General features: G+C 47.9%; 5 protein-coding genes across 12 annotated transcripts in view; 4 read left to right on the top strand and 1 right to left on the bottom strand.

The window, feature by feature from the left end:
- Window positions 1-6,747, top strand: part of LOC115406644 (phospholipase D3-like) — a 7,932-nt gene extending 1,185 nt beyond the window's left edge. For 3 of the 4 annotated variants that reach the window (XM_030116790.1, XM_030116799.1, XM_030116809.1), the window contains 10 exons: window positions 1,540-2,523; window positions 2,894-3,081; window positions 3,167-3,347; window positions 3,427-3,541; window positions 3,628-3,755; window positions 4,144-4,347; window positions 4,453-4,592; window positions 4,830-4,995; window positions 5,107-5,206; window positions 6,133-6,747. In XM_030116790.1, the coding sequence (XP_029972650.1) occupies window positions 1,540-2,523; window positions 2,894-3,081; window positions 3,167-3,347; window positions 3,427-3,541; window positions 3,628-3,755; window positions 4,144-4,347; window positions 4,453-4,592; window positions 4,830-4,995; window positions 5,107-5,206; window positions 6,133-6,326 (2,400 nt within the window). In that variant the 3' untranslated portion in view covers window positions 6,327-6,747. Of the gene's footprint in view, window positions 1-1,354; window positions 1,468-1,539; window positions 2,524-2,893; window positions 3,082-3,166; window positions 3,348-3,426; window positions 3,542-3,627; window positions 3,756-4,143; window positions 4,348-4,452; window positions 4,593-4,829; window positions 4,996-5,106; window positions 5,207-6,132 lie in introns of those variants that run through there. The other variant, XM_030116818.1, reaches the window with a different exon arrangement.
- Window positions 6,748-6,878: 131 nt separating this feature from the next.
- On the bottom strand, window positions 6,879-8,413 carry LOC115401010 (small integral membrane protein 19-like). The gene is made up of 3 exons (XM_030109138.1): window positions 8,250-8,413; window positions 7,576-7,700; window positions 6,879-7,421 (listed from the first exon to the last, which is right to left on the bottom strand). Exons 1-3 carry the CDS (start codon window positions 8,381-8,383, stop codon window positions 7,333-7,335), a joined length of 348 nt encoding a protein of 115 aa, XP_029964998.1. The 5' UTR covers window positions 8,384-8,413; the 3' UTR covers window positions 6,879-7,332.
- Window positions 8,414-28,754: 20,341 nt separating this feature from the next.
- LOC115400837 (fibrinogen-like protein 1) lies at window positions 28,755-33,263 on the top strand. Its single transcript, XM_030108890.1, has 7 exons — window positions 28,755-28,865; window positions 29,479-29,647; window positions 29,735-29,894; window positions 30,019-30,107; window positions 30,191-30,279; window positions 31,610-31,800; window positions 31,887-33,263. Exons 1-7 carry the CDS (start codon window positions 28,767-28,769, stop codon window positions 32,083-32,085), a joined length of 996 nt encoding a protein of 331 aa, XP_029964750.1. The 5' UTR covers window positions 28,755-28,766; the 3' UTR covers window positions 32,086-33,263.
- Window positions 33,264-33,988: 725 nt separating this feature from the next.
- On the top strand, window positions 33,989-46,886 carry LOC115400935 (sorting nexin-25-like). Its single transcript, XM_030109018.1, has 22 exons — window positions 33,989-34,190; window positions 34,271-34,969; window positions 36,832-36,916; window positions 39,127-39,343; window positions 39,814-39,986; window positions 40,115-40,301; window positions 40,601-40,671; window positions 41,677-41,867; window positions 41,965-42,096; window positions 42,257-42,406; window positions 42,478-42,603; window positions 42,694-42,858; window positions 42,956-43,087; window positions 43,500-43,640; window positions 43,933-44,046; window positions 44,349-44,426; window positions 44,515-44,598; window positions 44,690-44,807; window positions 44,896-44,962; window positions 45,116-45,297; window positions 46,036-46,136; window positions 46,221-46,886. The coding sequence occupies exons 2-22, from the start codon at window positions 34,604-34,606 to the stop codon at window positions 46,284-46,286; spliced, it is 2,946 nt and encodes a 981-aa protein (XP_029964878.1). The 5' UTR covers window positions 33,989-34,190; window positions 34,271-34,603; the 3' UTR covers window positions 46,287-46,886.
- Window positions 46,887-52,529: 5,643 nt separating this feature from the next.
- Window positions 52,530-63,155, top strand: LOC115406519 (centrosome and spindle pole associated protein 1-like). Of its 5 annotated transcripts, none has more exons than XM_030116633.1 (27): window positions 52,530-52,652; window positions 53,005-53,141; window positions 54,154-54,220; window positions 55,255-55,358; window positions 55,432-55,494; window positions 55,569-55,756; window positions 55,850-55,950; window positions 56,196-56,292; window positions 56,367-56,424; window positions 56,506-56,795; window positions 57,534-57,652; window positions 57,731-57,890; window positions 57,997-58,105; window positions 58,599-58,746; window positions 58,821-58,946; window positions 59,017-59,129; window positions 59,203-59,352; window positions 59,431-59,574; window positions 60,162-60,275; window positions 60,353-60,419; window positions 60,501-60,618; window positions 60,727-60,866; window positions 60,963-61,067; window positions 61,145-61,185; window positions 61,620-61,677; window positions 62,464-62,564; window positions 62,657-63,155. In XM_030116633.1, the coding sequence occupies exons 2-27, from the start codon at window positions 53,016-53,018 to the stop codon at window positions 62,921-62,923; spliced, it is 3,174 nt and encodes a 1,057-aa protein (XP_029972493.1). In that variant the 5' UTR covers window positions 52,530-52,652; window positions 53,005-53,015; the 3' UTR covers window positions 62,924-63,155. The 5 variants fall into 5 exon arrangements, with proteins under 5 accessions (XP_029972493.1, XP_029972501.1, XP_029972509.1 ...); XM_030116641.1 differs by having other exon boundaries at window positions 55,429-55,494; window positions 58,605-58,746; XM_030116649.1 differs by having other exon boundaries at window positions 55,429-55,494; window positions 60,772-60,866.
- Window positions 63,156-68,455: the final 5,300 nt, after the last annotated feature.

Here is a 68,455-nt window from a genome sequence, read left to right as displayed (position 1 = left end):
CCTATTGGTACAACAAAGTGTCAAGATAGATTTGAAAAAGAAAGTAGTTGATGCACAGTGGTTACCGCTGTTGCCTCACAGCAAAAAGGCTTATACCTACTGGGCCTTTCCGCGTGGAGTTTGCATGTTCTTCCAGTGTGTGCATGGATTTTCATCCAGATACCTCTGCTGTGTGTGTGTGTGTGTGTGTGTGTGTGTGTGTGTGGTGTTGGTGGTGGTGGGGGTCCAGTCTGTCTCACTGTGTTTGCTCTGTGCTGGACTGGCGACCTGTCCGGGGTGTGTCCTGTTGTCCTATCATTGCTCACAGTAAGCTGGGATTGGCTGCAGCATCCCACAGCCCTGAACAGGATTAAGCGGTTTTGAAGATGAATGGATGAATAGAAAGCCACGGTCTCCCTCCCCCTCCCTCTCTGTCAGCTGGAGCATTATTGTCACGGCACACTGTTTTATGGCCTGTCTATCGCTGATGTTATCTGGCCCTTTTCTCCAATATTGATGATTTGCTAACATCCAGACCGCAGGGCGTCTTCCTCCTAAATGATTTGACTTCAGCTGAACTCAATGAATGAATCGATCAGTAGACATAATGCTGATAATCAGTGTGTTACAGCAACACTGTCATGATACAGCTGTGTAACTGAGAGAAAATTAAAAGAAGGTTAATTTACTGAGGAGCTACATTTTTTAACACAAATACTAACTTTCACTAGTGTTTAAAGAAGAAACTGTTATTCATCAGCTGTTTCTCTCTCGAGCTTCCACAAAACTAAGATAAGAGTAAAAGTTGAAAGATATTATGTAATCCACAATAGATACTGATCAGTTGTGATATAAGCTTCAAAAACTCTTCCTATTGGTGGGATTTTATGGGGAGAAATGTTGATTGAAATAACAGAAGCTGTTTGGATCTTCTTTAAAGGTTCACTTTTGTTAAAAGCTTTATAGAAAATGTGATAATAAATCACTACACTCATGTAAGTTACAACATGAGGCAGTAATGGCCTCCAGGTTCTGGTTCTTTTTAATTCACCAGTTTAAAACTGTTCAGCCTTGTTGGAGTGAGGACCACGGTGTCGTTTTGACGTTCCTGCAGCGTCCACAGTAGGGGGACAGCAGGCCTGCCTCACCCTCTTAAAGCTCAGAAGAATGGCAGCCACGTACTTTCAGAATTTTTATGAAAAACAGACGGAGCCCGAAGGGAAGTGAGAGGAATGTGAAGCTGGGCGATTCTGTATCGGTGCTAATGCTCCTGTCACAGAGGTAAATAAACATGCTCAGCCTGCAGCAAGAGAGCTCATTTGAATAGGTGTGGCCTCTCCTGCACTGTGGTACGGACAGAGTGTCATATTGTTATTGTTCTTCACCATCGAAACGAGGAGGAATAGGCTTTGGATATTACTGAGGAAATGCTGCTCTAGTCTGAAACAGGTAGAAGCGTTAAATAAGATGGCGTGAAGTTGCTTGGAAGTAAGTACATTTATGTTGAGAGGAGAGTTGTTTACTCCTTAATTCTCATTCGAGATGTTTTGTCTCCCTCAGGAGCTGAAGTATTGTCATGTTGTGCTGGACCGTCTCCACATCGAAGACAAACAAGGTCAAAAGGAACTGGAGGAGAAAGAAGACATGAGCCGCAAAGTTGGGAAGACCACCTCTCGGATCCCCACGTTCCACAAGCGGCCCACCAGCCACGGCGCCGAGCTGCCCGCTCCCAGGAGAGAGACGTCCGTCCTCCCGGCTCAGTCCAATGACAAAGCTGGAAGTTCAGGCGTGGAAGCTTCAAGGTCCAAACCCCCGGAGGCCAGAGAGACGGCTCTGCCCCAGCTGTCCAGCCGGCTAGCCAAATACACAGCCGAGGACCCTCCAGTGCCGAGTGGCTCTGAGCAGGCGGCGGCAGTCCACAGCCCGCCGATCGCCGCACCCAGGAGCTGGAGCCCGTCCGAATCGATGCTGTCCCCTCTGATGACGGCCAGCCCGCGGCCCGCACTCATACGAGACAGGGGGCCCGAGGCCGACGTCGGATCAGACGCCCCCTGGAGCCACGTTCCACACGAAGGTTCCGCCAGTCGCCTTCTCTTCGAGGATCTCGGGAGCCGTCTGCCAGACGAAGGCTCCCCCCGCCACAAGCCGAGGGAGACGACGCCACAGAGGGACCAAGGTCCTCCAGAAAGCAGCTTCAGCTACATCTCAGGAGACTACAACCGGTCCCCGACTGTCCCCGCAGCCCAGGAGGACCAGGAGGAGGAGGAGGAGGAGGAGGAGGAGGTGGAGGCCATCATGGACGAAGAGCCGCCCTGGAAGACAGAGTCCATGAAGGTCGCTGACCTGAGGGTCAGCAGGTCTTCATCAGAGGCAGAATGTGAGGAGGAGGAGGAGGAGGAGGTGGAGGAGATGGAGGAGCAGCCTCAGGAGCCTCTGATGAGCCCCTTTACAAGCCTCAGAGAGAAAAGAGTCGAAGCAGACAAGTCCTGCTCTGCTGTCGCATCAGAGAAACCTGAAAAAGCCTCATCAGCCAACTCAGACAAGGTCAGATACTGTATCTTCAACAAATCTGTAACTTTGCATTTTGAAGATTAGAAAACTGCTGATATAATTTTTATGAACTTTCATGTATTGCTGTTTCTTTGGGCTTAAATATCATACATAATGTTATCATATTTAAACATCCTGAGCTTCCCTCTCACTTCTTTACTTGTTGAGATTCTCTCAGAACTGAAACTAGAAAAGCAAAGAATGAACGTGATTAGCAGCGTAGCTGATGGAATAGCTCTGATGTCTGCAGTGCTGTTTGTGTCACTGTCGGATGGAGGAATTCCACCACGCCCTCCGGGAGCAGCTGTGGTATGCTGCGCTGCGCTGCGCTCCTCCGCTCACTCCTGTGCTTGTTGTTCCTCAGCGGTCGGGATGCTCCGGCTTCGCCCTCCTCTTCCTCCTGCCAGCCACGCTGCTGCTGCTCGGCGGCTTCGGCCTGCACGTCTGGCATTACGGGCTTCCCATGTCCGTGGCTCAGCTCACCGCCCAGCTGGAGCTGCACTGGTTAGAGGGCCTGGGTTTGATTCCGGAGCCCTGCAGCACAGACTGCCGGTGAGTCACGGGTCGTCAGCCATTCCTGACCTCTCCTTGCTAAATGTGGTTTGACTTTGAGGCGTGAACCTCGGTCTCTGTCCAGGGTACATCTGGTGGAAAGCGTCCCCGTCGGCCTGTACGAGTCCTCGCCGCCGCCCAGACGCAGCATCGCAGACAGCTGGCTGCGTCTGCTGCAGCGGGCCAACAGCTCGGTGGACATCGCCGCTTTCTACTTCACGCTGCGGGCCAGCGACACGGACCTCGGCGGCTCCGCCGACGCTCAGGTAGCACCGTGCGCTAATCGCACAGCCGCCGCTCGCCCACGTCTCCAGCTCCCTTCAACCTCCTGTCGGCACTCCGCAGGGCCGGGAGGTCTTCCAGCAGCTGAAGCAGCTTCACGCCAGAGGGGTCAAACTCCAGATTGCTGTCAACTCCCCTCAGAAGTCCATCCGAGACACGGGGGAGCTGGCTGCCGCAGGTCAGAGGTCACACAGGCATACAAGCATCATGAAGAGGCAAATCCTGACGCTGTGGGATTAAACTGCTGAGTGCGTCTGCTTCCAGGAGCAGAGGTCAGAGAGGTGGACCTCCAGGTCGTGACCGGAGGCATCGTGCACACCAAGCTGTGGGTGGTGGACCAGAAGCACCTGTATGTGGGCAGTGCCAACATGGACTGGCGCTCTCTGACCGAGGTACGGCGCCAACGCCCGCCTGTCACGCCGCTCCCTCTCCAGCTGTCTCAACACGAGTCACATGACCAGTTTCATTCATGCCAGATTATAAAGATCCCAGCGTCATCTGTTGTCCCCTGTGTGTGTGTGTGTAGTGGGCGTTGGACTCACTCTGGTTTCAGATGTCGAACCCGCTGGTAGATCCTGAACTGATTTACAACAAGTTTACAGAATGTGGAGCATTTATTCCATGCCCTTCCCTATTGAAACACACATTATGGTGTGTTTTGCTGCTCTTTATGAAGCCCAGAGCTCCAGTAATGTTTCATAAAGTGGTCCAAACACCAACAGCAGCAGGCTTTAGTGGGTTCATTCTGACGGTGGAGGTCACACACTCTGTTGAGCGCAGGTGAAGGAGGTGGGCGTGTCCGTGGAGGACTGCAGCTGCCTGGCTCAGGACGCCTTTCGGATCTTCGGGGTGTATTGGAGCCTGGGTGGAGTGAACCACACCTCCCTGCCTCCGTACTGGCCGGCTCGCCTCTCCGCCCTGTCCAGCTCCCAGAATCCCCTGCGCCTCAAGCTCAACGGAGTGCCTGCTCGGGCCTACCTGTCTGTAAGTCCACCGAGTCCACCTTTCAGCCGGGCTTCTCTCTGAGACGGCTCCGGGAGTGGGATTTAGTGCTGATCTACAGGGACGTGCTGCGTCCGTCTCCTCCAGAGCTCCCCTCCTCAGATCTCCGCCCGCGGCCGCGCCGACGACCTCTCCTCCATCCTGTCCGTCATCGACGACGCCCACAACTTTATTTACATCTCTGTGATGGACTACCTGCCACTGTCTCAGTACACACAGCCCGTCCGGTACGCTGCACACACACACACACACACACACACACACACACACACACACACACACTCCTGTCTCTCCACAGCGGCTGTGCTAAAGGTTGCAGCGTCACCGAGTGTGTGCTGATGCTGCGGCGCTCTGCAGAGGGATGACCGAGCAGCTTTACTCATTCAGACGGAGAACTGCTGACAGGCTGAAAACACACACTCAAACCGAAGGAATGACCCGTGCCCGGTGTGTCCCGCGTGCAGGTTCTGGCCCGCCATCGACTCGGCGCTGCGTGCCGCGGCGTGCACGAGGGGCGTGCACGTCAGGCTGCTGGTGAGCTGCTGGGAGCACTCGCCTGGCTCCATGTTCACCTTCCTGCGGTCGCTGCTGGTCCTCAGCAGTCCTCCGCTGAGCTGCCACATCAGCGTGGTACGTCTGGGTCTCCACGTCCAATGTCTCAAACGCTTTCAGAGATGTAGCCGTGATTACCCTGATGGAATGGAAAACAAACTCCTGACGCTCGTGTCTGGTTTTCATTAGAACGTCTTCACGGTTCCCTCCACTGCGGAGCAGAAGAAGATCCCCTACGCTCGAGTCAACCACGCCAAGTACATGGTGACTGACAGAGCGCTGTACATCGGTAAGACGCCTCCAGGGTTTGTAGCTTTAGCAGGAATGTGTCAAGAAGACTCAGCTGACAAAAAAAAAAAACTGATCTGAGCCTCTGTATGAAAAGTTGGCAATCCTCATTGACTACGTTTACATGCACTCAATATTCAGGTTATGGTCAATATTCCGGTTTCTGAATCATTTGGAATAACCCGTTTACATGCTTAAACAGACAGAGTTACTCCTGTTTACATGATCAGGGATATCCCCATTCAAACCGCGGAGCACAGACGACGCCATGACTGCATTTGCACTTTATGCCACTGGGTGTGCTGTTTGCATGTTCAACCTTATTTTACACAGACACCACAGAAGAAGAAGGGCGCTGCAGCCGCTGCAGGCTCTCTCTGCATGTTAGAAAAAAAGTAAGCCAGCGAGACGTGGTAATATGTTTAATAATGCGATGCACCGTTTTTTTTTCAGTAAAAGAGAAGAACTGAACTATAGTTTTGGCACATTTTATTTACTTAGTAGCAGTTAAACTGTGTCAAAAGTAGTTCCTGGACTCAAATGACCGAGATTCCTTGCTTGTAGAACATGCGCAGAGCAGTACTTCATGTCCCTTTCGATCGGGATATTCCGATGCGCGTTTATATGACCAGAAATTCAGGTTAGAAAAGGAGTAACCCAGGGGTAATATTCAGGTTTTTAAAAACCGGAATATGAGCATATTCAGGTTTTTGCACGTGTTTACATGGTTGTGCGCAACCGGGTTATTGCGAATATTCTGGTTAAGAAAGGGTTATTGACTGCATGTAAACGCACCCATTGTCTCATCAAAAATGTTAAATGGATTATTGAGTGTATTTATTTAAAATGCTCTTTATTACCAGCTGAGTGTTGACCTTCTCCCTTCTGGAAGGATTCATGACAGAGTTGTTCATTTGGTGCGTTCAGGGACGTCGAACTGGTCGGAGAACTACTTCACGCAGACGGCCGGCGTGGGCCTGGTGGTGAACCAGACGGGCTCCGCCGTGGGCCCGGGCCAGCAGACCCTGCAGAGCCAGGCGGAGGACCTGTTCCTCCGGGACTGGAGCTCGCCGTACAGCAGCCCGCTCTCCGTGGACGACCAGCACCCCTGCGCCCAGTAGAGCGCCTCTCCACGCCTCCTGCTACTTGAATTACTTACTCTGCCTTCCTCGAACTCAGTTTGCTTCACCGCTGCCTTATTCTGTATATATTTGCAATTTTTTTTTTTTCATATGCGGGTATTTTTGAATCCTGTGACGTTCTGATTTTAATTGCGAGGAGCTTTGGTTAAAGGGAACTTTCTTTTATGCCTGGAGCATTTTGTAAATGTTTGCTTAAAGATGTCGGTGCAAAGCTTTAAGAAGCTCGTGTGGTGAAGGACGCGCCTCCAAAGAGCTCGGCCATGTTTACAGCGCGTCCCGGAGCGCACGGCTCATGTACATATCGTCCCAAAGAGACCCGCATTCGTTGACCTTTAGCTGGATTTCGCTGCGTTCTCTGGTTTTCTGCGGTCCGCTTGAATTGAGTTCCTGCTGTGTGAACAGCTGACCGAATGTTTGATTACAATAAAAGCTGTTCCCCTGATTTTTGTCCAACATTCATAATCCCATCCTCAAACTGCTCATTTTGACTCCTCACATTTCATAACGTGTGTGAATCAGTGTAGGACAAGATGTTTTACAGCAAAAGTCTGACTTTAATACTTTGATACTGTCAATGTTTAACATGTTTCATTTTATTTCACAAAAAAAACTACATAATGACATCTCATCATATTACAAGGTGTGTGTGTGTGTGTGCGTGCAGCTGGATGCTCCATAATGGCTATGTGTCGGAACCTTCATGTATTGATGATCAAACGATTTATTCACGAAGTCACTTCAGGTTGATGCGCTCTAATTTTTCACATTTTCAGACCAGTATTTTACAAACAGCTCATCAACACAGATCAAAACCAAAGGAGCAGAAACGTGGAGATGGAGTTAAAACTAAAGGTTCCTGTGCAAGCAGTAATTCATGCCGGATTTTCCTCTGGTTCCTCGCTGTGATTCATCCTCTCATTTCTCAGAGTCCCAGGAAGACCACAGGAGGCGGAGCTGTGTGTGTGTGTTGACAGTGTCTTTCCTGTTACTCCATGGAGAGCTGCACGCTGTCCGTCTGGCCCTGCTGCTGCTGCTGCTGCTGGTGCTGATGCTGCTGCTGCTCGAACTTCCTGGCTGCAGGCGACACCAGGAAGCAGAGAAACTCACCTCAGTGTTACACCAGCAGCCGAAGTGTTCTGTAATTTCCTGTCATTAGCCAACGATGTGCACGGCTGTTTGTTTCTGCAGCAACGCAGTCTCATCAGGTGAAGGTGTGCTGCGTACTCACCCAGGGAGTACATCTCCAGCTGCTGCCGCAGGCGCACCTTCTGCAGGCTGTCGTAGAAGTTGGGCTCGGGGCTGGTGCCGGCGGTGGGAGGGAGCGCGAAGATACGCATGATCTTCCTCTTGTTTCTACATCAGGGACAAACACAGGCTGTAAACAGATCATCTGGATGGAGCTGTACCTTCATGGGGATGTGACGTCTCATGGCATGGTGTGTGTGTGTGTGTGTGTGTGTGTTTTAGGGGGCATTTCTTTGGCTGGCCACACAGCCCTCCAGCTGCTGCCCAGAGGTATCCTGACTGCCGGGATGATCACGTGCTGGCTCACTGACAGGGCGCTGGGCTCCGTCTGATCCAGGACACCAGCTCGACCTCGTGGCTGAAGTGTGTGATGAAGGCTTTGATGCTGTAAACTGATTCAAGCCCAGCACATCTGGAACGTCATGTCTCGTTTCCTCCACCAGCCGAATGATGATATTGTCACGTGGTTTTATCTGACGATCTGCAGACCGCCTGATCTCTGAGTGACAGCACTGCACTGCGCATCGCTTCCACGGTCATTCAAAGAGCGATAACGATTCACATCTGAAGCACCGCGATCACATGCAGGGCTGTAGTGAAGCAGCATTAACTCGGAGTGTGTGTGTGTGTGTGTGGTCCGGGATGAGAGACTCTTACTTCCGGAGGTACATGAGCAGGCCGAAGCTGACCAGGATCACCAGCAGGTACACGTTCGTGGCCTCGTTCCAGGCTTCGTGCACCGAGTAGTCGATGGACTCCGGTTCGCTCCCCAAACCCCCGTGAACCCCCATGGAGAGACCCCTTCACCCCGGAGCGGATCTACCGGGAGAAAAGCGGAGAAATTCACCGAGCTTTGTAAACAGAACCGCCTCCGCTCTGACTTCTTCTTCTTCTCCGTTTGTTTTGCTCTCCTCAGCGTCTCACTGCGCCGTGCTGCCCTCCTGTGGCGAAGCGAGGAACTGCAGCCTCAAGGAATCCCTACATGTCCAAATATTACTTCCAGAACCATCCACCCTTCTTTTATATCCCTTTATTAAAGTTCTCTCTTGTGTAGCCCAGTGTGGAATATTAATAAATATCCAAATATGTGAATAAATAGGTTAGAAAGAAAAATGAATATTTTGAATACGCATTTTCAGTTTCTTACAATGTGTTTGAAAACATGACTGTGTAAAATGTTTAAATGTATTCATTTAATTAAAGGAATGTTATTTTTGAGCGATTTTCCTGCAGAGTTGTGTGAGAGAGAGGTGTGAGAGCAGCTCCAGGTTGATTTCTGCAGGTGTGACTGCAGCTCTGATCGCTGCACCTGCCTGGCATGGTGTGTGTGTGAGGAGAGAGACAGACCAGCAGGGAGGACAGAGCAGGTTGGAAACGCTTGTCCAAGCAGTCGGAGAAACAGCGGGCATAAAAGAGTGATTTACCGCATGTCTGCAGATTGTGGGACAGATAATTAGAACACAGACACACTGTTGAGTTGAGGACCTCCGGACAACAGCAGCAGCTCACTGGACACATGAGCAGCGACTGAGCAGCCATGCAGCCCAGCTGGCCCTGGTGTTGGGATCTGCACTGCTGTCCATGCAAGAGAACACAGTGCTCCAGATAGTGAACCCCAACGGCGCTGGACAACTGGATCACACCTGTCCACCTGTGGGACTTCACCATCCACCTGCGTCAACTCCGTCCTGCACTCCTCCTCTCCACCCACCAACTTGGATGAGTACAGTACTCCATTACACCACACGACCTCAAACTAACTGCCTGGACTGTTGCTACTGGTTGGGGGGGGTTAATTTTTTTTTTTTTTTTTTTTCACTCAGGTCCATAACCTCCTCAATCCTGGGAAATATTTTAATTTTTTTGTTGACAATTTCTTCCATGAGCTTGTCCTAGCCGTCCTGTGTTTCAAAAACAAATGACAGCATTTCCATCGGAGAGGACTCATCGGGTTCGTCCTCCCAGCTCAGCAGTTCATTGAGGAGTTCCATTTGTTCATCTTCGTCCATTGAAAGGACATCTAGCAGCTTCAAAGCTCCCCCAAATTTAGACTTTTTGCACCAGCCAGCTGCAGCTATGGCATGCTTTAAAAACACTGTTCCCTGCAGTAGAGAGAACCTCATCAAGGTAATTTTAATATACATAGTTCACAGTTCTTAAAGTTATTTGTCCCAGTTAATGCATACTGGCAGCATATAAAATCTGGTATAATCAAGGTATTTTGCATATACACTGTTCAAAGTTCTTAAAGTTACAGAGCATTTACTATACACTCTTAAACAGAACACACCTGGTACATATTACAACTGTCTATTCTATTTGTCCCATTGAATGCATACTGGCAGCATATAAAATCTGCCTCTTACCACGTAGCAAAGTATTTTATTTTAATATTATGGAACATACATCTAATGTGAAAAACTTTATGGGATTGATATGATCAATGTTAAAGATTTTGTATTTTTTATTTTTTTGTTTTGGTATTTTCAGGATCCCTCAGGAGAAGCTGAATGGTTTTGCTTCGGGTCTCTGTATAAGTTTCAAGTAACACAGAGCAGAAAGTTTCAAGTACATATTATCACATACTTTATTTTCTGAGAAGTAGATATGAAGTTTTTTGTTTGGTGCACAAATGCAATACTTTCTCACCGGTTCTGCATTTTCTGTATTTTCCCCTGTTTCCTCTGTCGCTTCATCTCTGAAAGTAATAGAAAAGGATTTAATTGACTGGTGCAAAACCACTATGCCAAAACTGGCTGCATGCATTTGTTAATGTCACACATTGGCAAATACACCCACAAAGCGTTCCAGTGTTGTGTACCTGGTCTTTTCCTTGCTCTTCAGAAGCAGAGGTTTGCAACCACTGAATCAAAATCTAAAAAAAAAAAAAAAGTTTAGTTACCCGTCCAAACTGATTCCTAGCAAGTTGTTACCATGAACCAAGGGGACTTAACACTCACAGGTCTCAGATGCATATGTCATACATCACTCACTAATTTTTGCTGTAAATTTAGATTCTTTAGTTGTTACTAAAGTCTTTTAGGCGCAACTTATTTTTTGCGTATCCTCGTTATCTCACCTCTGGAACAAACAGCTGCTTGTCTGTTCCAGACATGGAGGACAATTTTTCCAAGCGCTGGATGATCTGTGCTGTCTGGAGTAACTAGTAAACAGACATACAAGTCACGAATGGTCTGTGAAGAAACTGCCTTTTCTTACTGAGTTTACATAACTTTTGCGTGTGACATCTTGTCATCGAGTTTCTATGACATACATAACAATGGGATAAATATAGATTACAATAACAAATATACCTTATATTTAAATTCATTAACATATTTCCTTGTTTGTTGCCATTACAAAATCAAAAGATGACTGATATTAAAACTAAAAGTTAATATTACATACACTCTTGTTGTTGAATACAGTGAAATGGTCACTGTAAAGGTTTTTCAGAGATGGATCGAACCCCCTGTGTTTCCACAAATACGTTCTGTTGGAGAGAACTTTCCCACTCCTCAGGTCTCTCTCCAGATCTTGTAATGCCAGATGTGTATTTTCAGTTAGATGATTTTATAACCGCCCAGAATGGTACGTACAACTGACAATTGGCATGTACGAGACATCTCACGTGAGCAAATTTAAAATGTAAAATGCCATTACCCCATCTCTCCGTCAGACAGAATTTCATCTGCCTCAACAGACTTTGTGAGGCGTCTGTTTCACACAAAGCAAGTTGGACCAAAATGTATTATTTGATATTTAATGTAAATGAACCGCAAAGGACTGGACATATTATATTACATTTCTCTCAAATGTTCTTTGTCAGACTCATACAGTTATCAAGTTGATGTCATTGGCAGCCTTTGTTTTGACATGACACACTACTTGCATATCATGTGAAAGGGTGCATCCACAAAAGAAATCTTTGGATGTCCAGTCGCCCCCACACCAGCACAAAGTGAAGCCAGTTTTTACAAACTGTGCACTGCACCCATGTGGTCGCGGAGAAGCTTTACCAACAGTCCACATTAATAAATCAGTTTTGTCCATTTCAAATATTTAAAAAGATATTCTTACATGTCTTCATAAATTCTAAAAAATAACCTTGCCAATGCTTTTCTGTATGATGGGCTACATAAAGAAAGCACAGATACATTCTCATTTGTGTCTGATACACCCAGTTGTCCCAGTTGCTCGCTGGAACAAGCATGACTTTATTTTCCAGGCCATACACTGGCTGTTGGAGTCTGTGTCTTTTGCTTCCTCCTTTCGCAGCTCACTTTCTTTCAACCTTGAAGAGATCTTCCTCTGTAAGTGGGAATTCAAAACAAAACAAAAACAAAACAAAAAAATATGACTTTTATAAACCTACAAAACAGACACTGCACAGTTCCACTGCCCTGCCACTGCATCAAGTGTAACTCTTGTCCGCCCAAATGGACACCAGCTGTCCATTTCATTTGTGAACACAGAGAAAAAGTGCCACCTTTGGGGGTTTTCCATGTTTCCAAACATGACAGGAAAAACATTGTCCATTCCCGAATTAACAGCAGCAGTGCTGAGCTCAGCACATCTGTCAGCCCATCCAGAGGACATTATGCCTTTATTTTTCATGTCCTCTAATGATGCAGCTGTGAGGACTGCAGGCCTCACATATTACTTTGCACTTGCTGTTCTTTGGAGGTGAAAACATTCTTTTCCTGGATTTCCAGAGGAAGATGTGATGTGCATGAATTTTCTGCTTTTCTCAACTTCACATTCAATTTTTTGAAATGTGGTTGATTTTGTGACGTGAATGGGGAATACTGAACTCTGGGGTGACATAAATCCCATTCTTGACATCTACACACAGCATGGGTGTAGTGTCTAGTTCATGTACCTCTCTGATGTGGCGACTGAGTTTTTTCTGGGCGCTTAGAACAGCTGTGCAGTGGAGACAACTGAGGCCTTCTGACTTTGATTTTACTGTGGAGTCTGTTGACTCCTCTGTATTGTCAACTTTTTTGTTCTTAGTGCTTGCTCGTCCTTACAAGTGCTTCTAGTAAAAATACACTGCTGGTGACTCTCCAGGGGGTGTGGTAACTTTAAGATTAAAGCAGTGTGAACCACTAGAAAGAGCGTCTGTGTGTCTGTATGTGGAGTTACAGTTTGAAATCAACTGGGACCAGAACTCAATTTCCAAATATTCATCTGTTGAAATCCAGATTTAAAAATATGGTATTGTCACGATACAGAGGTTTTGTGTTGGGCTGATTCATAAATGTTGTTCTCAATCATTAAATATAGAAGCCAATAATAGGAAGTATGTATTATCATTATTATCAAGATGCCATAGCTTATAACGCAGTTACTAAGATGTTATGTGGTACCACCAAACTATAATGTTATATGTATTATATAAGACTATTTTACTAGATTACTGGTCAATGATAATCAACTGATAGTTATATATTGGTGGTATTATTATTATTATTACTACTACTACTCTGCTACAATTGTTACTATAATTATATCATCAGCATATATGACACTTTGATATTACTATTACTACAACTACTATTATATCTTAATCATGCACAATACCTTGATATTGTGTTATATGTATCAATGTATAACATGTTATATTTACTTTGCCAGCACAAAAATCGATACAGTAAGTGATAATGGTGCTAATCTTAAACAGATACATAATAAATATTACACTCAACAAATCTTTAGTATACGGCAGGCGAGGGGGGCTCTACTGCTGGGAAGTCACCACCGTCTAGCAGTAGACTCCCAATTCTTGTCTTTTTAATGCATAGTACAGGACACTTTGCAAAGGGTGGTCCTGTTGCCTGAGGACTGACCCCTCTGGCAGAGGGTCCACATAACACCTTGGCCCTTGAAGATACATCGTGTACTAACAAAACTAACACTTAAATGGAAGATGAATATAACTATCAGCACCATTCATAGTAAGTACTAGTGATAGCGCAATATATGTTGATATGTGTTGATGATGTGGTAAGAGCAGTGGTATTGATAATAGTAATAGTATGTGTATATATATATATATATATATATATATATATACCAAATGCACTTAATTAATTCTGGCAACCTAAAGATGTTTAGGATGACAAGGGATGGGAGTTAATACGTTGACTTCATCCCACTCCTTTTCGAGGCATCAAATTGAATGCAACATATGTTTAGTTCCTAATTGTAATTTTTTTGATTAGTTCTTTTTATTAATTTCTTTTTAATTACATATATATATATATATATATATATATATATATATATATATATGTACTACTTCTGTACAATCGTGTTTTTTTTTCCTGCCCAGTGTGGGGAATTTTGTGTCAAGTATTGTACAGTATATTTATTTTGTGTTGTTTTTCCTGTGCCTCGAAATAAATGTATTCATTCATTCATTCAATCAGAAATTATAAAAAAATAACCTTGCCAATGCTTTTCTGTACGATGGGCTACATAAAGAAAGCACAGATACATTCTCATTTGTGTCTGATACACCCAGTTGTCCCAGTTGCTCGCTGGAACAAGCATGACTTTATTTTCCAGGCCATACACTGGCTGTTGGAGTCTGTGTCTTTTGCTTCTTCCTTTCGCAGCTTGCTTTCTTTATTTTCAACCTTGAAGAGATCTTCATCTATAGGTGGGAATTCCTGCATAAAAATACATTTCGTTGCAACCATAACGTGTCTGTTATTACCATTGTAGATCTCACATGTTAACAAATCCTTTTGTCTAACCTCAGCATTCAGATTTGGTTCAGACGCAGAGTCCTGCACTGATTCAGGGTCAGGGCCTCCACAGTAACCTTTAAATGTTGGACTTCATTTAGGCAGCCTATACAGTAATTTACAAAAGAAAAAAGACTTTTTATAAACCTACAAAACAGACACTGCACAGTTCCACTGCCCTGCCACTGCATCAAGTGTAACTCTTGTCCGCCCAAATGGACACCAGTTGTCCATTTCATTTGTGAACACAGAGAAAAAGTGCCACTTTTGGGGGTTTTTCCATGTTTTCAAACATGACAGGAAAAACATTGTCCATTCCCGAATTAACAGCAGCAGTGTTGAGCTCAGCACATCTGTCAGCCCATCCGGAGGACATTATGCCTTTATTTTTCATGTCCTCTAATGATGCAGCTGTGAGGACTGCAGGCCTCGCATATGACTTTGCACTTGCTGTTCTTTGGAGGTGAAAACATTCTTTTCCTGGATTTCCAGAGGAAGATGTGATGGGCATGAATTTTCTGCTTTTCTCAACTTCAGTCAGTTTTTTTGAAATGTGGTCGAGGTCATGACATTAATGGAGAATACTGGGCTATGGTTGAACTCGGGGGTGACATAAATCCCATTCTTGACATCTACACACAGCATGGGTGTAGTGTCCAGTTCATGCATCTCTCTCTGCTGTGCAGTGGGGACAACTGAGGCCTTCTGACTTTGATTTTACTGTGGAGTCTGTTGACTCCTCTGTATTGTTGTCAACTCTTTTGCTCATAGTGCTTGCCTTTTTCTGCAAAACAAAAAGAAAAAAACAGCAATTTCAGTCAAACTGTAAAGTACCGTCACAGATTGGACATTTGTTGGTTCTGAAACTCAGGATTATAGCACAGAGTGATACAGAATCTACCTGACATTTGCTGCAAAATGACAACTGCACTTTTTGACAACCATGTTTTGTCAAGTAATGACCCATCAATTGCAAGGGAAATGTGTATCAATTCTTAAAAACCTGCCATCGTTATAACAGTAAATTGAATAAGACAGTCGCTTGTATGCGATAAAGTGTGACAATCTGAGTTTTATACATAGCAGTCCGGTCACAAACTGAAATGTATCATATGTCTTTTAAGATGTTATACGACAATGTCAATAAAGGAGCACAGTGATCCTCCTGTGGGAGAAAATGTTTTATTCTATTTAGTGCTATGCTTTGACAGCTCCTCAGATGTGAAAGACAGCACTGACATAGCAAACCTCACACTTTACAGTCTTACTGTAGATATTCTCAATTTAAATTAATGGACTGACACAGAATATAGAAAGGCATATGATTTCCTCATTAACTTATGAATGCTCATCATAGCTTTCACCTTATTTGCAAGATACTGTTGCACAGAAATGCAATTTAAATTTACAGAATCTAAACAGGAAGAACTACACTGGAGGGAAAATAACAAGGAGCATATTACCTCGTCTTGTGTGTGATTCAATGCCTGCAAGAGACGGATATTGTGAAATTAATAAGAAACATAAGGACATGATTATTGACATTGTCATTAAGTTTTATGCTTAGGGAACAGTTTTCAGTTAATGCAGATTTCTGTAATAATTTCAATAGCATTTCAGTCAGAACTGTGCCGTCCCCACTAACAACCACCTCTCACTAATGGAATGATACCCGTTCTGAAACACCTACTGCTGTGCTGCCTGTCACTAGAAGATCAGAATCAGAATAAATTGCCCCCCATTGAAATCCAGATGTGTCATAGGTTGACAAATTACCAAATAAACACTAGATAAAAACACAAGAACTGTTGATTGCAAGATATAGCCTAGATGAGCCCTCCATGTTTGTCTGTCACTCTGTAGACCACTTACCATGTTTTGTCATGATCGGTGTGTCGTTAGACCCAGATGCAGAGAGACCAGAACCAGGGTTGATGTTTGCACAGGTTTGAGTACAGGGGAGACCCAAGAGGGCTGCAGCCTGGCAGCAGCGTCGCAGGTTAGCTCGAGGTGAGGTCGAAGCAAGGCGTGAAAATATCCCTGACAGAGCTTGGTAGCGCAGGAAAGTCCTTCTGCAGCAGCACAGGAGTCTGGAAAAGATAACGACCTGGCAAGGAGCAGGTGGCTGGGAGCGGTCAGTAGAGGCAGGCAGGTGGCAGTCCAAACGGGAAGGCAATTAGCAATCAGATGGACCCAGGGAGAGTGAGGTTGCCCACTGCCCACCTGAACAGAATCCTGACATGTTTTGATTTTAGGTGTTTTTTTTTTTTTTAACACTGCTGAGCACTTAAGGCTCTAAATTTGCAGTGTGGGCAGTGGTAATGGCTTCTTGAATTCCATTTGCTGTCTTTGCAGAACCAGACCACCACAAATTTGTTTGAAAAAAACAAACGACAACAAAAAAAAAACTACAGATCGGCAAAAATAATTCTTTACTTTCTTAAAAAGAAAATGTTGCAGATGTGCCTTTCTGTACTTTGTCTATATTACATACCTTCAGTGTTTATATTAAAATAAACAGCATCCTTAAGATGCTTTTTAATAACATGACTTTGGTTAGCTAGTTCTTTTCCTGTGCAGAATATGTACTGCGAACCAACACAGCCCAACAATGACTGTGTGTTGCAGAACATCTGGCAAGAGCCTGTGAAGAACAGTAACAGTGTTAGTTATAACATCACGTTCCACCTTGACTTCCACCGTCAAGGTGGAAGTTCTTTTAGGTACTTGTGAAAGTACTTCTCACCTTCCATTTGGTGTTTGTCACCAACTCAGAACTTTGTGGAAATACTGAAGAGAATGATCAACAAGAAATGACAGTAATTGAATAGCACTTATCTTGCATAGCAATGTAAAAGTAGCTGTAAATGTGGGGAGGCATTTTTTAATCAATTATTTAAATGTTTGTTAGTGTAATGTGTTAAAAAATTATTTGACTGTAAACATTTACATTGCTAACATTGTGTTGTTAAAACAACAAATATTCGCATTGGATCTGCTTTGCTTGGTGAACACTTCAAGCTCGGTAGTAGGTCAGACAAATAAACCAGCAGTAGCCCTGGTAGTAGGGCCTACAAAAAAACCTTGCTAGATTTTGGGACCAAACTGGAACTAGACATTCCTGTGGCCCGCTGTTCAGCAGTGTTGTACTATAACCTAGGAATTGCCAAGCCCTTCCATATCCCTACTCATAATAAGGATACTGTATGGGATTTACATGGAGAAATTTGGAGTATTTGCCTAAGAAAGTACCGGCAAAACCAGAACTACCTTGTAGTAACTTAAGTGGGGTGGGGAAGGATTTGCTCGCTTCAAGTGCGGTTGAAATTTGTGTCCTATTTAACTATCATTTTACTCAGAAAAAGGTGACATTTCCTTTAGCAAAATCATATGGCAAAACGTAATTACCTACCAAGGCCTTGCCAGTAGCCAGTGTGTCATGGAGAGCTTGTAAAATGAACACCACATTTTGCTTTTCTCTCTTCAAATTCTGCGTGGCTGATGTGATCTCTGTGATGACCAATTTGATGACCTGTTAGGTTGCCAAAAGAAAAAAAAAACCCTGCTGGGTTGACATGTGCTCTTTGAAGCGTCAATCCAGCAAAAATACAGTTGTCGATGTAGGCCTACATGATGTGGCAACTATTTTCCAGAATTTAAAAGATACAACTCTTGAAAATAATACCTTTTGTAGTCTTCCTTTTTGTGGTATCGTAGTTATTGTTTTATTGTTGCCATTATTCAGTTATGGTTTAAATTGGTAAGTACGTAATTCCCTGCAAAACCCAGGAGACCAGCAGATGGCAGCAAATGTTAGTTAGGATAGGTATTGTTCAGGTTGTATCCATGATGGTTGTGCAGTACACAATGTTAAACAGTTTGCACGTGTGGATCTGGTATTATTGTAAAGATGCATCACTTTAATTAGTCTGGATTTTATAGTCCTTTTTCCAGGTTTTTTTTAAAAAAATCTAGCATGTTGTGTTCTCAAGCACTTTTTAAGAGCAGGCTAATAACCACTTAAAACATTTTTCTTTCTGCAATATACCAGAAGAACCAGAAGGCTGATTCCAAGGCTGATTGGTTTAATGTATTAACATTGCGAGATGTTCGGATCTGTGATTTCTACAAGAAGCATATTATGGCAACATGTTACCTCCAAAACCTGAGGGAAAGTGCATGATAACTGAAATATAAACAGTACAAGACAGTACAGTCCATAACGGTACAGTCAGACTCCTCAAAATTGTAGCACAATTGTTTTTATGCCTGTATTCATGTATCATGTTTACATCCCTAGCAATCTTTCTCAAAAAGCAACATCGGCTGTTGTATCTTTGTGGCAGTTGCAACCCATGCCTGGTAAATGCTGTAATCAAGAAAGCATGCAGACAACAAGTTATGTTTCAAGTAGTTTTAATAAATATATTTTTGGGGCACAATCCACCCAAATGGAAATAAAAAATACAAAAGAACTGAAGATGGATTTGTTTCACACTACTCCAGTCTGCCAGCATTTGGCAGCAGTTTCTTGCCTCAAATAACCAGTCTCTTTAGTGCCCCTAGAGACAACGACCACTAGCTCATTCAGTTTAAAACAGTCATCGGACAGACCACAGAATCGGCCACAAATCCATCCAGATAAGTAGTGGCATATCCCCCAAAGAGTGACATTAACCATAACATCTTGGCCAAACAGCAGTAAAAGTACTGGCATTAATTTTGGCATCTCCCCCAGACAGCGGCATAAAGAGGCCACCGGAAAAGCCATTGCTAGAAAGGTACCAGCCAGTATCCCCTAAACATAAACCGTGGCATCTAGCCCAAAGAGGGGTGCAGGTACTAGCATTAACTGTAGCATCTTCCTTAGACAGTGGCATAAACTGTGGCATGTTTCCTAACAGTCACATAAGCCGTGACACTAGCCGTGGCATCTCCCACAAACTGTGGCGTCTTTCCCAAACAGTGGCAAAAACCATGGCATCTTTCTTCAACAGTGGCGGGGGCTCGGGGGGCCTGGATCAGTGGGTGCCAGCTCATGTCCGGGTGGCCGGGGTGTTCTGGGGTGGGTGTGGCTGGGGGCCCTGGGTCCTGTTGCCTGGGGGCTGTCCCCTTCCATGAGGGTGTCGAGTCCGCCTGGCTGGGGGGGCCGGTCGGCTGCGGGCCTGGGTCGGTGTACGCCCTGGTGTCTGGTTGCTGCCCCAGAATCCAGGGTATAGGGTGGATGGGAGGGGTGGGTGGGGGTGCTGTGGGGGTTAGGGGCTAGGGGGTTGTGGATATGACTGAGGTGTGTGTGCATATGTGTGTGTGTGTGTGTGTGTGTGTGTGTGTGTGAGTATGTATGTGTGGATGTATATGTGTGGGCGATTGGATAGGTGTGTATGTGAGGAAAGAGTGTGGTGCCCTGTCGGGGGTAGGCCTGGGGGTGGTGGGCCCTGGGTCTGGGCTCTTCTTCTGGGCTATGGTCCCTGACCGTCCTGGTCCTGGCAGGGGTGAGGGGGTGGCGGCTCTTCCCCACTAGACGTCATCCCCGGACTTCTCTCTCCTCTCTCCCCCCGCTCTCATTCACACACACGTAGGGCTTTGGGAGGCGGGCTTATCAGGTAGGGTGTGGTGGAGGGGGCCATCTAAGTGGCCTCAATCACTGCACCCTTCGGTGGCTCGCCTCTCAGTCTTAATTGCACTTAGTCATCTAACATGATCAAATACATACAACACACACATCTGGGGGACTTGGCGCGCCGTGTCGGGGGTGGGGCTGTTCAGGTAGATAGGACTGCTCGTTTGGCCTCGCTCGCGGCACGGTGTGGTTACTGCCCCTCAATTTTAATCGCAAACAACATATACTTCATCAACACTCATGAGTGGGGGAGGAGAAGGCAATGGGGTCTTCTACACCCCTGTTTCTGGGTCCCTTCTGGTGGGGGGGGGTGGGGGGGCTGTTGTTTACCCACAGGCCTGGGATTTGGACCGGCTGTGGGTTGGGGAGCTGCTGGCTCCAGGGAGTGCATATCTGTCTGCAGTGGTGGGGGTTGGGGTGGGGGGTGGGGGGTGGTTATGGGGGGGGGGGGGGGGGCCTAGATGTGGGGTTTGGTGTGCCCTTGCCTTCTGGGGGGGTCTCCCACAGGACATGATGGATGGATGAGGTGGGAATGTGAGTGTGTTTGGGTTAGGGTTGACTGGCTGACTGGCTGTGTGTGTGTGTGTGTGTGTGTGTCTGTGTGTGTGTGTGTGTGTGTCGGGGGGGTGGTTGGGGGGAGGATGGGCTGGGTGGGGCTGGGGGTAGTGAGGTGGGGGAGGACGGGGTGGACTGGGGGATGGAGTGGGCTGTGATGCCTTGGATCTCGGGGTACGTGGCTGGAGCGCTGGGGGGGCACTGGCCTGGGGCGGGTAGTCACCTGTGTGGGCTGGTTCTCCTGGTCATGGCCCTCCGCCTGAGTTGGGGGGGTTGGCTCTTGGGCACTGGGCTCGCGGCTCTGCCCGCCCCGGGCATCTAGTCCCAGAGGGGGCCGGCTCCTGCCCGTCTTAGCTACCTGGGGTCCGGGCCCCGGGGCCGCCGCGGGGTCTTGGTTGGGGCTTTCCTCTGCCTTCTTCTGGACCGGCGCATGGATGTCTGGGGCTCGGATCTGGGCTCTGGTATGGCCGCCGGTTATATGGGCCCTGAAGGCCTTTCTGGCATGCTTTTGGTCTTCTCAGGGTTCACTAACACATTTGCATGATCACGCTGATCTTTAATCACTCTTCACATTCTACATGTGGACTCGGTTACCTTGGTTTCCTGTGGTGTGTTATACCAGCGGTGATCTGTAGTAGACATCTCCCAGTTTACTACCAGCTATATTCCCATCATTTCATCCCTTCTGGTTGTGAAAGAAATCATGTATTCACTGCCTTGATATAGTAACTCCTGAATATTAACCTCCTCCACACACCTTCACAACAAGTCATTTTATTGCTTTTTACAGCTTGCATGCATTAAACCTCGTTTTACTTTCACTGTTGATATTCCTTTTATGTCTGACCTCTGTGCGGACCCTCACACCAATCATTTACCACCAGTGCTGTGTAAATACGGCTTTTAACTGAGAGACTGACCGCTGTTGCCAGGTGTGTGTTAATAATGGTGTTAAACCCCATTAAAGTGTTAACTGTGTAATGAGTGACCGAGGGCCAAAGTCCAACACTGTGTGTCTGTGAGTCTTCAGGAAGAGACATTGAAGGAACAGCAGGAAACTGAACATTCGCCGCGTTGAAAAGGTAAATGTGTTCACTTTGGTACTCTTTGGCTCTTCCTGTCTGCTACTCTTTGAATAAACTCCAACATTTTAATCTTCTCTATGCCTCGCTTGACTCTCTTTTTAATTATAATATTTGTGAGTTTGTTTTCTCTCATATCTCTTGCTCAGAAAACTGCTTTTCTGCTTTCTGTCTGTTTGGTTGTGGATGGAGGCAGGTGGATGACAGGGTCGTGCTGTTATCTGAGAATGTTGAGTAAAACCTGTGTATACACTGCAGGTGTGTCGATCCTGTGTGTGTGTGTGTGTGTGTGTGTGTGTGTGTGTGTGTGTGTGTCCTTGTGAGGCCGACCTTCTTTAACCCTGTTTATATCAGCGTCTATGTGAAAACAAAAGGCTGAGTTAAACTCGTCTGACCTGATGTCTCACAGATGGAGGTCATCTTTGTGGTCCTGTCCCTCATATTAGCAGACGGGGTGAAATCAGTGTCGGCTGCAGGTTCGGTAAGCACTTCAGCCTACTAAGTCTTTGTTCCTTTGGCTGAACAATAATACTCAGCTCTATTGGTTAGTGGTTTATCGGGTATCATCCGTCTGTCTGGCTAATTACTATAATCCACAATGCATTAAAATGTAATCTTATGGTGTTTGTGTTTACAAGGCACTGGCATTATTTGTACCATCTGGTTGAAATTTCGAGTTGTTTTCCCTCATCTACACCTAGAGCAGGGGTCGGCAACCTTTTTGTCATGGAGTGCCAGTTTAAAATTTTCTCATCAATGTGTGTGCCATTTTCAACTAAAACGCAAGTTCACACAAAATACAAAAAGATTTCCAACATAGCCTACCTGGAAATTTATTCCATTCAGATAAAGCACATACAATCATATATTTAAAGATATTTTTCTGTTATTAAAGTGACACTAAGGAACTTTTCAACCATAATAAAACATTTTAATATCTTTTGTGATGATACATCGACTTACAACTAGTTGAATGACCCCTCTGCCACAGCCTGAGGGTGTCAGTATTGCTTCCACTTGGACTAAGCAACTGTGAGGAGGGTGGTAGGAACCCTGCACACTAAAAAACTCCAAATGTGCGGACTGCTTTACGGCATGCGTCACATCATGATATAATATTGTTTAGCCACCATTAGATTCATTACCTTGTCGCTATCCGTCCTTCACACAGCCACTGGAAACAAATGAAGGCGAGTTCAGTCCGACAGCATGCCACCAGGAGCAGCATATTACGAAGCCACGCGCAAGTCCTCATGGGAACTGTAGTATTCGTTCAGGCAAAACACTACCGTTTTTGTCCACTGGCGCCGCCAAAATCAACGAAAACTGAAAGTTCCTTAGTGTTGCTTTAACTCCAAAAAGTGCTTTCATAAATGTTGTGCTTTGTGCTCAGCATGCCGATGTCTCAAATTAACTGGTGCCCATGTTATCTTGTGACCAATATATGACTGAGACTTGTACTCGTTCTAGCAAATGTCGATTATCTACAGTTACAGTGAATATATAAGTTTTAAATCTTTTGTGAGTCTTTAACAACTGCTGTTATCAGCATGTATTTACACAGAATTCTGCCGTCACTCGTTAACATGGGAACCAGTTAATTCATAACACCGACCAGGCAATTGCTCGTATTCTTCTACGGAGCTCTTTGAACAACTCGCTGTAGTGCGATTTGCTTCCATATCGCCTCTCCAGTGTTTTTTCTCTTGGGGTTTTTATTTAAAAAGGGTTTTTCAACCACCATCATGTTCTTTTGCTTGCTTTTGACTGTCCTGCTTCCCGTTTACTGTGAAGGTCATCACGTCACTACGTACGAGGGAACGCATGCACGGAACAAATAATCCCCCCCTTTTTTTTCCGATCCGCTGTCAGGCAGCCTTCATGTGACACAAGGAGCGGATTATGGATCGGTGTACACTACCACGTACAATCGGCTCCAAAATACAATCCGTTCCAAGTGAAGCGGATCCATTCGGGCGTTTACATGACATATTTACAATCCGCTCTGCCCTATAAGCCATATACTATGGGGCGCATATAAGCGTGCCTAGTGTTAAAGCTAGGGTAGGCGATGTTGTCCAAAAGCACTTTTTGTCATACTGAGAGAAGTCAATACATTATGTGGACGGAAAAAGGTGCGGAAAAAATCTGACAACTGTAGCGGCCACAGGACCACAGGCCGCAAACTCCGACCAATCGTAAGGTGCGGACCGCTCTTAAGAAACCAATCAGAGCCCCCCCCCCGCGTGAAAAATAGAACAAAGCAGAGTGTGCGCTGCAGAGTGCGTGGCCGTTTGCGGCGTTTTTCTCTTTACTGACGAGTAACTGAATGACGACTATTGTCTCTAATGGCCTGCCATACGCGTTGTGTGCGGGCAGTCAGATAGGTTAACATGGGAGGTGATCAGAAACTCCGTGCACAGCGCTTCCGCGTCCAGTGCGTTCCCCCGTAACAGTGGGAGCTCCTCCAATGGGGTGGGAGCTGGGCGGAGCCTTGGGGAGATGCTACATTTGAATACATGCTAGTTTTCCAAGATCGCTGACCCTAGCTTTAATACCAGGCGTGACACCCGTGGCACGCATACCAAGGGTTGCCGACCCCTGACCCAGAGCCTGAGCAAGTGACGTTTTCCCCGTTTCCACGGCGATGGGTTGTTTTTGAAATGTTCCATCATAAAGTTGGAAATGGGGCTGAAGATGTATGGAAAATGGACGATGGATGGATCATGGTTCCTTCATCCCAGAGCTGCAGTCGAGTTCCTCATGCTGTTTGTAGCTTGTTGATAATTTATATGTTTCTATTGGAGTGCTGAGATGTTCGATATACTGTCAGAAATCAGGCCATCTGATGTTGTGCACTGCAGCCTGGTGTGATCATGACCCTGCTGATGGCCCTGGATAAGCGGCCCTGGCTCCTGGGGGTCTACGTCATCGCGGTGGGACTCCCGGTCATTCTCTTCATCAGCTTCATGTGGCCTGACAAGGTGCGGCACAGACCTTTCTGGATGCTTGGGGTCTGCTTGTTCATCCAGACGTGCAACACTCAGCTGACCATGCGGTGTGTTTTCCCATCCAGAGGTTCGGACCGCCTGACCAGCCGTACTACTATAAGAAGAGCGACGATCCTCAGCCAGACGACCCCGAGTCCACACTGCAGAAACACAGCAAAGGTATTTAATGATTCTGAAATCATTTCGGCTGCCTTCAGTTCGCTGATGATTTTCAGAATAATGTCATTTGACCGTATGAACTTTGTTTTTTTGGGCAGAAACGGACAAGCAGGCATCAAGAGAAGAAGCCACAGTGACGCACAAGAGGAAGCTGAACAAGAAAAGCACCGCTCAGGCTTAAAACTGTGTACGAACAAGTAATTGTTAGTTATGGTAAATGGACTACACTTATAGAGTGCTTTTTCATCTGCATTAGCAGAGACCAAAGCGCTTTACACTACATTATCACATTCACCCATTCACACACACATTCACACACCAGTGGAGGCAGCTGCCATGCAAGGCGCTCAATCCATCCACTGGGGGCAATTCAGGGTTCAGTGTCTTGCACAAGGACACTTCGACATGCAGGCAGCGGGGGGGACGGAAATCGAACTAACAACCTCCCGAATGTCAGACGACTGCTCTCCCCACTGAACCACAGCCGCCCTTAGTTAAAAAATGTGGTAAAAAAAAATTAATATATAGTGGAAGTGTATTTACAGAGCAGCAAAGGTTGAGAGTTCAAGACGTTCCAGGAGTGAAGTCTGGCTTCACACACACACACACACACACACACACACACACACACACACACACACACACACACACACACACACACACACACACACACACACTCACTCACTCACTCACTCACTCACTCACTCACTCACTCACTCACACACTAATAAAAGCATAATTTAAACCACGATTGAAGGTTTTCAGTATGGTGTGATTTTTAATTATGTCTGTAAAATGTGAAAATACATCTTTCAGTTTTGTTGTGGCTACAAAACAGCAGATGATTAAACATTAAGGTTCAAAGTTAAGGTCTCATCATTGCAACATTATGAATGTAAAAGTATTTTGAGGTTTTGTTGTTTCAGAAACGTTTCGTGTTTATGTTCATTACCTGGCAGCACAAAGGCAGAACTGCTGAGCGATGTATTTAGCGCAATAAGTTATGAGTACAGACAACAATATGCTATAAATATTAACAGTAGTCATCCTGGACTATTATAACAACTTCCACTTGAGGGTAACATCGGGATCATTAACATCTGCCTGGCAACGCCTGGAGAAGGGTATTATAACAGGCTGCACAATTTCAGTGCCACTCTTCTCCCTGGCCATGAACATGATCGTGAAGTCAGCTGAGGTGGAGTGTAGAGGCCCCTTGTCAAGATCTGGCACTCGGCAGCCCCCCATAAGAGCTTTTATGGATGACCTCACAGTGACGTCAACCTCTGTTCCTGGCTGCAGATGGCTACTGCAAGGGCTAGAGCGGCTCATCTCTCGGGCAAGGATGAGTTTCAAGCCCACCAAGTCCAGGTCTCTGGTCCTGAAGAAAGGCAGGGTGGCTGACCAGTTCCGCTCTGCTATAGGAGGGACACCAATTCCAACAGTGACGGAAAAACCTGTCAAGAGCCTGGGCAAAGTCTTCAACAGCTCCTTGAGGGATTCAGATCCACTCCAGAAAACCAAGGCTGAACTGACATCATGGCTCACAGCAATAGACAGGTCAGGGCTACCAGGGAAATTCAAAACCTGGATCTACCAACATGGTGTCCTGCCAAGACTCCTTTGGCCCCTGCTGGTCTATGAAGTGCCCATGTCCACGGTGGAGACACTGGAATGGACCATCAGTCAGTTTCTCCGCAGGTGGCTTGGGCTCCCCCGATCCCTCAGCAGCATCGCACTGTATGACCTTTCCACCATGCTGCAGCTCCCAATCAGCAGCCTGTTGGAGGAGTTTATGATCACACGTGCCAGGGAGGTGATGATGTATCGGGACTCGGCCAACGAAAAAGTTGCCACAGCAGGAATCCTGGTGAAAACTGGGAGGAAGTGGAAGGCACAGGAAGCTGTTGATAGAGCAGAGGCACGATTGCAGCATAACATCTTGGTGGGCAACACGGCAGTGGGCCGGGCGGGACTTGGCAGCTTCCCCAAGCCCCGCTACGACAAAGCCAGAGGAAGGGAGAAACGTCATATGGTTCAGGATGAGATCAGAGCAGAGGTGGAGGAGGATCGGCGGGTCAAGATGGTGGCTATGTACCAAAAAGGCGCCTGGATGAGGTGGGGCCATGCTGAACAGCGAAAAATCACCTGGCCAGAGCTCTGGAGACTTGAACCCCAGCACATTAAGTTCCTCATTCAGTCAGTATATGATGTTCTCCCAAGCCCAACTAATCTGCAGCGTTGGGGCTTAGCGAACACTGCAGCATGCCAGTTGTGCCAGAGGAGAGCCACCCTGGAGCACATCCTAAGTTGCTGCCCAAAGGCCTTGGGGGAAGGACGGTACGGCTGGCATCACGACCAGGTCCTTAGGGCTCTGGCAGACACACTCAGCACAGCAATGACCAACTGCAGGTACCAGCACAACCCCAAGCAGTCCATCACCTTTGTCAGAGCTGGGGACAAGGTGCAACATCAGCCAAGGTCTTCTGGGGGGCTTCTCACCACTGCAAGAGACTGGAAACTCCGAGTCGACCTGGGGAGGCAGCTCAAATTCCCAGAAAACATCCTGGCCACTTCACTCCGCCCAGACGTGGTGTTAACATCAGAGTCAACTAAGCAAGTGGTCCTGGTCGAGCTTACCGTCCCCTGGGAAGGCAGATTGGAGGAGGCCAATGAGCGCAAGAGGGCCAAATACGCAGAGCTAGTGACTGAGTGCCGGAGCAATGGTTGGAAAGCCCGCTGCGAACCAGTCGAGGTGGGGTGTCGGGGTTTTGCTGGCCAGTCACTACCCCGAATCCTTAAACTCCTTGGAGTAAAAGGGCAGCTGTGCCGAGGAGCCATCAAAAACATCACTGAGGCTGTGGAAAAAGCCTCTAGATGGCTATGGATCCGGAGGGGGGATCCGTGGAGTAGTGGGCCACTTGGACACAAGTCTGGGGCTGATCACCCCCGGCTGGGTCGCCCGAGCGAGGGTGTTTGATTATCAAAGACCCGAAACACCCTATGACCTCGGGTTCATCACTGATGATGTGTCCAAGTAGCACCTAGAGGCGTATTCAAGAACTGTGAGTTCGCAGACATTTGTACAGCCAGATGACCGAATTGGACTTTTGTGGCACGAAACTGAAAAAAACTACCAAATCCAGGAGAATCTGGCCTGGGAGTCCTGACAGTCTGGAGGAAGCTGTTGTTGTTGTTGTAAATCTATAAAGCATGTGAAAAAGAACGATTTGGTGCTCATGAGCATCAGCAGCAGCGCTCCAGAAGAGTTGCGTTTTTCCCCGTTTACATGGAAACACAATCAGAGAGTTTGCAAAAAGCTGCTTTCTCAAAAAAGGTCGTCCCCCCATTTCCACAAAGATGGAGCTTTTTCAATTTTTTTAACGGTTTTCAGAGGCTCTGAGCATCGTTTCACTTGAAAACATTTAACTGGGCCTCGTATCTGAAACCTTGTGGAGAGCTGTTTACTGCCTGTGGGCCTGATGTTTGACACCTGTGCATGAGAGCGATATCGGCCTTTTTTAATGTACCATGCTGAGGACTCTTCGGCAGCTTGTCCTCTTTTATTTTTGATGGAGTGCAACACGCAGCAGCCGCTCGGCTCACTGGGGTTTGTTGTAATCCCTGCAGGCGAAGCGTCCTCTCGGCTCTCGGCCTTGCAGTGAGAGGCGACCTTCAGGCCGTTTTCGCTGCTGTGTGTTCACTCGAGCTGGCACAGTGCTTGACGGTTCCCGTTTGTCAGTTGCACTTCCAAAGAAATGAGGCAAGTGCGTAAAAACTCCAGAGGCTGGCGGGAGAGAGGGAGAATGAATTCTCAGGAAAACAAAATCAGACGTGCTTTCTGGACAGTGTGTCTACTTTTTGAGCAGTGTACATCTGTTCTGGGCAGATGCGCATCTGGTTTGTTTTATGGCTGTTGAGAATCAGGTATTTGATCTGGGCCTGCTGCACCGTTTCTCCTCACATTAGGAGAAGGAGCAGCAGTCAGACACATGAAGCTAAACTCCCGGGACTACGAGTCTGCCGGTCCACAGAAGATGACAGGGCCTCTGTTCCTGCTGCTGGCCATCGCTGCAGCTCAGTCTATAAATGTAAGTATTTAGATTTCACAGATGAATGGTGTTGTTCAGTCCTTAATGTTGCCTCGTGAAATGTGTCCAAACCTTGAAATGTGTTGCTTCATGTCATTGATTCCTTATTGTGTGCGTTAATTTTAGCTCAACAAATATGTTACTGTTTACACTGATCAAGCTGAGCCTCCATGAAAACACTCAGTGTGACTAACGGGTAAAGAAGCAGTCAAGTTGTGCTCATCCAGCCAATCCTCTGCTATTTAAAACCCTTGAAACAACTTTCTATGAAATACAGTTTCTTTCAGTGTTTGCATGTTACCAATCAGTAAAGGAACAAGTTGCAATGTCAGGATAATGGGCACATAGTGATGTTATTTTCATGTTTGCTGGGTTTTGTAGGACAGTTTCATTATTGAGTGGCAAAGATGAGTAAATGGGATTAAGATGCTCCGTCTGCTCAGAGTTTCTGAGCCAATGTTGGTGCGTAAGGCATCAAACGCTTCATCTGATGTGTAGCGTGTGACTGAATGGAATTTTCCTGCTTGATCTCATGTGGACTGATTACATATGGATGATCGTAGTAGTCAAAGTGCGTGCGTGCGTGTATGTGTGTGCGTGTGTGTGTGTGTAGGCATCAGACGGGTGCCAGGAGGAGGTGGCTCAGCTGCGGGAAAAAGAGAAGCTTCTGAAGATGGAACTTGAGAAAAAACAGCTCCTCATAGACAGATTACGAACACTGAACCAACCTGGCAACCCAGGAAAAGTGAGCGTGAACCAGAGCCAGGACACACAGTTCACAGGTCAGGACCTCAGTACAGCAACACGGTGAAAGAAGCACCGGGTCATTGGCCAAGTGTAACCTGTGTGTGTGTGTGTGTGTGTGTCAGATTGCTCCCAGGTCTTCAGTGCTGGCTCCAGATCCAGTGGTTTATACTGGATCCGGCCCGCTGGAAGCCCCGCTCCCATCGAGGTGTTCTGCGATATGAGCGACAGAGGAGGATGGACCGTCATGCAGAGACGGATCGATGGATCAGAGGCTTTTAATAGGTGTGTGTGAGAACTTTATATTATAATGTTTTATTAATTAAGAAACAAAATTATTCATCCATCTGTGTGTTTGTGTGTGTGTGTGTGTGTGTGTGTGGGGGGGGGGGGGGGGGGGGGGGAGCAGGTCTTGGGCAGAGTACAAGGATGGTTTTGGAAACAAGGAAGCAGAATTTTGGCTTGGGAATGACAATCTGCATCGCATTACCTCTCAGGGTCGGTATAACTCATCACCCATTGAAGATTCTTTACTTCCAGTAAACAAACAGCAGCTGTGAGTGTTCTTCTGTGTATTTCAGGGAATTACTCTCTGAGGATCAACTTGGAGGACTTCGATGGGAATCAGCGCTACGCCGAGTACCAGAACTTCAGAGTAGCTGATGAAAAGGTGTTGATATGAATCGTCTGCAACAAATTATTTTTCAAACTTGATAACTGATTGTGAATGATTCATTGTCAGCCATTAAGCTGATATAAATGTTTTACTATTAGAGATACTATAGTTGCCAGGTCAACAGTCAACTGTTCAGGTGTTCCATCTGGAGACATGGCAGGAGAGCTCTGTTGCCCTCTAGTGGTTATACTCAGTACAACAGAAACAATGGCAGCAGGGTTCATGGTGTCTTGAATTTAGTCTCACACGTCACACAGTGGTACGGAGAACAAAGAGCACCCAGAGAAAACCCATTAACGCAAGGGAAGAACATGCAAACAAACAGAAAGACCTATTCTGGATTCAAATCTTGTACTTCTTGCGGTGAGACGAGTGCTTCCCACTACACCACTGTGCAGCCTGGGAGCAACAGAAGAAGCACTGTGCACATATCTAAGGAGGTGACATAACCTTCAGTAAAATTTTACCAGAACCTGGTTTAATTTTAATCCTTTCGGACGTAGATCACTCTGGTAACAAGATGTAGATTTTATTCACAATAGCTCAGAAACAAACAAGAAAATCTTGTTTTGTTTAAAAGCTGGCATGACAAAAAGGCTCAGCATGTGTATGCCCGTATTCTCATACATCTATAAAACCAACTGAAAACTACTTTCTGAGTTAAATGAATGATGAAGATGGGTCTTATTGATCCTTATAATTGATGATATTGATAGGAACAGCATTTAAAGTGGGGTTATCAAACACTTGTCAGGCCAGGGGCCACGTACAGCCCAGATTCATCTTGAGTGGGTAAAACAGTGCGGCAACAACCTTTACATTTAAACTTAAAAGATTTTCTCAGTCTGTTTGCACAGTGATAAAAAGGTTACAACCAAAGTTTACTACAATGTCAATGTACGTGCAATTTTAATTATACTTTTGCAGAAAATGTGGAAAAAAAAAAAGATCATTATTGCATTATGTGATCATAAACTTACCAGCATGGCTTCGAGGCTGATGCTAGTTTGCTATCATTCATGGCAGCGTCTCTGATCTCTCAGTTCATCTCTGTGTTGTGTCCAGTACTCTGAGGAAATGTCTTAATATATCAATGTTATATTTCGTTTAGGAATGTTCACCACCTGCTTGGTGGTTTGACGGGCCGCATTTGAACCTCTTGCAGGCTGGTTTTGGCCCACAAGCCTTATGCAGTAAAGATTAGTGTGTCCAAAATGATTAAAATCCATACTGCAGCACTGGGTAACGTCACACTGGAGTGTTCAGGTCGACTCACATTTCAGAGCTCATCAGGCTGACCGGCGGTTTGTTTCCTGCTCCGCAGGAGAAGTACCGCCTGACCTTTGGAGCCTATGTGGGGACAGCTGGAGACGGCTTCTCTGGGAACTTCATGGTGGGAGTGTCGGCGTGGGCCAGCCACCAGGGCATCCCATTCAGCACCCACGACCAGGACAACGACAACTACGAGCAAGGGAACTGTGCCCAGGAGGACAAAGGAGGCTGGTGGTTCAACAAGTAGGGGTTTCCACATGATCATATCCACTTTTTGGTGCTCGCACTCGGCAGTCACTCAAGAGTTGTTTCCCATTCACTCCCAATAGGTGTCACTCAGCCCACCTGAACGGTCGGTACTATCCCAAGGGGCACTACAGCGCCATGACGGACGACGGCGTGATTTGGTACACTTGGAGAGGATGGTGGTACTCCCTCAAGGCCAGCGTCATGAAGCTGCGGCCCACCGACTTCAGAATCGATCCAGTCGATGATTCAAATGCAGTTCAGCACAGCCCACCATCCTAGAACAGGTCACGCCTCCTCGGATGAATTCCTCAGCTGAGGGGAAACAAAGATGAACAGGAATTCATAACCCGCTGACGAGAGGTCCATGATTCGCACTGATGTTGCAACAGGAAGCAGCATGCACACACAGCAGTCTGCTTCGCTGGAGAAAAGGGGAATCTGTGTGTGTGTTTGTGTGCTTGCTTCAAACTGCAGAGTGTGAACAAACACGGCTTCACAGTATATCTCTGTTATAAACACGACAAGAAATAAAATATAAAACCACTGCACCTTGATTTATGTCACTGGCATCATTACTGTCATGCTGCTGTATTTCGTTATTTGTTATAAAGAGGTTGGTGTCTTTGAACTGAGAGCGTTCAGACATGTAGTGAAGTTGAAAGTGATGAATATGACTCGGTCTGCTGGGATTTTCAGGATCATCCATCTCCAGAGTTTACAGGGAATGATGAGGAACAGAGAAAATACCCAGAGAGCAGCAGTGTTCTGGGTGAAAACACCTTGTTATGAACAGACTGGTTAGAGGTGATCGAGAAAGAACCACTGGTTCCAGCCAAGTGAGCAGAAGAACATCTGTGAGCTTTTCTTTCAGAGTGAAGCTTGAAGCTGAAGCCAACAATTCACACGAAGTGAAACACGACATGAATGTTCAAACACACTCAGTGTTTTGGATGTTTTGGGAGGAGAGTGTTGTAAAACAGTCCTGTCTAGAACCTCCCAGACGTGTTGAGCTGAGTTGACAGCGTGTCTCTTAAACTGAACTGTGACCTTTTGCTGATGTGCAGCATGACAGTGGCTTGCAGTGGCAAGACGTTTAATGGCTTGAAATTACACACTGAGGAGTTGGCATGTTCTCGCTCTGCATGCTCATGAAAGATCTTTCATCTTCATGTGTAACCCCTGTGATGAAGTCAGAGAATGTTCAGTGTGTTCTGTGTGGCGAAATGTCTGGTTTGTGTGCTCCTGATTATCTCTGTTTGCACTGGAAATACTGGATACTTATGCAGAGCGTATCTTGCATTCCACCCTGTGTTGGCTACAACCGGTTACTTTTCTGAGACTAGCAAACAGAAAAAGAACAAATGGGACATATCTCCTGATTTGATCCATAAAAAAAAAAAAAAAAAAAAATTGAAGACGCTGATTTGCAGACTAAAATTATTCCAATTCTAAATCCCTAGTTCAAGATCAAGGATTAGTTGTCATTTCTACATGTCACTTTAAGAAAAATGAAACGCATGAACTCTAGGAAATATGAAATGAAGAGGGAAGCAATAATTCTTACTATCACTCAGATTCATTAAAACAGTTTTGACAGCCACCAATATTTTCATAAAGTGCACAGAAACAGCAAAAATAAACTGGATTTATCACCAATGATTAAATGTGTGTTTTGTTGAATTACTGTAAAACAATTACACGTACGCATTTATATATATTCCGCTTGTAATAATTACAGAAATAGAAATCTATATTGTATGAAAATACACAAAATAAATCAACTACATGCAAGTATATGGACACCTAACTAAAATTACATGACAAATAAATATAATTAAACATGTCTGAAAAGGGGTATAAATGAAACGATTTACTGTCAAGTGAATTTCTAAAAAGACTGATGAGTTAATGTGATGGATGTATAATGATAATTCCTAACAAAGCGGGGTTTTTTGTGGCGACAAAGAAGTCTTTGTACAAATCCATTGCTACACGAACCAGACAGGCACGTTGATCTAGAAGTATGCATCTTTTAGTGCAAGCAACCCTCCTAGGAGGGCGGTGCTTTCTAATCTACCAGAGATGCCGTCAAATGAGAAGCCCCGCCCACTGTACAGTGCTGTGATGATTAAAACGAGCGCACAGGCGGGGTGAACCCGGGCGCTGATTGGCTGACAGCCCTTCACAGAGCTCAGAGTCAGCTGGAGCTGAAGGAAAACAACACTTTTCTTTATCTCTCGGGGATTTCTCTGACCTCCCACCTTTAGGTCACAGCTTTCATTCTGTGCACAGCTTCGTTTGGGTTATTTTTTAAAAAAAACATATCTCTCTCGAGGAAGCGAGGATGTAGAGTTTGTGTCGGAGGTATTTTTTTTCCCCAATAGGTGAGTAAACGCTAGCGTTAGCCTAGCCCCCTGCTAGCAGCTGCTACTAAGCCCCCTTCTTCCGCCTCGTTGTCTCCAAGGTGACGGCGGCAGCAGCGGCCGCTCCATCCGCTCCATCCGCTCCATCACCCCGGCTCCGTGCGTGTCCGCTTCCCGGGACCGGCTCCGGCTGCCACCGCGCGCCGTGCGGTGAATGAGTGAGCCCCGCCGGGCTGCGAGCCTGTTGCTGCCGGGCGGGCCGATGCTAGGACGGCGGGGGACGGAGGGGGACGCAGCGCCGCGCCGGGTCGGAGCGGAGATGTCCGTGCGGGGATGCCTCTTCCTGGACACTGCGCTGCTGTAGTCGAGTGTGCACGGCGTGCCTCCTCCCACCTAACCTGCGGCGACTCATATATGGATGGTGGGGTCGCAGCATGCCCACCCCCTCAACTACCAACACCGCCACGCCGCCGGGAGGGAGCTCCGGTGGGGCCGGAGGAGGAGGAGAAGAGGGGCCCGTGTCTGGCTCCTCCAGCGCCCCCGTCGAGCCCTCCTCGTTCCGCTTCGTCCCAGCCTTCTGCCTGGGCGTGGTGGCGGCCGTAGTGTTTCAGCTGGCCTGGGGCGGCCTGACCCTCACCTCCTTCTTCCTCAAGCTCTTCATCTACGTGTCCTTCGCCCTGCTGTGCGTCCTGGCCGGGAGCTTCGTCCTGCTGGTCCGGAAGAGTCCCGTGAAAGTCAGCTGCTTCGACCGGAGCAGGAGGCACTCCGCCGTGCTGCTGGACTTCTTCAGCAAGCTGATGGTGAGGAGAGCTCCCAGAAAACCCCTCAGGACACCGCCGAGCCAGGGAGGAGCTCTGTTTAGGACACCAGGGAGAAAAGTGATTCTTAGGAAGCAGATTAGAGAAGTTGTGCTACTCATTTCATCAAAAGTGGAAGAAAGTCTTCCATCTGTCCATCTGGACTGTTTTTGGTCCAACTCAGGCTCCCAGAGTATTACCAGATACCCAGAACAGGTCACAAGTCCATCACAAGCCCACATACAGGGGCGTCAAAACAGAAGGCCTGAAAACGTTGATTTTTAGCCTCATTTCTTTAGAATAGTGGACACAACACAGCAGTGAGGCCCGAGCTGAGATCCCGGTGATGCTGCCATGAAAGATGCTGTCAGATGAGCCTCAGAGCCCTGCTGTCAGAGTGAGTTTGTAGAAACATGCCAAACGGCCGTAGGAGAAGCTTTTCGGACATCGCTAGACTTTCCTACAGAAGCTTTCATTAAAATTGCCTTCATGCTGAGATTGTAATCTTTTTACATAGTATTTGTTTAGTTTTGTAAATTAAATATAGACATTTTCATCACATATACTCGGTGCCACAATAAGGAAAAACTTTGAAATGAAAGGTTAGTGTTATGACTCTATTGTACCAGTCCGGCCCACTAAAGAAGAGATAGAGCTGCATGTGGGCTAAAATGTGTTTGACATCCTTGATCTCTACTGATGAACGTTCACAACCAATCTGCAATCTATTGTCACTGATCACCTGACAAGCGCAACTTCTCAGGAGTACCTGGAGAAAACGTGTAAAGCGTATATTCTAGCTTTAAACCACCGCAGCCCTGTGTGTCCCCTTCTATTATCATTACTCTGTCTAAATGAAAGTAAACAGTAAAAAAAAAATCTCAGGTTATTTAAATTAATTATTAGATTTATAGGGTTGTTGTTACTGATGACTGAATTATCTATGCATGAAGGCATGTGGTTGTATGAGCCCTGCGATGGACTGATGACCTTCAGGGATACCCAGCCTCTCACTCAGTATCGCAGCAGCGATCAGCTTCAAGCCCCGGAGAGCCTGCTCTGAATGAAAACTGGATAGAACATCCAGAATAGCAAGTTCTGCCACGGTGAACCGGACTGTCAGCATTTAAGAACCACCAGGAGCTTCCAGTCAGCAGCGTGTTGAAGGTTTCTTTACGTCTCAGCACAAGAGATCATTAGAGTAGCTTTAATTCCCTCCAGACAGGATCTACAGTCCTGTCACTCAGTCCTGGTCCAACAGAATAATGGCAAAAAAAAAAATATGTGGCAAGGCAAACAAGGCCGGCATCCTCTCTCATCCCACCCAGATAATTGAATTCCTGTGGATCTCTAATGGCCTGATGTGTGAAGAATTATGCTGAATCACATCTGATGAACACTTCCTCCACTGCTCTCTTCACTCTGCTTCCATCTCCTCTCTCCTGCTTTCCCATCCGCTCCCTGCTCTCACGTCCTCGCTGTGTTGTTCTATAATAGATGAGGCAGACTCACGCTTCTGGATTTAGACTCACTTGCCCCACACACACGCACACACACACATGCACAGAGGCACAATAAATGTTAATTTATTCTTCCAGAAAGAGGGATTGTGTCCTTGCACCCTGCCGGCGGCTGTCCCTAACAGGCGGCTGCAGCCCGGCGCTCTCCTTTCAGCCGCCGCTGATGACTTATTGATGTGGACAGAGGAGGAATATTGTCACTAACGTTCGTGTGGTGTACGTGTCGGACGGGGCAGGACAAATCGGAGCCGCCTCGTCTGGCGGGATTCCAGGCTGATGAGAGGGTTTCATGTCCCCCGCTGTCTGATGAAACGGGACTGACGCGCCGCTCTTGCTGCTTCGCAGGGCCGCTTCGTGGCGCCGCCTCAGGAGTCCAGCCAGGGACGGAGGGTGGTGGTGTCGCACAACGTGGATAAAGCCCTGAAGGAAGGTAATGACTCACCTGTGCGCTGGATGGTGTTTCCATGTTCATGAAAATACTTTCAGCCTAGAGTCTCGACTTCATGAAGCAAACGCTAAAAACCAAAGGCAGCGAATCAGGACCCAGACTAAGAATTGAATGTCACCATTCAAAAAAAAAAAAAAAAAACAAGTTTTACATCTGCTGCTCTCACCGTTGAACTGTTCCCTTCACCAGAGTGGATTTTATGTGGATTCAGGTTTGAATTCATGAGTCAATCTGCATCTGAAGCGCTTCCTGGACATGCTGTTACTGGGCTGTTCAAAAAATGAACACCGTCTGAGAATTTACTCCATTATTTGATTGTATTCACATTTAATTATCTGATGAAGCGGGTCAGAGGCTCTGTGATGCCAAATCTAATCGAGCGTTTTGCTGTCTGTGTTCGTAATGACCGTGTGTCGTCATGGCATGAATACACATTACCCCATCTCATGATCCCTTTGGAAGCCTCGTTTCTGCCATGAGACACACTCGTCCCTGTAGAGGACTTCATTCTTAAAGTAGTGCTTTGATTCAAAATTCACCCAGGACTCAAAACGAGCTCTTGTTTTTTCGTTTTTCTATTTCATGAACTGATTCCAACTGCTGGAATGACCAACTTGCTAGTTGGTCTTTAGAACTTCTGTTTTTGAGAAAACTGCTGACTTATGGAGCTCTGTGACGGTCAGTCAGTGATCCCTCCCACTCCTTACACACACACACACACACACACACACACACACACACACACACACAGTCTGGATCAGTACGTTTGGCTGCCAAGTAGCAGATGGCTGCAGGATTTGCACTGAGGGTGTGTATTTGCGCGTGCTCTCGTCTGTGTTCTGGAGAGTGATGTTCTCCAACTTTAAGATGCCGAGGCTCATGGTCCAGACCTGCTGAGTCAACGAGCGGCTGGTTCGATGCATCAGTGTGTGTTCTGGCTCTGGATTTTAAACCAGGCAGCGAGTGTTGGTTCTGTCATTGTAAAATATAATGATTTACTATGATCCTGTTTGATATAATGAAGCTTTTCACATTTTATTTACCATTTTATTTGTGCATGTTCTCCCTGTGCACGGGCTTCGTCCACACACTTCAGATTCCTCCAAAAGCCCAAAACGTGTTTGTTGTTAACTGATGAATGTAAGAGGGGTGAATGTGTGTTTGCTCTGTCCTGAAGTGTCGGCGCGGCTGGAGGACGGACATTAAACAGGCTGCCAGTGGACTGGGTGTCCAAGTCATCCCCATCCACAGCCTTTACATCAGGGGTGTCAAACACGAGGCCCGTGGGCCAAAACCGGCCAGCAAGAGGCTCCAGTCCAGCCCTCCAAACGACAAAACAGTGTAAAATTTCCAAAGAAACTTTGTAAAAATATAAACTTAGGTCAGTTTATTTACCGGTTCAGGAAACTGGAGATGACACCCCTGCTTTAGAGACAGGAAACACTTCAGTGACATGAGAGAAGGGTTAGAAACAGATATTATCCACCATCTTTGAGTTGCAGTAGCTGAACTGAAACAGGTTATTTTCTGGATGAATGTCAGGGATTATAGCAACAAAGTGAGGCCTGATCAGCGAGCTCTGAAGGCTGTCGGATCGTTTTCTCCAGGTTCTCGGGCTTCCCTCCACCCTGTTACCCTGTGTGTGTAATCAGTGAAAGTGTGTGTGTCGCCAGCGTCTGCTGCTGTGTTATCTTTAGAAGTGCTGAAGGACGGCTCTCTTATTCAGCTTATCAAAAAAGGAATAATTCATTCGATTCACATCTGTGGAATCACTTTCCAGTTGTGACTCAGAGCAGCTCGCTCTGTCCTTCAAAGCCAGACTGAACTAACAGCGTTTGTACGCAGTCATCAAAGCCGTCGCTGGTAATTGAAATTTCTGGGTCGGATTTCCTCTCGCATGTATAAATAGAGCTTTGTGATCCTGGAGCGGTGGCCCGTGATGCCGTGGCTGCGGTGTCGTCGCTCTGCGCTCCAGACGGAGGGAGAGGCAGGCTGACGGGCCCGCTCACCTTCGACCCTGCTGTAACGAGCTCTCTGGAGGACTCGGGATGAACCAGCGCTCCACACTGACGGGGTGCAGCTGGGTTTCGAGGAAATGAAACTGTTTCTTTGCGTTGTTCAGTGGAAAAATAGACGCAGGTTTGCTCTTTTCTGTCCATCTGACACACACTTCCCCCTGCCGCTCTCCCCAGTGTTCGACTACGCCTACCGAGACTACATCCTGTCCTGGTACACCCCCCTGAGCCACGATAAGGGCCAGCTGTACTCCATGCTGTCGGAGGACTGGTGGCAGGTGATCGGGCGGCTGCGGTCCCGGCTCGCCAACATCGACCTGGTCAACGTGGTGTGCTACGACAGCATCCGAATCCTGCACACACACTTCACTGACCTCAAGGCTGCGTCTGCCAGGTACGCTGCAATCAGGGAAGCCGGGGAAATGAGGCGGCCGTCGAGGTCTGACTCACAGTTGTTTACCGGGAAATGTGTTCCTGAAAAGAGCTCCCCTCCCACTCCTGTCCGCTCACAGCGGCGTAATTTCATGTACGCAGACGGGGTGAAATTACTGCTATAAAGTGTAAACAGCGTCAGAACATTTTCCACTCGCTCAGGTACGCACACAGCTTTTATTATCACCAGGACGCCGGCGATTCGATCGCCGGCTTCCCTCATCTTCACTAGTCTAGGAACCACATAGCGGCAGCAGGGTCACGTTTTCCCAGCGGAGGCGGCGAGACGTGAGGGAGTATGAAGCATGAATTACCGCAGCGGTCAGCAGAGCGTGATGCTCTCTGACGCGATGCGACGATCTCCGAACCGGCGCTGTCGCTCCCCGTTTCAGCGTCACTGTTGATCTGCGTCGTTTTCTCGCTGCCTCGCAGGCCCGAGGAGTGCAGCCGGCCGTTTCCCCTCCACCCCTGTTTGATGAGCCCGGACTCAGAGCTGGCCTTCCTCCGCTGCGTGGCCAGAATCCTGCTGCTATGTCTGCTGCCTCAGAAGGACGCCAAGTCACCCACGCTGCGCTGCTGCCTGACGGAGGTCATCACCACCAAAGGTACTGGAATCACCGCAGACGAGCAGGAGCAACGCTCCGTAATGCCTCCGAAGAGGGGCGAAGGCACACCGTCGTCCCTCCTGACTTATTCCTTCATGTGTGTGTGTGTGTGTGTGTGTGTGTCCCAGTTCTGAAGCCTCTGGTGGAGGTGCTCAGTGACCCGGACTCCATCAACAGGATGCTGCTGTCTCAGCTGGAGCAGCGGGAGCAGCAGGCCGAGCAGCAGAAGAAAGCCTACACCTACGCTGCCTCCTACGAAGATTTCATCAAGCTAATATCAACCTCTGCTGATGTCAATTTCCTCAAACAACTCAGGCACGACACACACACTCACACACACTCTCTCTCTATACGTCTAACCAGCGACTTGTTAATCAGAGTAAACCAGTAATGTGTTCGTCTGCTGAGTTGCTGTTGCCATGGGAACAGACGGTGTCTCCGCTCCAGCGTGCTGGCAGTGAATGTGGGGTCAGCGTGACGCTGCTGCGTAACGTCGTTAGTCTGAAAAACGGCTTCTCTACTCGCTGCATGATGAGCGTTACGTGTTTCACTCAGTGCTCGACTTTCAGGAACGAATCAAACCGGCCGCTGTGTTGACGTCCGTGTCTGTGCAGGTATCAGATCGTGGTAGAGATCATTCACGCCACCACCATCAGCAGCCTGCCGCAGCTCAAGAAGCAGAAAGGTACGAGCGCCGCGCCTCGTTCCCGCCATGCGGGTTCACGCTCCAGGAATGTGTGGCGTTTGAGGACGGCGCCGTTTTAGCTCGTCAGTGTCGGTCAGAGGCTCGGGTCATCTCCAGACCAGGGGTGTCAAACATGAGGCCTGTGGGCCAAGAGGCCGTTATGTGAAAGGCTCATTTCACTGCTTTTCATATTGAAAACTTCAGAATGGGAAAAGAAAACATCCATGTTTTTTTTTTTAACTAAAGTCAGTTGTGTTTTTTTTATAAACTGTAAGAGAAAAGACAGATTCAGTAGAAAACCTGTCGGTGAGTCCGGTCAGCTGGATAGGACTGCAGAGTTGATCAAGAGAAATGTTCCATACTAAGTTTAATATGCTACAGTCAAGAAAATAACAGACATTTAGCTCTGGAAATGTCCGGTCAAAGCGTGGCATCACATGACCTTTGGCATTTCAGAGGCAGATTAACCTTCATCAAATCCACCTTTTTCTTTTTAATAGCTCATACAGGGAAAAATAAGCAGGATGTTGAGATCGGGATGTGAAAATAAATGGTTTCATTATTCTATTTTTTTTTTTAGCTGAATTTTATTATCCTTCATTTTCTTTTATTTTTTGAAGATCGTTTGGTTTGTTCTGCCTGCAGTTCAGGGTTGTTAAATTTAAGTATGTGTAAAATATGGAAGATACACTTTAATCTTGGCTAATAGACTTTTCAACACACACACTTGCATGCACACACTGCAGGGAGTAACTCTGGGTTCCCTTCACTCGAATCATTACCGTCCCTCTGCCAGCTGAGACACGGCCACCCCGACTAAAAAAACTGGGTTTTGTTCCCTGCAAGTTTATGATTTGGTTTGATATTCTGGTTTTTTCATTGTTATTTTCTTTCCAGTTTGAGATCTTCACTAAAATGTTTATTTGTATTATTTCCGTCATTCTGGAAGAGAGTCGGTGACGAAGACGACTCGAGTCGCCTCAGTTTCCTTCTTTTTCCCCTCAGAGCGAAAAGGTAAAGAGTCGGCAGCGATGAAGGCCGACCTGCTGAGAGCCAGAGACATGAAACGATACATCAATCAGCTGACCGTCGCTAAGAAACAATGCGAGAAGCGCATTCGCCTGTTGGGCGGACCGAACTACGAGAACAACGAGGAGGGAGGAGCCGAGGACGGCGACGAGCCTCAAAGCCAGAAGGTACACGGTTGAGAGATGATGATGAAAAGCAGCTCTCTGAAGCTGAAATGATGTTCGACTTCCTGATTTGATGATTTGTTTCCCTTTTCTCATCCAGATTCTCCAGTTCGACGACATTCTGTGTAATCCGGGTTACAGGGAGCACTTCAGAGTTTACATGGAGAGGGTTGATAAGAGGGCTCTGATAAGCTTCTGGGAACTGGTGGAAACACTTAAAACTGCCAATAAGGTAACAGCTGCTGCTGCTCGCTTCCCTCAGATTCCACCTCGCTCTGTTCAGAACCGAGGGAATAATCGGCTTCACAGACGCAGCGTTTAGAGGAGACCCGCAGGATTCCTCACAGACGTCATGAAAGCACCAGTAAGACGCTCTTTTGTGTGTTCGACAGAACGAAGTGCCCCAGATCGTCGGGGAAATCTACCAAAAGTTCTTTGTGGAAAGCCGAGAGATCCCGGTGGAGAAGGTTCTCCTGAAGGAGATCCAGCAGAGCCTGGTGGGGAACAGAGGGACGCAGGTCTTCGTTAGAATACAAGAACAGGTAAGTGCTCCTCTTGGTCCCAGTTCTGCTCCTTTTCAAGCTTTTCCTGATTGTTTGGCTCCGTTGTGCAGGTGGCTGACACCATGAGAGAGCGATACTACCCCTCCTTCCTCGTTTCTGACCTCTATGATCGGCTGATCAGGAGAGACGAGCAGCACAGCCAATCACAATGTAGCACGGAGGAAAAAGAGGAAGGGGTGAGAAACGCACCTTTACACCGTCCGTGTGTCGGTTTCGGTGTTTTTCGGTGGTTTTGTGAAGTGTGGCTGCCCCCCCTCCCTGTGCAGTGCCAGGGTCTGGATGCAGGAGAGGAGGTCTGCGATGAAGGCAGTAAAGGAATCAACGAACAAGCCAGCTACGCTGCCACCAAGCTCCGGCAGCTCTTCGACAAGCTGGAGTACAAACGGCAGGCGCTGGGCTCCATCCAGAACGCTCCCAAGCCTGACAAGAAGGTACCGGGGAGCAGGAGCGTCCACCGGGACAGCCGCACGCTCGTGACACATTCAGATTAGAAGACTCACTTAGACTCTTTTGCCGATTGTGTTTTAGATCGTGAGCAAGCTAAAAGAGGAAATCGGAGCCATGGAGAAGGAGCACAGCGAGCTGCAGCAGCACATCACCAGGACCGACTGGTGGTGTGAGAACCTGGGGCACTGGAGGGCGGCCATCACCACAGCCGAGGTAATGGCGGCTCCGTTCCTACGCCGGTCGCCGTCACATCTCAGGCTGCAGCCGTGACGGATGACCCTGCCGCCTCCCACAGCCGAGCGTGAGGTTCGGCTGTCACGCCACGCGGTGCAGAATGAAGGCTCCACGTCTGTCACTTGACAGCAGTGTGTGAGGATCATTCCACACACAGACATTTTTCTAAGTGCGTCCAATCAGACTAACAAGCAAGTCATGGCAGGAGGGTTTGAAACGCCTGATCCTCCGGGTTCAGCTTGTGTGAGGCGCGCCTGATTGGCTGCGGTGGAGATCTGTCCCTCCTCCACGTGACCTTCTGATGATCATTTCACGGCTCTGGAGAGAAGTACATGAGTGTCAAACTGCAGCCTCTTGACCGTGTGTGTGTGTATGTGTGTGTGTGTTTCAGGCTGCTGAGGAAGGCGGTGAGACCATGGCTTCGTACTGCATCAGCGTCAGCCTGGTGGAAGGAGAGGAGACCACCAACAGCCGCTGGAGCGTCCACAGGAAGCTGACGGAGTTCCAGATGCTGCACAGGAAGCTGACGGAGGTAACTGACTCCGGGGCGGAGGTCTCCCTCCGGGCTGCCCGCCGCTCTGAACTGGAACGACTGGAAATAATGACCTGACGATGGATTCACTGCAGATTCCTGTGTCTGTTTGAAGCCTCTGCAGCGTGCGTCTGTGACGCCATGTGATACAGTACATTTAGATTCAGCTGTGAGATCTGAGAAGACGCCTGCTTCCGTTCAGCATATCTCATGTTCTTGATGTTTTAGTGTGAAATGGATACTTGGAAAATGGCCGTGTGTATGTGTGTGTGTGTGTGTGTGTGTTTCTTAGTGCTTTCCTTCACTGAAGAAACACCAGCTGCCGTCTCTCAGTAAACTCCCCTTCAAATCCATCGACCAGAAGTTCTTAGACAAGAGCAAGACTCAGCTCAATGCCTTCCTCCAGGTACAGCAGACGTTTTGACACTGCAGCCAAACGTCACCGTGGCTTCAACATCTGGAGATTCTCTGACTCGCCTAAATCCTTAACAGTTACAGTAAAGCTGCAGTCCTTCATGCTTTATTTTGTATTAAAAAGAAAAAAAAAAGAAACTACTTATTCAGGTTTAAACCTGAACATTGATTTAAATTTTTTTGACAGATTTCCATAATACTTTTCTTCACTGTCTAAATGTTTTTCTCATTGATCAAAGCTATGGATGATGCCTTCAGGTGTGTGTGTGTGTGTGTGTGTGTGTTTGTGCGCAGCGTCTGCTGACAGATGAGCGGCTGTGCCAGTCCGAGGCGCTCTACGCCTTCCTCAGCCCGTCTCCAGAACACCTCAAGGTCTGAAAAGCTTCTGTACGCCGCGCCGTCGCAGACTTACCGCCACGTGTCGCTCATTGTTCATTTCCGTCCTCCTGGACGTGTGAAGGTGATGTCCATCCAGAAGAAGTCGTCCTTCTCGCTGGCCTCCTTCCTGGAGAGGTTACCCGGAGACTTCTTCTCCCACACCGAGGTAAACACGGGAGCAGATGTGGTGAAGCTGCCTCCTCTTCCTCCTCCTCCTCCTCCTCCTCCTCCTCCTCACTGTGGACTCACGTCTCCAGGAGGACGGAGACGACGACAGCGACCTGTCGGACTACGGCGACGAGGTGGACGGCAGGAAGGACGCGCTGGCCGAACCCTGCTTCATGCTCATCGGGGAGATCTTTGAACTCAGAGGAAGTGAGCGGCACGCCGAGGACACGGTGACCTTTGAACTGTGGCTGAGAGGAATTCATCCCAACTCCTCCCTGTCTGTCTCCACATCCAGTGTTTAAGTGGGTGAGGAAGACTCTAATTGCACTAGTCCAGGTGACATTTGGACGAACTATCAACAAGTAAGTGGAGCAGCGTGGTGAGTGTGGAAGCCGTGAGCCGTTTGAAACATCAGACTAATATTTAACATAAACTCAAACGTTGGCGTGAACTCTGATCCTGAATCATTGAGAGATCGACGTTTTAAAGCCCCGCTCTCTCCTGCCTCCTCTCAGACAGATCCGGGACACTGTAAACTGGATCTTCTGTGAGCAGATGTTGGTCTGTTACATCAGTGTGTTCAGGGACGCCTTCTGGCCCGACGGGAAGCTGGCCCCGCACGTCAAGGTTCGAACCGAGTCCGAGCGGACCGAGACGAAGGAGCGGGCTCAGCAGAAGCTGCTGGACAATGTCCCAGGTGCGAACACACACACACACACACACACACACACACACACACACACACCAGCATCGCCCCGAAACAGCTAGTGGGGAAAATGACATGTCGGTGCCAGCTTACAGTCCCTCACAGACTCTCGGTTCTCGCTACTGAGCAGGCGGATGAGGTTAAAGGAGTTTGCCCTGAAGCTGCAGTCTGGAGCCTGAGGTTGTTAATAATTGAAGATAAATAAACCGCCGACACACTGATGATACCTTGGACCCATTTAGGGCAGATACTGTTGTCTTCTACAGCATTGAGGCGAATTTCTTTCATGAAAAGCACTCGGAGATATTCTCCAGTAGCTGCAGCTAAAGAGTTTACTTTTACTTCTCATGCAGCTACTTTCTGTTATACTGCAACCACCAAGCAGCTCTTTCACACAGAGGAGCATCAGCGGGGAGTTACTAGTTCAGTAACAGCTTTCTTCTTCAGATATCTGTTAACTCTATAGTTACCGAACCTTTTGACGGAATATTACAGCTGAAAGCAGCTCATCAATATTTCAGTCACTGAAGCAGTAAAGTGTAGTTTCCTCTACCAGGTTCCATCATGGCTTAATGGCGCCACCTGGGGTTGGACTGTATATCATGCATAATGGATTTATTCATATGAATGCATGACAGTGTATTTTGTATTAAAATATAAAAAGTATCTTTATTCTTACAAATATATCACACGTTTGCTGATTTGTCATGCTCTTGTTTTCAAATGTAGACGCTCTGACGAATCTGGTGGGCCAGCAGAACGCTCGCTACGGGATCATCAAGATCTTCAACGCTCTGCAGGAGGCTAGTGCCAACAAACACCTACTCTATGTAAGAGCGTCTCTCCTGCCAAACAGTGCAGTTGTCTCTGAGCCACGGTCATCACGGCTTTCTTTTTTTTTTTTTTTTTTTCAGATTTTGATGGAAATGTTACTAAAAGAAGTGTGTCCCGAGCTGAGGGCGGCGGTGGACAACATGTGAACACTCAGTCTCCACGGATTCATCTTTCAGGCCTTTCTGTAGCCGACCAATCACAAACTGCGAAGCCGGAGGAGGAGAAGGGTCGGAAGGGGCGGCGGGGAGCCGGCCCGGCTGCGGCCCCAGAGGGGCCGTGGTTTGTTGTGGTGCAGATCTGAACCTGGAGCTTCCTCTCCAGACCGTCTCACTCTCAAACGAACAAACTCGCTGTCGTTTCAACATCACGGAAACGTCAGATCTGGACCAGAACAAACTGAGAGCAAATCTCTCGTTCTGGCCTGAGTGGTGGCCGTCTGCTAAAACAACTTGATTGTTGGGGACGATAATTTGTAGAGCGGATAATCCACAGACCTCGTTTCAATCCAGCAGAGGCCGTTGATTTGTGTCTGTAGGTTTGGGACCTCTGAACATTCCTTCTACACACAACCTGAGCAGCAACATTTGTGTTCTGTGATTCTCGTTTCAAGCTTATAATTGTGCAATATAATGTCATGTAAAAGTAATGGTGACGATTTTATTTATGATTATTATTGATAGATTTTATTTTTACCAAAAATTGTTTAGGAAGCGTTTATATAAGCAATAAAATGCAAACAAAACATTTGACGGTGTCCTGAAGTTTCTGCCTCGGTGTTGGGTGTTTTTGATGAACATGGACTGTAGGTCCGGCCGCAGGGAGGAGCCAGCCTGGTTAAGGTTTCCATGACTTTATTATCAAATCAAACATCCACAACAAAAAGCACACAGAGCCTCTCTGGCTCCTGTCAAAACATAAATCCCTCCTGGGTTCTTCTGTGGGTTCTCTCTTCCCCTCCTGGAGCTGAGGAGGAGGAGGAGGAAGGGACAATCAGTAACCACCCACAGCTGAACCGAATCGTCTCTTCCCACACACCTCACCCAACTCTCCCTCTGCACCAAGCTCAGACACCACAAGGACAAAGAGTCACACTAGGAAAAAATAATTTTTCCTCACTTGGTTGGAAAAGAACTTGGAGAAGCTCATTTCAATCCAGGGGCCACACACACCTCAATTTCAGTGGACTGGACTGGTAAACACCCTAGGTCGGAGGTCGATGATCGACTTTGTTGTCGTGTCGTCTGATCTCCAGCCATGTGTCTTGGACACTTGGGTGAAGAGAGGAGCAGAGCTGTGGACCGATCACCACCTGCTGGTGAGTTGGATTCGCTGGCGGAGGAGGAAACCGGACAGACTTGGCAGACCCAAACGTGTTGTGAGGGTCTGCTGGGAACGTCTGGTGGAACCCTCTGTCAGCAGGGTTTTCAACTCCCACCTCCGGGAGAGCTTCTCTCATGTCCCGAGGGAGGCTGGGGACACTGAGTCCGAGTGGACCATGTTCTCCACCTCCATTGTCGAAGCAGCTGCCCGGAGCTGTGGTCGTAAGGTCTCCGGTGCCTGTCGTGGAGGCAACCCCCGAACCCGGTGGTGGACACCGGAAGTAAGGGCTGCCGTCAAGCTGAAGGAGTCCTATCGAGCCTTGTTGGCTCATGGGACTCAAGAAGCAGCAGACAGGTACCGGCAGGCCAAGCGAACTGCAGCCTGAGTGGTTGTGGAGGCAAAAACTCGGGTCTGGGAGGAGTTCGGGGAGGCCATGGAGGAGGACTATCGGTCGGCCTCGGAAGAAATTCTGGCAAACCGTCTGGTGCCTCAGGAGGGGAAAGCAGGTCTCCGCCAACACTGTTTATAGTGGAAGTAGGGAGTTCTTGACCTCAACTTGGGCTATTATTGGACGGTGGAAGGAATACACCGAGGACCTCCTCAATCCCATCACCACGTCTTCCATAGAGGAAGCAGAGGCTGAGGTCTCAGAGGTGGACTCGTCCATCACCCAAGTTGAAGTCACCGAGGTGATCGGTAAGCTCCTCGGTGGCAAGGCACCGGGGGTGGACGAGATTCGCTCTGAGTACCTTAAGTCTCTGGATGTGCAGGACTGTCATGGTTGACACGTCTCTGCAACATCACGTGGCGGTCGGGGACGGTGCCTCTGGACTGGCAGACCGGGGTGGTGGTCCCCCTGTTTAAAAAGAGGGACCGGAGGGTGTGCTCCAACTATAGGGGGATTACACTCCTCAGCCTCCCTGGCAAAGTCTATGCCAGGGTACTTGAGAGGAGGATTCGACCGGTAGTAGAACCTTGGATTCAGGAGGAACAATGCGGTTTTCGTCCTGGCCGTGGAACAGTGGACCAGCTCTACACCCTCCATAGGGTGCTCAAGGGCTCCTGGGAGTTTACCCAACCAGTCCACATGTGTTTTGTGGATTTGGAGAAGGCATTCGACCGTGTCCCACGTGGTGTCTTGTGGGGGGTGCTCCGGGAATATGGAGTCTGGGGCCCCTTGTTAAGGGCCGTCCGGATTTACCAGTCAGTCTACGTTCCCACCCTCACCTATGGTCATGAGCTTTGGGTCATGACCGAAAGGACAAGATCCCGGATACAAGTGGCCGAAATGAGCTTCCTCTGTAGGGTGGCTGGGCGCTCCCTTAGAGACAGGGTGAAGAGCTCAGTCACCAGGGAGGAGCTCGGAGTAGAGCCGCTACTCCTCCACATCGAGAGGAACCAGCTGAGGTGGCTCAGGTATCTGTTTAGGATGCCTCCTGGACGCCTCCCTAGGGAGGTGTTCGGGGTATGTCCCACCGGGAGGAGACCCCGGGGAAGACCCAGGACACGCTGGAGAGACTATGTCTTGCGGCTGGCCTGGGAACGCCTTGGGATCCTCCCAGAGGAGCTGGAAGAAATGTCTGGGGACAGGGAAGTCTGGGCATCCCTGCTGAGACTGCTGCCCCCGCGACCCGGCCCCAGATTAGCAGTGGAAAGTGGATGGATGGATGGATGGATGGATGGATGGATGGACTGGTAAAATAACATCAGAATAAGCTTCACTTTTAAACTAACATTTTTTCATTGTGTCACAGAGTTTAATTTTTGAAAATGTCGATGGAAAATGACTAAAATCTCAACATAGAGCCTCTTGCAGCCACGTTTTGGCCCATGCTCCTTATGTTTGACACCCCTGAGCCAGACAGAGAGGTTTTAGTCAAATTCTATTGGGTGGTTGCTGGTGGGAGTGTAAACGGAGCCCTGGTGAGTCAATGAAATTTATCAAACTACAAAGCAGTGTTTCAGAGGAAACACTGCTTGGAAACTGGAAATTAAAACACCAGATGCCTTTGATTAGAAATAATTCAGAATTGAAAACAACTTAAACAAAATCTAAATACCGGTAATCAAAATAATGGAAAGATTAAATGTGTTTGAAGGAGCACAGGCGGTAAAGACGGTTTATACATTCATATATGCCAGTGTGTTATTGTCCACTAATGTTTATTGATGTCCGCCCAATCAAATAAGGGAGAAAGCAATGCTGGATCGCAGATTTCAATCTGACTTGATCATTAACTGAAAAACCCTTATAGTGTGTTTATTATACCAAGATATCCCAATGACATGATCTCTTTTAATGAAAGATCTGAGTAAAGAAGCATAACTATCAAAAGAAAAGGGGAGAAAAACTTACAAAACAAGCCCAACAGTACCTCAGGAAAGCTGCCTTTTACTCCCTTGTATGATTTAGATCAGATTTCTTTTTCTAGGGTCATGAATGCAACATGTGTTTCCACAGGGTGGGGGCCCTCTGGAGGAGGAGGGTGTGAGCAACTCTTTCTTAATGAGCCATGCCAGAACACAGCTCTGCTGCCAGGAAGCGAGAGTCTGCATTATCAGACACAAATAATCTGGACTGAGCAAAAATGGTCATACAATATCTTAGCTCCCAAAATAGAACAAGACGTATCCAGATGTAGTCATTTACTTTAGTCAAAGTAAAAACGAAACAAGTTAAATATTTTAACATTTTTTTAAATTAGTTAATATATAAAGATGTATCCTATCGTAGGGACAAATAAAAAGAAAAAAATACACACTTGTATTAGATCACAGGTGTCAAACTCGTGCCAGAAAGGGCCGAGTGGCTGCAGGTTTCCCCAAGCAGGAGCACACCAGACTCCACTCATGCCATCAAGCTACACTGAAGGCCTGATGACATGAGTGGAGTCAGGTGTGCTCCTGCTTGGATGGAACGGAAACCTGCAGCCACTCGGCCCTTTCTGGCACGAGTTTGACACCCCTGTTTAGATACAGGACTGTCTCAGAAAATTAGAATATTGTGATAAAGTTCTTTATTTTCTGAAATGCAATTAAAAAAACAAAAATGTCATACATTCTGGATTCATTATAAATCAACTGAAATATTTCAAGCCTTTTATTATTTTAATATTGCTGATTATGGCTTACAGCTTAAGAAAACTGAAAAATCCTATCTCAAAATATTAGAATATCATGAAAAAGTATACTAGTAGGCTATTTAAAGTAACACTAAGGAACTTTCAGTTTCCGTTGATTTTGGCGGCGCCAGTGGACAAAAGCGGTAGTGTTTTGCCTAAAGGAATACTACAGTTCCCATGAGGACTAGTGCGTGACGTCGTAAAATGCTGCTCCCGGTGGCATGCTGTCAGACTGAACTCGCCTACATTTGTTTCCAGTGGCTGTGTGAAGGACGGATAGCGACGAGGTAATGAATCTAATGGTGGCTAAACAATATTATATCATAATGTGACGCATGCCGTGTGCTGGGTTCCTACCACCCTCCTCACAGTTTCTTAGTCCAAGTGAAAGCAATACTGACGCCCTCAGCCCGTGACAGAGGGGTCATTCAACCCGTTGTAAGTCGATGTGTCATCACAAAAGATATTAAAATGTTTTATTAAGGTTGAAAAGTTCCTTAGTGTCGCTTTAACTAATCACTTGAATCGTCTAAATAACTCGAAACACCTGCAAGTGTTTCCTGAGCCTTGAAAAACACTCAGCTTGGTTCAGTAAACTAAATCACAAGTATGGGGAAGACTGCTGATCTGACTGCTGTCCAGAGGACCATCACTGACACCCTTCATCAGGAGGGTAAGACACAAAAAAATTTCTCAAAGAGCAGGCTGTTCATAGAGTGCAGTTTCAAAGCACATTCACAAAAAGTCTGTTGGAAGGGAGAAATGTGGCAGGAAACGCTGCACAACCAAGAGAGATGACGGCAGGCTTAACAGCATTGTGAAGAAGAGCCGCTTCCAGAATTTGGGGGAGCTTCAAAGACAGTGGACTGAAGCTGGAGTCCAGGTATCAAAAGCCACTGTTCACAGACGTGTCCGGGAAATGGGCTACAATAGCCGTATTCCCATGGTCAAGCCACTTCTGAACTCAAGACAACGGAAAAAGCGTCTGACTTGGGCTGTGGAAAAGAAGCACTGGACAGTTGGAGAGTGGTCCAAAGTCCTCTTTTCAGACGAAAGCAAGTTTTGTATTTCATTTGGAAGTCAAGGCGCCAGAGTCTGGAGAAAGGCTGGAGAGGAGCAAAATCCAAGTTGCTTGAAATCCAGTGTGAAGTTCCCACAGTCAGCGATGGTTTGGAGCCATGTCAGCTGCTGGTGTTGGTCCACTGTGTCTCATCAAGTCCAGAGTAAATGCAGCTGTGTACCAAGAGATTTTAGATGCTACATGCTTCCTTCTGCTGAAAAGCTCTATGGAGATGATGATTTCATTTTCCAGCATGATCTGGCACCTGCCCACAGTGCCAAAACCACCAGTAACTGGTGTACTGACCATGACATTACTGTCCTCCATTGGCCTGCCAATTCCCCTGACCTGAACCACATTGAGAATTTGTGGGGTATTGTCAAGAAGAAACTGAAAGACACCAGACCCAACAATGCAAATGAGCTAAAGGCCGCTATTGAAGCATCCTGGGCATCCATAACATCTCAGCAATGCCACAGGCTGATTGCCTCCATGCCACGCCGCATTGATGCAGTAATTCGTGCAAAAGGATTCCCAACCAAGTACTGAGTGCATTAATGGACATTTTCAAATGTTTGATTTTGTTTTGCTGTTATAATTTTGTTTTTTTTACTTGGTCTGAGGAAATATTCTAATATTTTGAGATAGGATTTTTGAGTTTTCTTAAGCTGTAAGCCATAATCAGCAATATTAAAATAATAAAAGGCTTGAAATATCTGTTGATTTGTAATGAATCCAGAATGTATGACATTTTTGTTTTTTTAATTGCATTTCAGAAAATAAAGAACTTTATCACAATATTCTAATTTTCTGAGACAGTCCTGTATATAAATAAAACAGACAGAAAAGATAGAGCGGAACCTTCTGTAAGTGTTTCACTGTGAGAGTCGGAACCGGAAGTAGTGACGAACCGTACCTTAATCCAAATATTTGAGCAGGCGTCGCTAAAACTCTGGATAAAACTGAATAATAGTGGCGTTCGTTACTTTAATCCCCATCTACACTTGGCGGTATGTGAATTTTAATATTAATTTATAACTGAGTGTGAAATCCAGTAGCAGAAGAGGCGGTCTCGGGAGTCGCTTCTTTCTTCTGGTTTGGCTTGTTCTCGTTACCTTTTCATAAAAGGAAACGCGCTAGTGAATGTAAGTGAACGTTAAACCGACTATTCATAGTGTTTTAATTGGTAGCCGCTGTGTTACTTGTTGTAGTCGCCAGTTGTTGTAGAAGCCAGCGCGGCTTAGCTTAGTTTAGCGGGAAGGACCGTGACAGTGACGCGCTGGTTGTCCTAACAACGGACCGGAAGTGAGGCTGTCAGCCACTCGGACACAGTACGACTGTTTTCTGGCTTGCCTGCTGCAGTGAGTGTGGAGATGGCGGTTGGATCTCTCCGTGTGGAGATGGACGACGAGCTGGAGAAGTTCCTCAAGGAGCGCAAGGCGAGGGTGGCCGAGGATAAGGCCAGTTTATCCCACGACCCCCCCTACATGGAGATGAAGGTGGGTCTGCTGCCCGGCTGCCACGGCACTGGCTCCAAACACAGTCTGCTGTTACCTGCATGCAGCACAGACTCAAAGGATCACCTCTCTCTGCATGCATTCATCTTTTATAGACGATCGAACGGAGTTCGGTTCAGTTTCTAACCCTAACAACGCAGTCAGGTCTCCTCAAGAGAGGAAAACCACCAGTGAGAATAGGAGACAGCCGAAGAAAAAAGCTCAATTTGAACATGATTAAAGAGCCGTCTGCAGAACCAGACTCAGAGGAGGAGACTTTCTGCTTTTCAGGTTTGGAGATAGATGGAGAGAGAAAGATTGGATGGATTCATACACTGGTAGGAGTTATCTGTTCAATTCAACAGACATAACAAAAATTAGGGATGCACAGCCATGGCGCTGCAGAGCTCCTGTCCTGCATATCTCACCCCTCTCCCTGCTTCAACACACCTGAATCAAAAGACTGTGTCCTCACCAAGCGCCTGACGAAGCGCAGTAATGAGCCTGTCGAGAGCTAAAACGTGCAGGGTGGAGGTTCTCCAGGAACAGAGTCGTGCTCTCGTGGTGTCAGACAGCTGCAGCCCATCCGGAGTGCTCACCAACACAAAGAGACACATTACTCCTGACCGTCAGTCTCTGCTCTGGATGCCTGTTTGCCACGTTCCACTTCAAAATCTGACTTTTTCTCTTTAGAGCTTTGAATAGTCTCGGCCCTCAAGACATCTCATTTTTCCTTGTAGAATATGATCCTTCACATATTAAACAGACAATTATTTCTTCGAGGATTTAATCGTTGCAGTTCCAATTGCCAGTTTTTAATCATAGTTAACTGAGATAAACTTCATCCCTGCATGAACCGAAGCTGGATGAAGTTGTGTAATATGGACAGATAGCGTTCTGGAAGACCGGGGTTGGTGTGATGAACACTGTGTGGATGATAGAAAGAAAAAGGATGAATCACTTGTGCTGGATCTGGTGTTTAATGCTTGATTTCCTTCTTGTTTCTGATGCACAGGCCAAACCAGACAGAGGCTACGTCTCCAAGGAGAATATCCCCCCCAGGTCTGCCACACAGGGAAGAGGTACCACCATTTGTTATGTTGTTCTTTATTTAAAAAAAAAAGAAAAGAAAACTTGAAAAAAGTTGCAGTGTTATTTATGATTATTGACTTTGTTTTCTCACTCTTAAAATATTTTTTTAATCTAATTACAATAATATGATAGAAATTAGTTGAGTTTTTCAAAATTTCAGGAAGGTGTCAGGTGGAGGAATGTTCATGTTTTAGCAGTAATTCTTTTTTACAGTGAGTCTGCATTCAAGTGTTTTTCTCTTTCTGACTCTTAACAGCATTTGGAGGCAAAATTTAACTGTTGGTGTCAGATTTCTCCTATTTTTAGATGTTGGTGACTTTCAGAGATTGATGTGTCAGCAAAGGATTTTTTCACTTAATTTAGTTTAACACACGGGTGTGAAACGTGTGGCCTGCGGGCCAGACCCGGCCCACTGGAGAGTCCAATCCGGCACCTCCGCCTCAGAAATTATACCTTTAACTGCAGTATATGTATTTAACCACCAGGGGCGCACTTTAGTCTGTGTCCTGTGGTGAGTCAGTTCAGGTGATCAGAATTAATAGACAGATAGAGAAATGTTTCCACATTAAAGATCATGTCTGGAATTTGATAAGTTATTCTGATCATAATACGAACTAGACTGCTTTGTCTATACGGGTCCAGACCAGCTCAGACCAGATTGAGCTTGTCTGTGACGCCTGAATGAGTTTGACACCCCGGATAAGAGCTGTAGAGCAGATACCTGTAATATAAAGGGTAATCCTCTTCGTCTTCACCGTTTCATGAATCAGATTGTGTTTAGAATTGACTCCATCTCCAGTAGTTTGTAACATTGAGTCCTGTTTTGAGTGTGTTCTGCTCTGTGGAGATGCTCTGGATCTGACAGGACAAACTTCCTCCAGTATAAAGCAGGAAAGCAGCTCAGATGCTCCATTCGCTGGTTGTGATGCTCTGGAAGCGCGAGCTGCAGCCGTTACAGGAAGCTCCCAATGCCGGAGAGTTTTATCACGGAACTGCGTGTGTGTGTGTGTGTGTGTGTGGTCAGAGGAGAGCTGCAGCGTGGGTCTGCCCCTCGGTGTGGAGTATGAGAGGAAGAAGCAGAGGCTGCAGAAGGAGCTCCGCATGGACTACCGGCGCTTCGTGGCTCAGGTAGCTCTCTCCTCTCGGGCTCACTCTGGTAGATCGATTCAGGTTTCAGCTTCTCCACGCTGCGTTTCAGAAGAAGCACTTTGAGCCGGTGAAGCCCAGACCCCTCAGCCACCTGAGTAACGGCGTGTCGGTGGAGGTGAGTCCGCGGAGACGCCAGGTCTTCCTGATCCGCCGGAGCTTTCCTCAGTAAGTCTCGTGACTTTCCTGCAGAGCGGCCAGAGAGACGCCGCCACGCTGACGGAGGACAGGAGCGCGTCTGACGGGCCTCTGCGCCTCCTGCACCCGGAGTCTGAGGAGGAGGAGGAGGAAGAGCTGGAGCCAGCAGCAGGCAGGAGATTCAGACACGTCGGGGTGGACACCGAGTCTGACAGGAGGCCGACAGCTGGGATGGAGAGCAGGTCCTGGGAGCTGCTTCTCATCCCTTTAAATGTTTTAGTTGTACAGAGGAGGGATGAAATGAACCTTTTTCCTTTTTTTTTCCCACCCCTCAGGGACAGGAGGGTTATTCCTTCAGGCACCGCCACAGATGGACGGCGATCCAGAGCACTGAGCAGGAACGAGGAGGCAGAGTTTGCCACCGGTCTCATTATCGGTAGGACTCAGTGAGAGAAGGCTTACTTCGTCTGGAATCCTGCATTTCACGCAGTGAATGAATGAATGAATCCAAACATCGCTGGTCAACATGCCAGTCAGTCCTGTAGCTGAGTGCAGCACAGCTTAGATAATGTACAATCAAACACACAAGGAAGTGTGAAGAAGAGCAGGTCAGATGTAGTTCAGGAATGAAGAGCGGCTGCAGTGGAGCTGGAGCGATCTGACGGGGTCCCTCCTCTCCAGGAGCGGCCGATCCAGACGAGCTCATCCAGAGGAGGAAGGATCGCTACAGGAAGGAGCTGCAGGAGCAGATCGCCGAGCAGCACCGGAACAGGAAGAGGTTCGTCCTCCCGGCTCCTCGCCACGCAGCCCGCCCGTCGTCTGACGTCTCAGACTGTTGGTGTTTTGTTGCAGGGAGAAAGACTTGGAGCTGAAAGTGGCTGCGACGGGAGCGAACGACCCCGAGAAGCAGGTAGAGTGAACCGCGGGCGTGAGTGGCTGAATTTAAAGGAAAGACGGTGAGACACAGCGGTTGTCTGTTTTGGCGCTCCAGCCGGACAGGATCAGGCAGTTCGGCCTGAGCCGGAGGAGAGAGCTGCACGGCTCGGAGCCGGCGGCGGACGGAGAGCGGCCCCCGCCCCGCAGCGCCGCGCTGGCTGTCCGGGAGAGAGACGCCCCCCCTCCGGACCAGCCCCACGTGGCCTTCCAGTCCCCTCTGCTGGAGTACAGCTCGGCCCTGGGCCTGGGGGGCCTGGGGGCCCCGGGGGGCCTCGGCGCAGGCCGGCTGTCTTCAAACAGCCACGCCGTCCCCCCCTCCTTCCCCTCGGTCATGGACATTCACAGGTACTGGAGCAGAGACTTCCTCCTTTCTCCTCCACTGAGACTTCTCTCAGATTGTTTTTCCTATTTTCTCGCAGATCTTTTGATCATATAAACAAATCGTCTCAGTTGAAGATGAGAAATGTGACTTAGATTCCTTTGGTGCTTAAAATATGTTGATTTTCAATCAGTAGAGTTCAATTTAATTCATTTTCTGTATTCTCTGGAGTGTAAATGCCTTTTTTTATTGCTGTTTGACTCGTCTTTCAACTTGTATAAATTAGTTCCTAATCCATCAAAATCTACTGGTTCATACCGCTGATGACAGATCAATGAAACACTGAGTTTTTAATTTATTTTACAGAAATAGCACCAAAAACGCACCAAAACACTAAATTTAAACCAAAGACTTTATGGGGTGGAACAGTTTTGCAGACGCCAGATGAGCACTAATGCAGGAATCTGAATTCATCTTCTGCTCTTCCAGAAGGTTTTCCAGACTGTGGAAATCAAGAGCTTCTAAAGTTTCCAGATTATGTGGTGATATCAACATTTAAAAGATGAGATCCTGCAGTTGAAGCAGTAACTCATGAGCAAGTAAAGCTGATAGTTTAGAAAAAAACTGTAAGAAACCTGAAAATATGTGTTTCAGTGTTAAACCCGTCCTGTCTGTCTGTGCGTATGGTAGTGGTCCGCAGCAGTGAGACCGCTCGGCTCTGTGCTTCATTTTGACGGGAATGTGTGTCGCCCGTCCCTCCCCAGAACCCCCCTGTTTGCTCCTCATCCTCCGTCCTCGCTGAGCGAAGCCTACAGGAGTCCGTACGCCGAGCCTCAGCTCTTCTACGGCTCCAGAGGCCTGCTGGAGCCGAGCGCGGCCTGCTGTGAGTTCTGCTCTCCGGGGGCGCCGGGGGGGTCGCGTCGCTTCAGCAGTGCCATCAACGTCCCGTTGTTCTGTCCAGACGGTCATCTGTCCGTCCCCGGAGTCCCGGGAGTCCCAGGAGCCGGCCTCCCCGTGTCCTATTGGACTTGCCCACCAGGGGGCGCCGTGCCCGGCCAGTTTGGGCCCCACAGTCCTCACAGCCAGCTGAGTGGAAGCAGCTTTCCGGAGCCTCAGCTGCTGTAAGTCCAGCCCTCCGCTCTCTCTCTGCTTCCACTGCGGCCTCCTGCGGCCCTGTTTTGGCCCCGGGCCTTATGTTTGACACCCGCCGGTGTCCTGCTCCGACAGGTTAAACGCAGACGCCGTCGTCGACTCTCACGTCAGGAGTCTGGCTCCAGACGTGCCCAGATCCAGCCGGGAGAGGATCCACAGCTACCGAGACGCTCTGAAGCAGCAGGTGAGCCGCGGCTGGTCCCGGGATTCTCACAGTCCTCTGGAAATGTTGGATTTATTGTAAATTAGAATTTACTAAACACAGGAACTACGTCTGAACCGTTGATGTTTTCCTTCGAAGAGAGAAATTTAATGTCCTGAATCTCAGATGTAGTTTACAGGTGCTTCTAAAAAGAGAAAGCTTTAAACTGCATGCCAGTGTGATATGTTGGCAGGAAGCTTTGGTTGGAGGGAGCGGCGAGCCTCACAGCAAGGTAAACTGGCTCAGGGCCAGGCTGAGCAGAGACCCCGTCTTTAGATCCCGCCCGCCTGTGCTCGTCCGTCCCTCACCCAGCTTCTACCTGGATGGCTCGGTTCAGTTTCAGCCTTTAAGCCTCGGTGTGGCTGTGAGAGAGAAAAGCCCCTCCTCCCTCCTGTAGCTGTGTTCGGGTTAAAGCCTTCCACCCCCCCCCCCCCCGTGTGTTCGTACCGCCGACTGACGAGTCCCTCTGCCGCAGATCCAGGAGCAGCAGGAGCGGCGGCGCCGGGAGAGGGAGGAGAGGGAGCGCTACGAGGCCCAGCTGGAGGCCGACATGAGGAAGTACCAGCCGTGGGGGCGGGGCGGAGGAGGGGCGCCGCTCAGAGACAGCACCGGGAACCTGATCAGTAGGTCCAGACGCCGGGCCCAGTCCGGCAGGAGGCGTCCGCTCTGACCCGTCCCCGTCCCCCTCTGCTTCCAGCCGACCTCAACCAGATGCACAAGCTGAACGAGGAGGCCTACAGCAACCCGGAGCAGTGGCAGAGGAGGGCCGCCGCCCCCGCCGGCCCCCGGGCGGAGCCGACAGACCCCAACGACCGGGTCTCTGGTACTGCAGGCCCCTAAAGGCTGAGGGTTCAGTCCAGGACCGCCACGGTGACCGTTACCTTGTGCTTCAGGTTTCGCTCATGTCCCGACGTCCCAGTTCGCCAGAGGGAAAGTGTTTTCCAGCCAGCCCAGCAAACAGCAGCTGCACGAGCGCAATATGTATAAAGCTTACCTCAGTCAGCAAGTAAGAGCCGCTCGGCGCCGCCGCCGCCGCCCGCGGCCTCAGGGAGCGTCTCCTGATCACCCTCTGCTTTCAGATTGAGGATAAGATGCGAAAGAAGGCGGAGGAGAGGGAGCGGGAGAGGCTGGAGGAGGAGAAGGAGGAGAGGAGGCTGGCGGAGCAGCGGGCTCGCATCCAGAGGGAGTTTGAGGAGGAGCAAGAGAAGAAGAGGAGGAAGGACATGGAGGTGAGCGGCTGAGAGCCGGAGCCCCGCCCCCCTCCTCTGACTCCGCCCCCTTCACCTCCCGCTCCTCTGCCTCCTCAGCAAAAGGCCAAGAACGAGGAGCTGATGCAGCTGGCCGAGCAGAAGAAGAGGGAGGCGGAGCGCAAGAAGAAGGAGGCGGAGGAGAAGGAGAACGAAGCTCTGAGGAGGCAGTACGAGAAGGAGAGGCAGGCCCGGGTGGAGGAGGTCAGAGGTCACGCTCAGCACCCACACTCAACCCGTTCATCTCTGCAGGATTTCACCACGAAGGATGAGACAGCTTGGCTTTGCTAAAACCGGAAAAAACAAAAAACTACTTGACAATGTTACACAGGAAGAAACTAAGAAGGATTTATCAGTACAGAGAAAGGGAAAGAAGAAAAAAGGCTAAAAGGGAGGAAAAAATGAAGAATAAATCACAAGTACAGCTCAGTGTTAGTTGACCGGCAGTATTTTTTTTCACTAAAAAACTTCTTGAAATTATTTAACGAAGTTATAAATAAAGTTTTGTGCATCATGAAATATTTCCACAGTTCGGTTGATAAAAAATACCAGCAGATCATGAATACATTAACACTAAATTCAATAAAAAACAGAGGTTTTCTAAATAATTTTTTTCTTTCTGAAACCTGGTCTTCACTGAGACAGCAAACTGCCAGAACCACAGGGGGAAACATGCAAACTACCACTTTCAAGCATCCCCTGTGTAGCTGCCTCCTGCCTGTTGACACACGATGTTCTCAAATGGAAGCGGAACGTTTTCACTCCGGTGTGCGTTGTTGCCCGGTCCTCAGGTCTGCCGGGAGCCGTCGCCCCCCATCCCCACGCTGCAGAAGAGACAGCGGCAGCACCGCTACACCCCCAGGCCCCCGACGGCGGACAGCCGGGCCTCGGCGGCCCCCCCCTCCGTGAGTCTCGCTCCGGGTCCAGAACTCCTGGAGGCCCTCACCCCGTCCTGACTGCGTGGTTCTTCCCGCTGTCCCAGGATCGCTCCCTGTCCGGCCTGCAGTCCCCTCCCGTCCCCGCTCGCAGGAACCAGCTCCGAGCTGCAGGTAAACCCGACCGGGAGCGCCGGCTCGAGACGATGTTCAAACTGTGGCTCGAGGCTCAGCGTTTGCGCCGCGTGTGTTCAGGCGATCAGGACAGCCTGATGGGGGCGCTGGCTCGCCTACGCCGACACCTGTACGACGAGCAGACGGTCCTGGAGGAGCGTCTGGAGCAGGAGGAGCCGGACTCTCCGCCCAGCTGCAGGTGGGCTTTATCCACTCTCACGTTTTAGCCGCAGACAGATTCCCTTCACGGTAGAGGAGAGGCGGCGGCGGCGGCGGCGGTCGGTCTAATGCGGCGCTGTGTGTTCAGACGTGGCGATCGTCCCGTGATGGATGTGTTTGAAATGGCCCGCAGACGACTCCAGGTCCCGGTCCGGAGGCCCAGCGCCCGAACCCTGGAGCCTCACAGGCTGATGCGGATCCACGACTCGCTGCAGCTCAGGTTCTCAGGTAAGGCTCCGCCCGCCTCTGGCTCCGCCCGCCTCTGGCTCCGCCCACCTGTGGCTCCTCGCCGCCTTCCGTCCTGACCGCTGTCCTCCCGTCCAGACGAAGAGTCCCGGCCAGAGGAAGAGGACGTGTCCCACAGGAAGAGGCGGGACTTGGGCGACCCGTTTCAGCAGGCGGGCAGCTGCAGGTCCACCGTCCAGGACGGTACGGAGACGTCCGGTTCGACCCCCGTGCTCGACGCCGAGTCACGACTTTAACGCAATGTCTCTGCTCGGTTGCAGATTATTCTGACGTGTCTCCGCTGCGGCAACACGATTATCTGGTGAGCCATTTTAAAACACCTAAAGCAGGGGCGTCAAACATGAGGCCCGTGGGCCAAAACTGGCCCACGTCTGCAATGTGGCCCACCAAGGCACTGAGAAAATTGTAAGAGGGAGTGTCTTAAAACATGCAGGATGCAACAGAAACCGGAAAAAGGTTTCATTAAAATTGCCTCCACATTGAGGTTCTGGTCATTTCCTGGAGTTATTTGTTTGGTTTTGTGAAAATATCGACATTTTCATCACGTATGCTCTGCACCGCAACGCAGAAAAACTTCAATCTAAAGGTTATTATGGCTCTATTTCACCTATTTCACCAGTCCGGCCCTCTCCAGACTGAGAGTGGCTCCTGGACTAACGTGTTTGACACGGCAGTCTAAAATATTCCTGTGTGTGTGTGTGTGTGTGTGTGTGTGTGTGTCTGTGTGTGTTGCAGAGGACTGAGATGGGATCAGCTCGAGGGTCTCTGCTGGAGTCAGAGAGCGCCTTCATCGGTAAGACCATCTGTTTCCTGAAGGAGAAGGATTTTCTGTCTCTTTGATCAGTTAATATCTGATCAAAGAGAATCGGTCACCCGACCGACGGAACTCTGGTCCGGACCCTGATCCAGACCCTGATCTAGACCGTGATCCAGACTCTGATCGGTGCCCTTTTCCTCTCGTCTCAGCCAGACGACGCTACTCATTCTTTCCTCTTTCACTCATTGCGTCTTTCCGTTTTGATTCCGTTCTCAAGTGAACAGAAACACAAAAAGCCTTGAAAGTTCTGCGGTTCCACAGGAAGCTGTTGCCGTGGAAACAGAACCTCGGATGTTTGACTTGGTGTCAGAGAGCTGCAGAGTTTTTCACAGTAAACTCCAGAATTCGGAGCCCGTCTCACCCTGTGAGGATTCTTTAACACGGCACTGCCATGAAGACCGGATTTAATTCGTATCTTAGCATAAACTAATTTCAGCTCCAACTTGTTAAGCTGGGTTTTTTTTTCTTTAATTCTAACAAAATGTTGATCTGTTTTTCAAAAACATCCACTGATCATCACTTACAGAACAAGAAGTAAATTGATTCAGAACTTTAAGACGTCAGTGAATCTGTCATCCTCTTATCACCTTATGAAGTTATACGATTCAACAGAGAACAAAACAGAGGAAACGTTCCACAAACGTTCTACTGTTATTGGTAGAAATGTTTGAGGAATTGTTATGAAAGGTTCCGTTTCTCGCGCTCGGTGTGAGATTCCAGCGCCTCCGTCCAGGTGAGTGAAGCTGCTGTTTCTGTGCTCAGATCCTCTGGAGGCTTCGTCGCTGCCTCAAACCCCGGAAGAGGAGAAGAGTCGCTTCCTGTCGGCCAGAGAGAGGAGGAGGATGAACAGGCAGAGTCAGCAGGTACACACACACACACACACACACACACACACACACACACACACACACACACACACAGACTCAGTCTTCCTGTTGTCTCGGTGTGCTTTCAGGACCGAGCGTCTTCCAGCCGTCCCTCGCAGGAAGTGAAGCCCCTCAGCGATTGGCCGAGCTGGAGCAGGGGGCGTCGCCTGGTGGCTCTGGGACAGCGCGGACACGTGGACGCTCCCTCGGGACCGCCGGGCCCGTCGGACAACGACTCCCCGCCTCCTCGCTTCTCCCTCCACCTGGACCGGCAGAGCTCCGGAGAAACGGACGACGCCGACATCTGGACCCGGCCGGGGAGCTCCGACACCTTCAGGAGCTTCAAACAACCTTAAAGAGCCCGATCCCCCCCGACTGAATCCCCCGACTGACCCCCCACTGACCCCCCCGACTGAACGGTGCCTTAACTGCTTCGACTAACGCCCAGAGGACAGAGCATCACGGTGTCTGTGTGGAGATGTGATCATGTCAAGCCTGGAGGGATTTTCTCACTTTGAGATCCTCCAGTCTGAGAGACCATATTTATTTCAATGATGAGATTGTTTTTTAACAAAATAAATTCTATTGTTTGTATTTTCTGTCTGCTCTTTCATTCCGTATTCAAGGGCCCGTCTGTCACCGTGCACGTGGACCCAGACAGTGGAGAGGATATTGTAAGGATTACTTATGAGGAAGTCCGTTTTCAAGAGACCAAACAGTTTCTCCATAAAATGACAACAGTCTCAACATAAAACCATTTTTGGTTAAACCTTCTGTTGCAAGAAACCCATCGCTGCTTTATTTGAAATTTTTATTTTGCTTGGTCCTCTGGAGCCTCTTGCTGGCCGAGTTTTGGCCCACAAGCTTTATGTTTAACAACTCTGGTTTGAAACCTGACATAGCGTTGGTGTTGAAGTGTTATTATGAAGCTGACTTGTTCTCTTCAGCCTTTGGATTTCCGTGCAGTGGTTTCAGGCTAACTGACAGGATGAACGTCTGCTGTGGCTGTGCTGCTGGCGAAGCGCCGCGCTCGCTGGTTTTCCTGCAGTTTTACATTATTCGGGGCTTCCAGCAGTGAAAACAGCTTGTTGTTGGACCCCCGCTGAGATCTGGTTGGTTTATTCATCCGACTCGTCTGTAGATCACCTCTCAGATCTGTTCCCAGACACTCCAGCACGTTTAGAGAGGAGTGATTGAGAGAGTGTCTGTCAAACCTTTTCCAGACGGTTTAAATAAAAAAACGAAGCCCCAATGCACCGAACCTCTGGTTAATCTCCCCAACAGAAACGAATTACCAAGTGTGAATGGAGTGAATTCTTCATGAAAGAGCGACCAAATGAGAACATATATAAATCATACTATAAAACATACTATAAACAATCTGAAATTATCCTCACATGAACGTGAAGACAATCCGCCACGTGCACACAGAGAGAACGAGCAAACTCAGCTGTCACTTTGCGAGAATGTTCTGGAAGATGCTGTGGAAGTGAGGCAGCAGATGAGGGAAGGAAGCCGGTCGGTGTGTTGAAGTTTGTGAAATACATTTCATTGCCTCTGTTGCTGTGTTGCCCCCCCCCCCCCCCCCCCCTCCCCCCGCCGCCTGCATCCCGCACCCTCCATGAGTGATGAGCATCTCCAGGATTGGATAGGAAGGGGGACAGAAGCCATCTAAACTGTGCTGTAGCCCCATTACTCACCCAGACACCCCAGTGTCAACACACACACACACACACACACACACACACACACACACACACACACACACACACACACACTGACTCAGGAAGGCCGCAGCACCAAACCATGACCAGCAACTTCAGCACCCTCTGATAACAAAACTGTCGACTGGTTGAAAGAATTTACTCTTCTCGAACTAAGTCTGAGAAAACGTCCATAACTTTATTCTCTTATAGTTTCCGTCATCATTTAACAAAACTATCCCATCACTAAAATGTGTCAATTTTAAATTCCACTAAGAGTCATTTTCTATTCAGAAAACATCATAAAGTCCTGTACTGTGTAGAAATGTGTGTATTTGTAAACATCTCAAACTGGGTTTATGGCTAAACACAACTAAAATAGTTAAAAACCAAAGAAAATGGAGACTGAAAAGGTTGGGAAATAAACAAAACTTTTTTTTTTTATCATTTGTGCTTGTGTGTTAATTCTGGAGCTGTATTTGCAGGAATTTAGTCGTTTGTAAAATAAAACCAGCAACAAAGTCTGTCTACGTCAGTAATCTGATTACTTGTTTCACATCCAGGAACTGGAACACTAACAAAAGATAGTTTTAATCATAAAGAATCAGGATTAGCACTTGCAAGGTGAGCATAATGGCATTCTGGGAAGAATTTTTACTTCGTTTGAATTAGTTGCTTTACTAAGAAACAGTTTTGTTGTTTGACCTTAATGTGAATCCATTGATTTAACATGAGTCTTTTCTACACACCTCTGCTCAGTCTCTCTCTTTCTGTGTGTGTGTGTGTGTGTGTGTGTCCTTGGATCCAGTCAGCATTATGAATCCTTGAAGAGGCTAATGAACACCATAGCTCACTTATGGTAATCAGTCTCTTGAATTAGGCCTCTGCTGGAGTGGCCTATTAGAGGAGATCAGAGCGAAATGGATGATATTAGGGCCGCGCTGCCCACTGGAGATATGACAGTGTGTGTGTGTGTGTGTGTATAAGTGAGACATCCCTGTATGAGTATTTCTGGAAGTACTACTTGTTTAATGAAAGTTAATCCATGTTTTTAGAGCAGAGTGAAGATCTTCTGCTCATTATGGAGGTGTAGTACCACCCTGTCACCACAGGAGGGCAGTGGTGTATTACAGAGGACTCCTAAAGGAAGGAGCGTTTCCTGTAAGGACTGAGTTAACACATTCACACACACATGCCAGGCCAGACTCAGCTCACTGTCCACAACCTGCACGACTAAAGCTCCGGCAATGTATTTAAATGTATTCATGCTACGAACCCACACTGAAAACACCTTCCTCCGTACCATTCATTCTTTTTCTTTGAAGGGGGTCTTTTCTCCTTGTCTTCTCCTCCACATCCTCCTGTTGCCCTCGCTTGCCTCTCCTCCTCCTCCTCCTCCTCCTCCTCCTCCTCCTCCAGTTCAGGCCAGGAGCCATCAAACTAAATTTTGGATCAATCGTTTGATCATTCCATACAACACCACTGCTACGCCCAATTTAGCTGACACACACACACACACACACACACACACACACACACACACACACACACACACACACACACACACACTTGTGCAGCCTATCCCTTATGTTACCTCTGGGATGTAGCTGACAAATGACAGCGCTACTCATCTGCCAACCCTGAATCTCCTCCTCGGTACTGTGTGTGTGTGTGTGTGTGTGTGTGTGTGTGTGTGTGTGTGTGTGTGTGTGTGTGATCGTTGAGGGACATGGGGAGATGGAGGGGAGCGTTGGCAGGATTCCTGCTCTCTGATTGGTTGAAGTGCCCATCCTGCAGAGTTATGGATTTTTGACAGAAAGGATAGTTTGCTTCGACCATGTTGCTCAGCAGACTATGAAAAACAGGTTATTTTCTTTCGAGCTGAGAACAAACCACACATTTCCACTGGTAAAATCTGTTATTTCACCATTTATGGATTTGTTTTTTTTTCCTCTGGAGGTGCAGGGACAGAGCGAAAATGAGGAAGAGGAGGAGGAAGAGCTGCAGGAACGACGGCAGACCTGAATAAATGGTAAACCTGGGCCAACAGACGGCGGCGCCGCACGGCCGTGGTCGCAGTGAACCTGCTGGACGGGGTTCTGGAACCCGGTCCGACCTCGCGCCGTCCGGTCTGGACTCAGGTTTCAGGACACATCTTGACTTTGTGTCCAGCTGTGCTGACTCGGGTTGAGCAGATGTTTCGTCTCAGCGCCGATCCGGGAGTCTCTGAAGGTCAGGGCGGCGGAAGAGAAGGCCTGGTTCCTCTCACCTGAACGCAGCTGCTGGGCCCGGGGCGGGGGGGCACGGGGGATCATTTCTATACTTCCATCCATCCACTCTTCTCATCATATCCATTTCTTCTGAGGCTCCTGCTGAATAAATCCTCGCTTACTTCAGACGGCCATCTTGGAATATTTGAGTCATGAGAACGAGCAGAGCGACTGGAATTAACTTACAGCAGAATAAAGGTTTCTGGAGGAGTTATTCAATTCCACCTCAAAATCAGAAGAAACCAGAAAACCTGCCTCTGCATTGAGTTTAATTTCACCAGACCACTTTAATCAGCGTCGAGAAGAAAAGACAGTTTTCATCAGGAATCTAACAGGACCTCATCTGCGCAACACAGTCAGTCAGAGATCACTTTTCTATCCGGATGAACTCGGATTCGCATTTTTTCCGGCGGTCCGGAGCTCAAAATCTCCCAAAAATGTGAAGGAGGAGACGCGGAGAGGATCAGTCCTTTGTTTAAATCTCGGCGAAGCGGGAGCCGAACGCCACAAACGTGAGTCTGTGGAAGATCGAGGCGTCGGAGGCCAAACGTGAGAGAGATCAGGTAGAAACACACGCTTTAATTAGCAGACTGAGGAATGCTCGCAGCTCCGAGTGTGTGTGTGTGTGTGTGTGTGTGTGTGTTTGATGGCTTTAATTAGTCGAAGTGTGAGATGAAACACTGAGGAAAATCAACAAAGTGGCATCTCCATAAAGGTTAACAGCCGCTCGCGTCCTCCCCTCTTCCTTTCTTCACCGCGGAGGAGGAAATGAGAACCAGGGAGCAGAGACGAAGACAAAGTAAATATCTTTAATCAAACCGCGAGCTCAGAGCGCCAGCAGCTTTATTAGCTCCACACACACACACACACACACACACACACACACACACACACACACACACACACACACACACACACACACACACACACACACACACACAGTCTGTTGTTCCAACGCATACAAATTGAAATCTGCCCTCCAGAAAGCTTCGGCTTCAAGCCCGTGTCTCACTGTACAGATTACAGGTAGAAGCGCAGAGATTACTGTGAAACTAAAATTGAGTGTCTCGTTTCTGATGTCTCGCCCGCGGCCTGAATCGGGAAGAGAGACGTTTCTTATTTTCCCTTCCTCTCCTGTCTCGCTGTGATACTATTTGCTCGGAGGAGGAGGCTGATGAGACGGGACGACGTGCTTCAGTCTGTTGCTCAGAGACCAGAGACCAGCATGGAGGAGACGGAGTGTGTGTGTGTGTGTGTGTGTGTGTGTGTGTGTGTGTGTGTGTGTGTGTGTGTGTGTGTGTGTGTGTCCAGTGACTCAACACATTGCTACTTGCAGCATCTCGTCCTCGTCATCACAACACGTGACCTCTGTTCCATTTCCAGTTTTCACCCTGATTTTTTGTCAATAACCGTTTTGGAGCTTTAATTCCGTATTTACCAGAATAAAAGCCACAGTTTAAAGAGGATCTGGCTTTTAGTTTTTTGTGGATCACAATCAAGATACTTTGACAACATAAACAGTGATTTGCTTTTCCTCCAGATAATCCTTTTAACTGTGTTTGTATTTAGATTTCTGAGTACATACTTTAATTTCTCTACTTTAATTTACAATATTTGTGTCTATTGACATTTCTGGGTGTGTGTGAAGTGTTTTAGACAAAAATATCAATGCCCAAATATCCGAATACAAACAGACGTCTGTAATAATTACACTGCTTCGTGCTCATAAATACCACTGACACGGTTTCTGTCAGGAAGTGTGTGTTAAACCACAGAAGTTCGGTCTCAGGTTGAGAAAGTAAGTCAGGTCAAGCTCTGAAATGAGCTCTGAATCCTCCGGAGACCAGCAGCCCTAATTCTTTATTTTAACAGTGCAGGGTGTCTGTGTATATTCAATTAGGTGCACTTTGTCACA

Source organism: Salarias fasciatus, chromosome 2, assembly GCF_902148845.1.
Source record: "Salarias fasciatus chromosome 2, fSalaFa1.1, whole genome shotgun sequence".
Lineage (NCBI taxonomy): Eukaryota > Metazoa > Chordata > Actinopteri > Blenniiformes > Blenniidae > Salarias > Salarias fasciatus.
The sequence above is the reverse complement of the archived record's forward strand: the minus strand, read 5'-3'. Positions and strand labels throughout refer to the sequence as shown.

Bases quoted from the DNA above. Each gene is read 5' to 3' on its own strand.
- LOC115406519 (XM_030116617.1), top strand. From the start codon at position 53,016: ATGGCGGTTGGATCTCTCCGTGTGGAGATGGACGACGAGCTGGAGAAG. The intron at 56,293-56,366 runs GTTCGTCCTCCC...GTTTTGTTGCAG, and splicing joins CAGCACCGGAACAGGAAGAG to GGAGAAAGACTTGGAGCTGA. The intron at 60,867-60,962 runs GTAAGGCTCCGC...CCTCCCGTCCAG, and splicing joins GCTGCAGCTCAGGTTCTCAG to ACGAAGAGTCCCGGCCAGAG.
- LOC115400935 (XM_030109018.1), top strand. From the start codon at position 34,604: ATGCCCACCCCCTCAACTACCAACACCGCCACGCCGCCGGGAGGGAGC. The intron at 40,302-40,600 runs GCACGACACACA...GTGTCTGTGCAG, and splicing joins AATTTCCTCAAACAACTCAG to GTATCAGATCGTGGTAGAGA. The intron at 46,137-46,220 runs GTAAGAGCGTCT...TTTTTTTTTCAG, and splicing joins CCAACAAACACCTACTCTAT to ATTTTGATGGAAATGTTACT.
- LOC115401010 (XM_030109138.1), bottom strand. From the start codon at position 8,383: ATGGGGGTTCACGGGGGTTTGGGGAGCGAACCGGAGTCCATCGACTAC. The intron at 7,701-8,249 runs GTAAGAGTCTCT...TCCCTGATGTAG, and splicing joins CTGCTCATGTACCTCCGGAA to AAACAAGAGGAAGATCATGC. The intron at 7,422-7,575 runs GTGAGTACGCAG...TGTCGCCTGCAG, and splicing joins GCTGGAGATGTACTCCCTGG to CCAGGAAGTTCGAGCAGCAG.
- LOC115400837 (XM_030108890.1), top strand. From the start codon at position 28,767: ATGAAGCTAAACTCCCGGGACTACGAGTCTGCCGGTCCACAGAAGATG. The intron at 29,895-30,018 runs GTGTGTGTGAGA...GGGGGGGAGCAG, and splicing joins GGATCAGAGGCTTTTAATAG to GTCTTGGGCAGAGTACAAGG. The intron at 30,108-30,190 runs GTCGGTATAACT...TGTGTATTTCAG, and splicing joins GCATCGCATTACCTCTCAGG to GGAATTACTCTCTGAGGATC.